We start from the raw sequence: 72,089 nt of genomic DNA, 5'->3' as shown, positions 1-72,089 counted from the left end.
TGGACCACACTGAGATAGCCGTTTCAGGCGCAAATTGCCCTTCACCACAGATCTAGGATCAGCCTACCCAACCCTAATCCTAGGGTGGGAAACTCAAAACTGACCTTGGTGTCCTAGGGGTAATTTCATCATAGGGTGGCTGAGTAGGCCAGCCAGGCAGGAGAGATAAAGGGAGAGTATCAATCAAATCTAATTTTATAAAGCCCTTTTTATATCAGCAGTTGTCACACAGATACCCAGCCTGGAGAGGAACCAGACTCGAAGGGGTGGTCAGTGCTCTTCTGGCTGTGCCGGGTGGAGATTGTAAGAGTACCTGGCCATTAAGGCCAGACCAGTCTTCAAGATGATCAAATGATGTTCATAGATGACCAGCAGGGTCAAATAATAATCACTGTGTTTAAAGAGGGTGCAACCAGTCAGCACCTGAGGTGTAAATGTCCGTTGTTTTTTCTTAACTGAGCGTTCAGAGGCTGAGACAACAGGTGCGAGAGAGAAAGAGAGATAACATCTAGTAGAGGCGCGTAAAGGAGAGCAGGGGAGAGTGGAGGGCATGGTGGTATTGGGTGCGTTGGTAACCTGGCCCCTGAGTCTCTCCGAGTGAGGCTGAGGACGGTTGGTTCCTTAATAAATGTCCATGAGTTAGCAGAAAATGGGACAAAGGTTGTAACATGCTGGAAGGGAGGGGCAGGAGGGAAAGAGAGAAATAAGGCAAAAGAAAGATTGTGAGTGTGTCAATAAGAGAGAGAAATAGACTGCACGAGAGAGGGAGAGATTAATATAGATGGATCCATTAAAAATCTATTACAACTCTCCGCTGGTCCATTCTAGTGTTTTATAGTGTTGAAACTCAGCCAGAGAGAAGACTACAGGGAGATATCTCTACTCACCTCACTGCCCTCACACTCACAGCAAATCACCGTTACAAACACTAGCCAGGATACCATTCAAATATACTTAAAGACTGTCATGAACAGATATATAACTCATACACATAATAAGATAGGACAATAGGTAGAGTGCTTTATTATCCATGTTTGTTTGAGAGATGGACCTGTACATTTCACAGTGCAATGGCTATGTGCAATGTACTGTATGTAGCCTACCATGTGAATGAGATGCTCCAGTTATTCTCTACAGCAGCAGTATGAGTAGCTACAGTCAGCAGTAGCCTGTACTAACTGGCCTTGACATGCACCCTGTGAACCTACAGTAGCATGACAATGCCCCATGCAGCTTCAGCCCTTCCATGGTCCACTTCCTAAGTGGGGCACAAAAGGCTGGTTTATTGTGCCTCTGTTCTGTGGCGTGTCAGTACTGCCTGAGTAAACACATTAGCACGCCTCTTAACACTGCAGATATAGGCTGGACATGGACACACACACACACACACACACACACACACACACACACACACACACACACACACACACACACACACACACACACACACACACACACACACACACACACACACACACACACACACACACACACACACACACACACACACACACACACACACACAAGGCCTAGACCTGTCTGAAGAAAATCAACTTGGCTCCTAAGACCGTCACAAACTTCCACATATGCACCATCGAGGGCATTCTGTCAAGCTGTATCACCGCCTGGTACAGCAACTGCATCACCCGCAGCCACAGGTCTCCACAGAGGGTGGTGCGGTCAGTCCAACGCATTATCGGAGGCACACTGCCTGCCCTCCAGGACATCTACAGCACCCGGTGTCACAGGAAGGCCAAGAAGATCATCAAAGACCTTAGCCAGCTGACCAACGGCCTGTTCACCTTGCTACAATCTAGAAGGCCGAGACAGTAAAGGTGCATCAAAGCTGGGACCGAGAGACTGAGAAACAGCTTCTATCTCCTGACATGGCTCATTCTGATATTGCTAGTTCTGACATCTAATTTATTGATATCTCTGTCTCTGTGTGTGTGTGTGTGTGTGTGTGTGGTGCAATGAACTAGACCAGCACCAAGTATGTTCTACTGTGATGATGTGTCGTAGGGGAGACAGCTGCTCTTCTGTGTCCTGAATATGCTGCAGCAGGAGAGAGGTGGAGGGAGGAGAAAAGGAAGAGGAGACAGGGGGAGGAAGAGATTGAGAAAGAAAGAAAGAAAGCAGAATAGTGACTAGTGGCTGTGAGTCTCTTATGTTATGCGTCAGTTCTTTCATTCTCATGGCATTACTCACCTCGAGGCCAGCTGCTTAGTGCTACATGGGAAGTAACCTTAATGTTTTAATTCAGACAAATATTGAGCACACACACACACACACACACACACACACACACACACACACACACACACACACACACACACACACACACACACACACACACACACACACACACACACACACACACACACACACGAGTACAGAGGAGTTTATTGATGAGAACTCAGAGGCTGAATAGGAACAGAATTCTGTGGTGTAATCCGTCCATGATGCAATCTTCCAGATCAGTGGTTCCCAAACTTTTTATAGTCCCGTATCCCTTCAAACATTCAACCTCCAGCTGCATACAGGGTCAGCGCACTCTCAAATGTTGTTTTTTGCCATCAATGTAAGCCTGCCACACACACACACACACACACACACACACACACACACTATACGATACATTTATTAAACATAAGAATGAGTGTGAGTTTTTGTCACAACCCGGCTCGTGGGAAGTGACAAAGATTATAGGACCAGGGCACAAATAATTATATAATAATAATCAATACTTTTGTTCTTTCTTTAGCCATCTTACATATAAAACCTTATTCACAATTTTTGATGAACAAATAACTCACCACAGATTAATGAGAAGGGTGTGCTTGAAAGGATGCACATAACTCTGCAGTGTTGGGTTGTATTGGAGAGAGTCTCTGTCTTAAATCATTTTCCACATACAGTCTGTGCCTGTATTTAGTTGTCATGCTAGTGAGGGCCGAGAATCTACTCTCACATAGGTACATGGTTGCAAAGGGCATCAGTGTCTTAACAGCGCGATTTGCCAAGGCAGGATACTCTGAGCGCAGCCCTATCCAGAAATCTGGCAGTGGCTTCTGATTTAAAATACATTTTCACAGAACCGCTGGTTGCAATTTCGATGAGGCTCTCTTGTTCAGAAATCGGTAAGTGGACTGGAGGCTGGGCATGAAAGGGATAACGAATCCAGTTGTTTGTGTCATCCGTTTCGTCAAAGTACCTGCATAATTGCGCACCCAGCTCACTAAGGTGCTTCGCTACATCACATTTGACATAGTCCGTAAGCTTGAGTTCATTTGCACACAAAAAAATCATAGAATGTTGGAAATACCTGTGTGTTGTCCTTGTTAATGCAGACAGAGAAGAGCTCCAACTTCTTAATCATGGCCTCAATTTTGTTCCGCACATTTAATATAGTTGCGGAGAGTCCCTGTAATCCTAGATTCAGATCATTCAGGAGAGAAAAAATATCACCCAGATAGGACAGTCGTGTGAGAAACTCATCACGCAAGCGGTCAGACAAGTGAAAATGATGGTCAGTAAAGAAAACTTTAAGCTCGTCTCTCTATTTAAAAAAACGTGTCAATATTTGCCCCTTGAAAACCAGAGCACTGCTGTATGTTGTAAAAGCGTTACATGGTCGCTGAATTGGTCGCAGAATTGTTTTGGTCGCAGAATCGTTTTTTACCTTTATTTAACTGTAATTTACAATGACAGCCTAGGAACAGTGGGTTAACTGCCTTGTTCAGGGACAGAAAGACAGATGTTTACCTTGTCAGCTCAAGGATTCCATCTAGCAACCTTTCGGTTACTGGCCCAACGCCAGCTACCTGCCACCCCACAATAAGGCTGTCACATAACATAATGTGGAAAATATCAAGGGGTCTGAATACTTTCCGAATGCACTGTATATATTCTTAGTTTACTACACTGAAAACAGACTTAAAAGACACCAAAAACAATTTAGTCTAATCAGTGTTGCTAAATATCATGTGGCTGTCCATGGAACTGATTTCCGTCTGTGTGTACGTGGAAGTAAAAATAATTTTGGGGACTCACCCTACTTGTAGACTTGTTGAACGCCAATGCCGTCCTCCTCTCTTCCATGTTGGCAAAATGGTCTATGTCTCTGTACGCTTTTAATTTTGGTTTTATTTGGCTACCTAGCTAAAATGCTTGCTAGCCTAAATTCCTTTTCAAATCCACATCTCCATCCATGGGTTAGTAAAAGGCCGATATAGCAAGGTAGCTACCACAAATGTGATTTGATTGGTGTGAAGTCAAATCCAAACTGGCCACCCTTAGGGGGTGTTTCGCCGCGCCAGGACAACCCACAGTTCAGCTCAGTCTGATGCGGATTGGCTAATTATTTTATTGAAAAAAATGATCACGGGAGTCCAAATACTTTCTGGCATCAATCAAATGATACAGCAGCAACATGTCATACTCTTTTTGTTCCAGACAGCATCAGATATATGGGCTACACATACTGAGACAGAGGGGCACTGTTTCCTTCGCTCAGATGATTTCTCCAGATTCAGACACTTGTGAATTGAAGGAAAATGATAAAAACAGAGACAAAAGACTTAATTATGTTCAAATTGTATTTTTTTTATTGGTAAAATATTTGGGAAACCTGGCTTCCTTTGACATCCATGAATATACGCCACTGTCCATGGGAGGTAACACAAACAGCTGGCATCACTGACATGGATGCTCTTTTCCTGTCACTCGATCTGTGCCACATCTCACAGGAGGGTATAGGGAGCAGCAGGACAGATCACCCATGAAGAGATGTTTTGTGTGTGTCTGTGCGCGTGTGTGTGTGTGTGTAATTGTTGCTAATGAATGGCGATTAGTAGACACCCTGTGGGAGGATACCTGAACTAGGATCCCTCATGTCACCTGGGAGAGAGAAAGAGAATGGAGAGAGAGAATCAAGGAAGAGTTGGAATGAGAGGGAGAGTGAGGAGAGAGGGAGGAGGATTGGTAGAGAGTGGGTCTGTAGGAGGAGTGGAAAGGAGGAAGCAGAGAAAAGGGGGCAGACTTCTTTGTCTGGTAGTTAATATTCCATCTCTGTATGATGCAGCAAGGCAGAGGGAGGGAGGCATGTAACACAGATAGCTGTTCTACTGAAGACATACCAGAGAACTCTTCAATATGACATGCTGCAGGCTGCATTGGCATCTATGAGAGGCTGCCCTCTAGTGGTGATAAAAACCACAATATATATTGTATCATAAGGTACCCACTCTATACCACTATTTAAGAGGCTTCAATATAAATAAATAAGGCCAACACGATAAGGCTACAGCAACTGCTATTCTTATCTGCATAAACTGACTACAGCTACAATGATTTATGATTAAAGCAGCTGGTGATTGTGTTGCAATATGAATGGGAAGTTGTGTACAGTAGTTATTATTGTGAATATAGGTCAAGATGGAATTAGCTCACTTCCTGTTATATTCTGATGAAGTGGCTGCATGTTTTATTGACTTGATTATGATTATGGTGGCTGGCTGGGGTCAAACAGAGCCAGTCTCACTGGGTACAGTATGATGTTTATTGTTTACTCTATATTAGGGGTATTTGAGACCTAGGTTCAAATACATATGCTTGTATTTGAATATTTATATTTGTTATTTAAAATAATTTCTGTGTATTTGAGTATTTTCAAATACACAGCCCAAAACAAGTACTTTAATTGTAGTATTTTAATGTCTATTTGTAAAAACCAAATAGTATTTGAAATTCTTTTCAAACAGTTTAAAATGCAATTTTCAAATACCTCGGTTAAAAAAGGTATGGGAGTCCACACGGAGTGTACAAAACATTAGGAACACCTGCACCCTTCATGACAGACTGGCCAGGTGAATCCAGTTGAATGCTACGATCCCTTGATGTCACCTGTTAAATCCACTTAAATCAGTGTAGATGAAGGGGAGGTAAAAAAACAAACCGTTAAGCTTTGAGACAAAACATTTAAGTGCCTTTGACCGGGGTAGTAGGAGCCAGGCGCACCGGTTTGAGTGTGTCAAGAACTGCAACGCTGCTGGATTTTTCCACACTCAACAGTTTCCCATGTGTATCAACAATGGTCCACCAGCTAAAGGACATCCAACCAACTTCACAACTGCGAGACGCATTGGAGTCAACATGGGCACCCATGTGAAATGCTTCCGACACCACGGCCTGACAAATTGAGGCTGTTCCGAAGGCAAAGGGGGGTGCAACTCAATATTAGGAAGGTGTTCCTGAAGTTTTATGCACTCAGTGTATAACAAATTTTATAGAGCTTAGAAACACACACACATATATACAGTTGAAGTCGGAAGTTTACATACACCTTAGACAAATACATTTAAACTCAGTTTTTCACAATTCCTGACATTTAATCCTAGTAAAAAATTCCCTGTCTTAGGTCAGTTAGGATCACTTTATTTTAAGAATGTGAAATGTCAGAATAATTGTAGAGAGAATTATTTATTTCAGCTTTTATTTCTTTCATCACATTCCCAGTGGGTCAGAAGTTTACATACACTCAATTAGTATTTGGTAGCATTGCCTGTAAATTGTTTAACCTGGGTCAAACGTTTTGGGTAGCCTTCCACAATAAATTGGGTGAATTTTGGCCCATTCCTCCTGACAGAGCTGGTGTAATTGAGTGAGGTTTGTAGGCCTCTTGCTCACACTCGCTTTTTCAGGTCTGCCCACAAATGTTCTATAGGATTGAGGTCAGGGCTTTGTGATGGCCACTCCAATACCTTGACTTTGTTGTCCTTAAGCCATTTTGCCACAACTTTGGAAGTATGCTTGGGGTCATTGTCCATTTGGAAGACCCACTTGCAACCAAGCTTTAACTTCCTGACTAATGTCTTGAGATGTTGCTTCAATATATCCACGTCATTTTCCTCCCTCATGATGCCATCTATTTTGTGAAGTGCCCCAGTCCCTCCTGCAGCAAAGCACCCCCACAACATGATGCTGCCACCCCCGTGCTTCACTGTTGGGATGGTATTCTTCGGCTTGAAAGCCTCCCCCTTCTTCCTCCAAACATAACGGATGGTCATTATGGCCAAATCAAATGTATTTATATAGCCCTTGGTACATCAGCTGATATCTCAAAGTGCTGTACAGAACCCCAACCTAAAACAGCAAGAAATGCAGGTGTAGAAGCACGGTGGCTAGGAAAAACTCCCTGAAAGGCCAAGACCTAGGAAGAAACCTAGAGAGGAACCAGGCTATGTGGGGTGGCCAGTCCTCTTCTGGCTGTGCCGGCTGGAGATTATAACAGAACATGGCCAAGATGTTCAAATGTTCATAAATGACAAGCATGGTCAAATAATAATAATCACAGGCAGAACAGTTCTATTTGTATCATCAGACCAGAGGACATTTCTCCAAAAAGTACAATCTTTGACCCTACATGCAGTTGCAAACCATAGTCTGGCTTTTTTATGACGGTTTCAGAACAGTGGCTTCTTCCTTGCTGAGTGGCCTTTCAGGTTATGTCGATATAGGACGTTTTACTGTGGATATAGATACTTTTGTACCTGTTTCCTCCTGCATCTTCACAAGGTCCTTTGCTGTTGTCCTGGGATTGAGTTGCACTTTTCGCACAAAAGTAGATTCATCTCTAGGAGACAGAACGCGTCTCCTAGACGCGTCTCCTAGGTGTTTATACTTGCATACTATTGTTTGTACAGATGAACGTGGTACCTTCAGGCGTTTGGAAATTGCTCCCAAGGATGAACCAGACTTGTGGAGGTCTACAATTTTTTTCTGAGGTCTTGGCTGATTTCTTTTGATTTTCTCATGATGTCAAGCAGAGGCACTGAGTTTGAAGGTAGGCCTTGAAATACATCCACAGATACACCTCCAATTGACTCAGATGATGTCAATTAGCCTATCAGAAGCTTCTAAACCCATTACATAATTTTCTGGAATTTTCAAGCTATTTAAAGGCACAGTCAACTTAGTGTTTGTAAACTTCTGACTCACTGGAATTGTGATACAGTGAATCATAAGTGAAATAATCTGTAAACAATTGTTGGAAAAATGACTTGTCATGCAAAGTAGATGTCCTACCTGACTTGCCAAAACTATAGTTTGTTAACAATAAATTTGTGGAGTGGTTGAAAAACGTGTTTTAATGACTCCAACCTAAGCGTATGTAAACTTCCGACTTCAACTGTACATACATATATTCACACACACAAATGTATGTGGACACTCCAAATTAATGGATTCGGCTTTTTCAGCCATACCGGTTGTTGAGAGGTGTATAAAATCGAGCACACAACCATGCAATCTCCGTAGACAAACATTGTCAGTGACTTTCAATGTGGCACCGTCATAGGATGTCACCTTTTCAACAAGTCAGTTCGTCAAATTTCCGCCCAACTCAGTTGGAGTGACTTAAAAAATGTAAATGAAATTGTAAGTTCAGCAAGATTAACGTCACCCCAAAAATGTGGTGACATAAAGTGGTTTCTGTGCCAACGCTAGTCTCATTTGGTTGTGTGCATGCGGCTATTCAAAACAGGTGCCCATTCACCATCTTCACTGGAATGGTTTGTGCCATCATGAGTAATAAAACATGCAAATGCATGAAAGCCTATGTTTTGCCCTTCATAAGCTGATAGCTGGGTTTTTTTCTCCCACTGGTGGCATTGAATAGAGGTCAGTTCAACATGTTAGCTTGAAGAACCTTAGGTCTTTTTCCATCTTGGAGCTTCTAAGCTTTCTCTTCTTAATCAATGGAGCAACACTGAAACTAGAATGGAAATGGAGGAGAGTTTTTCTGCTCAGGACTCAGAGTTCCTTTCATCAGCTGGATCAGGGGTAGACCTGCAGCCTGACACAGAGCAGGTAGAGACAATCTCTGAAGACTCAGCGCAGCTCTCCATAGAGGCTGCGAGCGTCTCCTCCGAGCCCAACCAGGTCTCCGCCGATCTGGGTAGGGTGTACTCTCAGCTGGCCTTCATCACCTTCCGGAGGCAGCTGCTCCACAACCGGCGGATCATGCTGCTGAAGATGCAGCAGTTCAGAAATAAGAGAAAAGACAGGGAAGGTGAGTGGTATGGTCAAGACAATCATAAGAGTGGGGCTATGGGGGAATCAAACAGACAGATAGCACACACGTGTGCATACACAAACATAATAGCCATACCAGGAAACCAGGGTTGGTTGTCAGACTTTTTACTCATGTGTATTTCTCAGGACCAGTATATTTTAGACAAGACCATTTTCAATATTAGGAAAAAGATCAAGGTCTTGGGTTGAAATGCATAGTCACTTTAATAACTCTACCTACATGTACATACTACCTCAAATAATCGGTGACCCTGCACATTTACTCTGTATCAGTACCCCCCTGTATAAAGTCTCGCTATTGTTATTTCCCTGTTGCTCTTTAATTACTTGTTACTTTAATCTCTTAATCTTATCTGTATTTTTTTGAAACTGCATTGTTGGTTAGGGGCTCGTAAATAAGCATTTCACTGTAAGGTACCTGTTGTATTCGGTGAATGTGACTAATAAAATTGGATTGGATTTTGATTTGAGGGGACCTGTTTTATCCTCCCATCTTAATCCAACATGGACTGAGCTCAACTGTCCTTCTGCTCAGTTGTGCACTCCTATTTCTATTCTGGTTGGAGCCAGTTTGCGCTGTTCTGTGAAGGGAGTAGTACACAGCGTTGTACGAGATCTTCAGTTTCTTGATTAGCATTAATTTCTCAGAACAGGAATAGACTGACAAGTTTCAGAAGAAAGTTCTTTGTTTCTGGACATTTTGAGCCTGTAATTGAACCCACAAATGCTGATGCTCCAGATACTCAACCAGTCCAAAAGAAGGCCAGTTGTATTGTTTCTTTAATCAGAACAACAGTTTCCAGCTGTGCTAACGTAATTGCAAAAGGTTTTTCTAATGATCAATTAGCCCTTTAAAATGATAAACTTAGATTAACTAACACAACGTGCCTTTGGAACACAGGAGTGATGCTTGTTGATGGGCCTCTGTATGCCTATGTAGATATTCAATTTTTTAAACTTTATTTTATTTTAAAATCAGCCATTTCCAGCTACAATAGTAATTTACAACATTAACAATGTCTACAGTGTATTTCTGATCAATTTGATGTTATTTTAAAATGGACAAAAAGTGTGCTTTTCTTTCAAAAACAAGGATGTTTCTAAGTGACCCCAAACTTTGGAACAGTTGTGTGTGTGTGTGTGTGTATATATATACATATACATACATACATACATACATACATACATACACACACACACACACACACACACACACACACACACACACACACACACACATCGGAAGTTTACATAAATTTAGGTTGGAGTCATTAAAACTCGTTTTTCAACCACTCCACAAATTTCTTGTTAACAACACTAAGTTGACTGTGCTTTTATATAGCTTGAAAATTCCAGAAAATTATGTCATGACTTTAGAAGCTTCTGATAGCAAAGCTTCTGGGGTGCTTTGCTGCAGGAGGGACTGGTGCACTTCACAACAGATGGCACCATCAGGAGGAAGGAAAATTATGTGGATATATTGAAGCAACATCTCAAGACATCAGACAGGAAGTTTAAGCTTAGTCACAAATGGGTCTTCCAAATAGACAATGACCCCACGCATACTTCCAAAGTTGTGGCAAAATGGCTTAAGGACAATAAAGTCAAGGTATTGGAGTGACCATCACAAAGCCAAGACCCCAATCTTATAGAACATTCAGAACTAAAAAAGCGTGTGCGAGCAAGGAGGCCTACAAACCTGACTCCGTTACACCAGCTCTGTCAGGAGGAATGGGCCAGAATTCCCCCAACTTATTTTGGGAAGCTTGTGGAAGGCTACCCAAAACATTTGACCCAAGTTAAAGAATTTAATTGAGTGTATGTAAACTTCTGACCCCCTGAGAATGTAATGAAAGAAATAAAAGCTGAAATAAATCACTCTTATTATTCTGACATTTCACATTCTTAAAATAAAGTGCTGAGCATAACTGACCTAAGACAGGGAATTTTTACTTGGATTACATGTCAGGAATTGTGAAAAACTGAGTTTAAATGCATTTGGCTAAGGTGTATGTAAACTTCTGACTTCAACTGTATATCACACACATATCTATATCACAGAGACACACTATATGTGTGATATATATTACATATACACTGCTCGAAAAAATAAAGGGAACACGAAAATAACATCCTAGATCTGAATGAATGAAATATTCTTATTAAATACTTTTTTCTTTACATAGTTGAATGTGCTGACAACAAAATCACCCCAAAATGATCAATGGAAATCAAATTTATCAACCTATGGAGGTCTGGATTTGGAGTCACACTCAAAATTAAAGTGGAAAACCACACTACAGGCTGATCCAACTTTGATGTAATGTCCTTAAAACAAGTCAAAATGAGGCTCAGTAGTGTGGGCATGCTCCTGGGCATGGGCATGCTCCTGGTGAGGTGGCGGATGGTCTCCTGAGGGATCTCCTCCCAGACCTGGACTAAAGCATCCTCCAACTCCTGGACAGTCTGTGGAGCGAGACATGAGACAAGATGTCCCAGATGATGTCCCAGATGTGCTCAATTGGATTCAGGTCTGGGGAACGGGCGGGCCAGTCCATAGCATCAATGACTTCCTCTTGCAGGAACTGCTGACACACTCCAGCCACATGAGGTCTAGCATTGTCTTGCATTAGGAGGAACCCAGGGCCAACCACACCAGCATATGGTCTCACAAGGGGTCTGAGGATCTCATCTCAGAACCTAATGGCAGTCAGGCTACCTCTGGTGAGCACATGGAGGGCTGTGCTGCCCCCCAAAGAAATGCCACCCCACACCATGATTGACTTCCGGCGCCGACAGAGATGGCCGCCTCGCTTCGCGTTCCTAGGAAACTATGCAGTTTTTTGTTTTTTTACGTGTTATTTCTTACATTAGTACCCCAGGTCATCTTAGGTTTCATTACATACAGTCGAGAAGAACTACTGAATATAAGATCAGCGTCAACTCACCATCAGTACGACCAAGAATATGTTTTTCGTGACGCGGATCCTGTGTTCTGCCTTTCAAACAGGACAACGGAGTGGATTCCATGCAGCGACCCAAAAAAATGACTCAGAAAAAGAGGGAAACGAGGTGGTCTTCTGGTCAGACTCCGGAGACGGGCACACCGTGCACCAGTCCCTAGCATTCTTCTTGCCAATGTCCAGTCTCTTGACAACAAGGTTGATGAAATCCGAGCAAGGGTAGCATTCCAGAGGGACATCAGAGACTGTAACGTTCTATGCTTCACGGAAACATGGCTCACTGGAACGACGCTATCCGAGGTGGTGCAGCCAACGAGTTTCTCCACGCATCGCGCCGACAGAGACAAACATCTTTCTGGTAAGAAGAGGGGCGGGGGCGTATGCCTTATGACTAACGTGACATGGTGTGATGAAAGAAACGTACAGGAACTCAAATCCTTCTGTTCACCTGATTTAGAATTCCTCACAATCAAATGTAGACCGCATTATCTACCAAGAGAATTCTCTTCGATTATAATCACAGCCGTATATATCCCCCAAGCAGACACATCGATGGCTCTGAACGAACTTTATTTAACTCTCTGCAAACTGGAAACGATTTATCCGGAGGCTGCATTCATTGTAGCTGGGGATTTTAACAAGCCTAATCTGAAAACAAGACTCCCTAAATTTTATCAGCATATCGATTGCGCAACCAGGGGTGGAAAGACCTTGGATCATTGTTACTCTAACTTCCGCGACGCATATAAGGCCCTGCCCCACCCCCCTTTCGGAAAAGCTGACCACGACTCCATTTTGTTGATCCCTGCCTACAGACAGAAACTAAAACAAGAGGCTCCCACGCTGAGGTCTGTCCAACGCTGGTCTGACCAAGCTGACTCCACACTCCAAGACTGCTTCCATCACGTGGACTGGGAGATGTTTCGTATTGCGTCAGACAACAACATTGACGAATACGCTGATTCGGTGTGCGGGTTCATTAGAACGTGCGTTGAAGATGTCGTTCCCATAGCAACGATTAAAACATTCCCTAACCAGAAACCGTGGATTGATGGCAGCATTCGTGTGAAACTGAAAGCGCGAACCACTGCTTTTAATCAGGGCAAGGTGTCTGGTGACATGACTGAATACAAACAGTGCAGCTATTCCCTCCGCAAGGCTATTAAACAAGCTAAGCGTCAGTACAGAGACAAAGTAGAATCTCAATTCAACGGCTCAGACACAAGAGGCATGTGGCAGGGTCTACAGTCAATCACGGACTACAGGAAGAAATCCAGCCCAGTCACGGACCAGGATGTCTTGCTCCCAGGCAGACTAAATAACTTTTTTGCCCGCTTTGAGGACAATACAGTGCCACTGACACGGCCTGCAATGAAAACATGCGGTCTCTCCTTCACTGCGGCCGAGGTGAGTAAGACATTTAAACGTGTTAACCCTCGCAAGGCTGCAGGCCCAGACGGCATCCCCAGCCGCGCCCTCAGAGCATGCGCAGACCAGCTGGCCGGTGTGTTTACGGACATATTCAATCAATCCCTATACCAGTCTGCTGTTCCCACATGCTTCAAGAGGGCCACCATTGTTCCTGTTCCCAAGAAAGCTAAGGTAACTGAGCTAAACGACTACCGCCCGTAGCACTCACATCCGTCATCATGAAGTGCTTTGAGAGACTAGTCAAGGACCATATCACCGCCACCCTACCTGACACCCTAGACCCACTCCAATTTGCTTACCGCCCAAATAGGTCCACAGACGATGCAATCTCAACCACACTGCACACTGCCCTAACCCATCTGGACAAGAGGAATACCTATGTAAGAATGCTGTTCATCGACTACAGCTCGGCATTCAACACCATAGTACCCTCCAAGCTCGTCATCAAGCTCGAGACCCTGGGTCTCGACCCCGCCCTGTGCAACTGGGTACTGGACTTCCTGACGGGCCGCCCCCAGGTGGTGAGGGTAGGCAACAACATCTCCTCCCCGCTGATCCTCAACACTGGGGCCCCACAAGGGTGCGTTCTGAGCCCTCTCCTGTACTCCCTGTTCACCCACGATTGCGTGGCCACGCACGCCTCCAACTCAATCATCAAGTTTGCGGACGACACAAAAGTGTTAGGCTTGATTACCAACAACGACGAGACGGCCTACAGGGAGGAGGTGAGGGCCCTCGGAGTGTGGTGTCAGGAAAATAACCTCACACTCAACGTCAACAAAACTAAGGAGATGATTGTGGACTTCAGGAAACAGCAGAGGGAACACCCCCCTATCCACATCGATGGAACAGTAGTGGAGAGGGTAGCAAGTTTTAAGTTCCTCGGCATACACATCACAGACAAACTGAATTGGTCCACTCACACAGACAGCATCGTGAAGAAGGCGCAGCAGCGCCTCTTCAACCTCAGGAGGCTGAAGAAATTCGGCTTGTCACCAAATGCACTCACAAACTTCTACAGATGCACAATCGAGAGCATCCTGGCGGGCTGTATCACCGCCTGGTACGGCAACTGCTCCGCCCTCAACCGTAAGGCTCTCCAGAGGGTAGTGAGGTCTGCACAACGCATCACCGGGGGCAAACTACCTGCCCTCCAGGAGGCCATAAAGATCATCAAGGACATCAACCACCCGAGCCACTGCCTGTTCACCCCGCTATCATCCAGAAGGCGAGGTCAGTACAGGTGCATCAAAGCTGGGACCGAGAGACTGAAAAACAGCTTCTATCTCAAGGCCATCAGACTGTTAAACAGCCACCACTAACATTGAGTGGCTGCTGCCAACACACTGACACTGACTCAACTCCAGCCACTTTAATAATGGGAATTGATGGGAAATGATGTAAATATATCACTAGCCACTTTAAACAATGCTACCCTATATAATGTTACTTACCCTACATTATTCATCTCATAGGCATACGTATATACTGTACTCTATATCATCGACTGCATCCTTATGTAATACATGTATCACTAGCCACTTTAACTATGCCACTTTGTTTACATACTCATCTCATATGTATATACTGTACTCGATACCATCTACTGTATCTTGCCTATGCTGCTCTGTACCATCACTCATTCATATATCCTTATGTACATATTCTTTATCCCCTTACACTGTGTATAAGACAGTAGTTTTGGAATTGTTAGTTAGATTACTTGTTGGTTATTCCTGCATTGTCGGAACTAGAAGCACAAGCATTTCGCTACACTCGCATTAACATCTGCTAACCATGTGTATGTGACAAATAAAATTTGATTTGATTTGATTTGACCCACCGCCAAACCGGTCATGCTGGAGAATGTTGCAGGCAGCAGAACATTCTCCACTGCGTCTCCAGACTGTCACATCTGTCACATGTGCTCAGTGTGAACCTGCTTTCATCTGTGAAGAGCACAGGGCGCCAGTGGCGAATTTGCCAATCTTGGTGTTCTCTGGCAAATGCTAAATGTCCTGCACGGTGTTTGGCTGTAAGCACAACCCCCACCTGTGGACGCCGGGCCCTCATACCACCCTCATGGAGTCTGTTTCTGACCGTTTGAACAGACACATGCACATTTGTGGCCTGCTCGAGGTCATTTTGCAGGGCTCTGGCAGTGCTCCTCCTTGCACAAAGGCGGAGGTAGCGATCCTGCTGCTGGGTTGTTGCCCTCCTACGGCCTCCTCCACGTCTCCTGATATACTGGCCTGTCTCCTGGTAGCGCCCCCATGCTCTGGACACTACGCTGACAGACACAGCAAACCTTCCTGCCACATCTCGCATTGATGTGCCATCCTGGATGAGCTGCACTACCTGAGCCACTTGTGTGGGTTGTAGACTCCGTCTCATGCTACCACTAGAGTGAAAGCACCGCCAGCATTCAAAAGTGACCAAAACATCAGCCAGGAAGGATAGGAACTGAGAAGTGGTCTGTGGTCCCCACCTGCAGAACCACTCCTTTATTGGGGGCGTCTTGCTAAATGCCTGTAAATTCCACCTGTTGTCTATTCCACTTGCACAACAGCATGTGAAATTTATTGTCAATCAGTGTTGCTTCCTAAGTGGACAGTTTGATTTCACAGAAGTGTGATTGACTTGGAGTTACATTATGTTGTTTAAGTGTTCCCTTTATTTTTTTGAGCAGTGTATACACACACACACAAAACCAAAAGCATGTGGGCACCTGCTTGTCGAACATCTCATTCCAAAATCATGGGCATTAATATAGAGTTGGTCCCCCTTTGGTGCTATAACAGCCTCCACTCTTCTGGGAAGGCTTTCCACTAGATGTCGGAACGTCGCTGCGGAGACTTGCTACCATTCAGCCACAAGAGCATTAATTAGGTCGGGCACTGATGTTGGGCGATTAGGCCTGGCTCACAGTCAGTGTTCCAATTCATCCCAAAGGTGTTCGATTGGTTTGAGGACAGGGCTCTGTGCAGGCTAGTCAAGTTCTTCCATACCGATCTCGACAAACCATTTCTGTATGGACCTCGCTTTGTGCACGGGGGCATTGTAATGCTGAAACAGGAAAGGGTTTTCCCCAAATTGTTGCCACAACGTTGGAAGCACAAAATTGCCTAGAATGTCATTGTATGTTGTAGCATTAAGATTTCCCTTCACTGGAACTAAGGAACCTAGACCAAACCATGAAAAACAGCCCCAGACCATTATTCCTCCTCCACCAAACTTTACAGTTGGCACTATGCATTGGGGCAGGTAGCGTTCTCTGCTATCTGCCAAACCCAGATTCATTTGTCAGATGGAGAAGCGTGATTCATCACCCCAGAGAATGTATTTCCACTGCTCCAGAGTCCAATGGCAGCGAGCTATACACCCCTCCAGCCAACGCTTGGCATTGCGCATGGTGATCTTACCTTTGTGTGCAGCTGCTTGGCCATGGAAACCCATTTCATGAAGCTCCCAATGAACAGTTCTTGCACCGATACTGCTTCCAGAGGCAGTTTCGAACTCGGTAGTGATTGTTGCATCCGAGGACAGGCGATTGTTATGCGCTAAGCGCTTCATCACACGGCGGTCCTGTTCTGTGAGCTTGTGTGGCCTACCACTTCGCGGCTGAGCTGTTGTTGCTCCTAGACGTTTCCATGTTTTCACACTAACAGCACTTACAGTTGACCGGGGCAGCTCTAGCAGGGCAGAAATTTGACAAACTGACTTGGAAAGGTGGCATCCTATGAGGGTGCCACGTTGAAAGTCACGGAGCTCTTCAGTAAGACCATTATACCGCCAATGTTTGTCTATGAAGATTGCATGGCTGTGTGCTCGATTTTATACACCTGTCAGCAACGGGTGTGGCTTATCCACTCATTTGAAGGGGTGTATACATACTTTGTATATATAGTGTACTGTGTGTAGGTGGCACACACGCACACATTACTTTAACCTATGAGAAACACATACATTCTCCTCACTTCATGCTGACATGAATTGACCAAGTGGATTAGTTCTTTCAAAGAAATTCACACATTAAATTTCAAAATAGCCGGCCTGGTCTCAGACTAGACGTAACATAGTAAACATCAATCCGGGGCAATCAAATTAGTATGATATGTTATATTTGGTTTGGTTACATAAAGACACAAGCTACTTTAGGCAAATATTAAAGTAGGGTGGTTGGTTGGAACATCTAGCAACCCAAAGGTTGCGTGTTTGAATCTCATCACAGACAGCTTTAGCTAATTTGCAACTTCGCATATAAGCTAACCCTTCCCCTAACCTTAACCCCTAGCCTAACTAACGTTAGCCACCTCGCTAACATTAGCAACAACATATTGGAATTCATAGCATAGGTTTAGCAAATGTGTAACATATTGTAGGAATTGCAATTCTTAACATGTTGCACGAATTAATTGATTCGTAACATATACAAAATGGATGGACATTCATGTAATTAATAAGAAACATAAAATAGTAAATGTCTGGGACAATCCAATTAGTCTATGTTGTGTACCCAAGTCCAGGTTGAAATATAAATTAATGCCATTTAGATTGTGAGTAACTAGCACTGTGAACACCAACCCAGGGAGACAACCAACCCCGGTCTCCCCTACTTATTGAGGAACTGAAAAGCAGTGTTGGTTTCTTGTGTTCTGAAGCTATCCCAAAGCTTTTCAACCACATCTTCCTCTGTTGCCCAGCTCTGTCCCCTACAGTCTCTTTCCCAGAGGAGTCCGAGCCTACAGAGCTGGAGGCCATAGAACAGGAGCTACATGATCTGGTGGAAAGAGAACAGGAGCTACTACAGATACAGACAGACAACAACATTGGACCGGATCACAAACCACTGTCAGGTAGACACCTGCTCACTATACCAGTCCTGTACACAGCAAATACAAGCTGCCTTCTTAGATATTTTAAGCTTGATTGTTTGCTTGAGCCTAAAGTGCAGCAGAGATCTTTGTCCTGTCTGTAAAAACTAAACTATTGATTTATGCTTTCCATTCATGTTTGAATAGATGTCAATAGGATGTTTCATAACTTTATTTCCTCATCACTGAGCACACTTTTTTGTTGTTGTTCTAGACTATACAGAGGAACTCATTGCCCCCTATCAAGGAGTGTATGTCCTACCGAGTAACACACCAGAGAACATGAAACAATATACACAGACTACACCTCCAGCTGCGTCAGGTATGTGTGTGTGAGCATTGGTAGGATGAACAATTAGGTAGAGTAGATACATGAGACAAGCTCTGACATAAGCTCTACAGTACTTATAATTTCTCCATCTACAGTATGTCCAGGTGAGCATAGATGGCAACGACAATGCCTGTTTTCTCCTCTCCTCCAGAGGCCCCAGAGGACATAGTGGAGGTGGAGAAGCTCAATAGTGACCCAGCGATCGTCCAATGCCCTATCTGCGAGCAGGTCATCACCACGGAAACGTATCGCAAAATAGGAGGGGCAGCCTGGATGCTATGCCTTGTGTCCAGCATGTTAGGGTAAGTCCTGTCAGACAAGTTCTAGTATCAAACGTCACAGAGGAGTGATGATTTAGGAGCTGCTCCCCCTTGTTCATGTGGTCTTATTCATTGTTGTATAAAAAGCAAAACTGACCATAGGTCAGCACTCCTCTAAAACATCCGACCTTAGATCAAAGTCTAGGGGCAACTTTATCCTACAACCAGAAACCAGATGTGCTCTTACTTTAGTCTGTCTTAATTAAGCAATAAGGCCTGGGGGTGTGGTATATGGCCAACATACCAGGGCTAAGGGCTGTTCTTATGCACAAAGATGCAGAGTAAATGGACACAGCCCTTAGCCCTGGTATATTGCACCACCCCGAGATGCCTTATTGCTATTATAAACTGTTTACCAACATAATTAGAACAGTAAAAAGACATGTTTTGTCATACATGTGGTATAAGGTCTGATATGCCATGGCTTTCAGCCAATCAGCATTCAGACCTTAAACCACTCAGTTCATAATACTGTATAAACCCCCTCTGCCAGGTGTGTGGCTGGGTGCTGTCTCATCCCCTTCTGCTTGGACAACCTAAAGGACGTCAGACATCGATGCCCTGAGTGTCACAGCAACATCTACACCGCAGAACGGATGTGAAGACAGAATGGTACTTCTACAGATACCATATCACTGGCTACTGTTTATTTGGTGTTGGATGGAGAGGGACAATGAATGGAGTGGTTGGATGGGCGTTATGCCCTCTGAACTGTGGGACATTAGAAGGCGAGAGACTGGACAGCTCTAATGACACCTGGTGGCAGATGCCGTACAGTACTGTGTTATGATCACAGTTTGAGGGGATGGAGATTGACTGTTGTTGGGGTGATAGTTTCTTTCTTGAAAAAGTTGGATGATCCTAAAAAGCACTATGAATCTTGAGCAGTGTCCAGCTGTGACAGCATTTGGTTCAATCAACGGTGCAGAATCCAACAGAACCTGAGAAGACTGACAAATTATGGACTGGAATAACACATACTGAAAGAATATAGCGTTCCTTGCTTCATTATCTGTAGAACATATGTTTGTATATTCTAAGAGAAAATGTTTCTACTCACCAGAGACCGTATGAGAACATGATCATTGAAGCCTAATCAACGCATTGGTCATGCAAATGTCAAAGGGAAAGCAGGTGATGCATTGACAGTAAGCCATTTACCACACAACCACCTAGGATTTATGAAAATGAAGACAAACATTTACCAGCAAGCAACAATAGCCTGTATATTCTACTTCCCTCTTTCTTTACAGTGACAAAGGTCAACATAAGTTAATTAACCTGGCAAATGTTGTGAACTGTAATTTTCTATTTTCCTTTCAAGTGTTTTGTTTGATCTTGTGGAACTACAGAACATCAAATCTAATCTAATAATGCCTCAAATGCTTACTACTTTTATATAGTACAATTATACAACGGAGTATGATGCTGTGTTTGTTTTTGACAGCTTAACATAATTTCAAAAGATATTCACAGTAGAACTTTACTTGAACAATAATCTCAGCAGCCCAGGACCAAACCTCACGTGAGCGCAGATGTTAGGAGAGACTTTCACAATGCACCACATTTTATTGACACAAAAGGCATTCAGTACATATATGTTTTCAGATTATTTACAAAATAGATAATGGATGTGCTACACATGTATAAAAATATGCATGACAAGTGTGTACACAATGTGCAAAATGTATGTATGGTGTACAGATGACAGACTTGACAGTGCACGCGTCTGTGTGTGTGTGTGTGGGGGGGGGGGCAGATGTCTTAGTACACTGAACAAAAATATAAAAACACAACATATAAAATGTTGGTCCCATGTTTCATGAGCTGAAATAAAATATCCCAGAAATGTTCCATACCCACAAAAAGCTTCCCTCTCTCAAATGTTGTGTTAGTGAGCATTTCTCCTTTGCCAAAATAATCCAGCCACCTGACAGGTGTGGCATATCAAGAAGCTGATTAAACAGCATGATCATTACTAAGGTGCATCTTGTGCTGGGGACAATAAAAGTCCACTGAAATTTGCAGTCAAGTTGAGGGAGCGTGCAATTGGCATGCTGACTGCTGGAATGTCCACCAGGGCGGTTGTCAGAGAATGGAACGTTCATTTCTCTACCATAAGCAGCCTAAACGTCGTTTTAGAGAATTTGGCAACCAGCCTCACAAGCACAGACCAGGCGTAACCACGCCAGCCCAGGACCTCCACATCCGGTTAGACCAGGCGTAACCACGCCAGCCCAGGACCTCCACATCCGGTTAGACCAGGCGTAACCACGCCAGCCCAGGACCTCCACATCCGGTTAGACCAGGCGTAACCACGCCAGCCCAGGACCTCCACATCCGGTTAGACCAGGCGTAACCACGCCAGCCCAGGACCTCCACATCCGGTTAGACCAGGCGTAACCACGCCAGCCCAGGACCTCCACATCCGGTTAGACCAGGCGTAACCACGCCAGCCCAGGACCTCCACATCCGGTTAGACCAGGCGTAACCACGCCAGCCCAGGACCTCCACATCCGGCGTAACCATCTGAGACCAGCCAACCGGACAGCTGAAGAAATTGCGGGTCTGAACAACCGAATAATTTCTGAACAAATGGTCATAAATGGTCTCAGGAAATCTCATCAGCGTGCTCGTGGCCCTCAGAGTCTTGACCTGACTGCAGTTTGGGCGTCGTAAAAGACTGCAGTGGGCAAAGGCACACCCTCGATTCCCACTGGTGCTAATCATGGTTGAATCACGGTTTCAACTGTACCGGGTAGATGGCCGATGTGTGGGTGAGAGGTTTTCTGATGTCAACGTTGTGAACAGAGTGCCCCATGGTGGCGGTGGGTTATGGTATGGGCAGGCATAAGCTATGGACAACGAACACAATTGCATTTTATTGATTGCAATTTGAATGCACAGAGATCCTGCGGCTCATTGTCGTGCCATTCATCCGCCACCATCACCTCATGTTTCAGCATGATAATACACAGCCCCTGTCAGAAGGATCTGTACACAATTTCTGGAAACTGAAAATGTCCCAGTTTCTCCATGACCTGCATACTCAGACAGGTCACCCATTGAGCATTTTTGGGATGCTATGGATCGATGTGTATGACAGCATGTTCCAGTTCCCACCAATATCCAGAGGAGTGGGACAACATGCCACAATCAACAGCCTGATCAACTCTATGTGAAGGAGATGTCACACTGCCTGAGGCAAATGGTGGTCACACCAGATACTGACTGGTTTTCTGATCCACACCCCTACCTTTTTTTTAAGGTATCTGTGACCAGACAGACACACATCTGTACATCTGTACTCCATAGAGTAGGGCCTAATGAATGTATTTCAATTGACTGATTTCCTTACATGAACTAAAATCTTTGAAAATGTTGCGTTTACACTTTTGTTCAGTGTAGTTACAGTTCAGACAAAGAACCAGGGTTGAACGGGAGACAGTACCACACAGAAGACACAGAATTAGGTAAGGCCGAAATCAATATCCGCTTGCAATGATCAACACGATGACATCTTGTTATAAGATAGCGACAACACAAATGAACCAGTGCTGTAAGTGTAAGGCTATAGCCTTATTGCTTCACTAACATCCTATTAACAGTAGTAGTACACAGGTTTGACACGATTCAGAATCTAAATGTTTTAGAATCCAACTGTCATATTTTACAGCATACCCATGTATATAGATGCATTTGGCCATATATTTCTGGTATGGGTGGTAAAAAAAACCATTTACAGTAATCTTCCTCTTGCATATATACAGAAAAAACTATTGATTTTAGAACACAAAAATGATAAATACAATTTTTAAAAAGTGGCAACAATAGATTTTCACCAATGTTTCACTGCCTTATTAGGCAACAATTAATTCCTTGATAGCCCTAAACCACAGTTACAAGCATCTGGTTCCTAATGTTAACAGACAGTGTGTACAGTATTTGGCATTATTACCTGCCTATATGTTATCCTTAGTGTTTGACTTGTTGGATAAGAATGATTGTTCAAACATCAAAATAAAGCCATGATATTCCAAAGTGCTATACAGTACAACCGTATTAGTTCTATACAATATTGATCAGAATAATATTTGGATTGAGATGCTGAATACTACTAAAGTCGTTTGACATGATATGCCAGGTAGAACTACACAACGCACATTTTAAAAAGTATTATACGCATAAACATCATCAAATTCAGCCACAAAATGGTAGCTAATACCAGAAGCTTAATGTCATCCCTTTTAGTTTAACTCTGTTGGTCACACCACTGTGGGTGTTTACTGTGCGTTTTACCACATAACACAAACCAAACAGGACAGAGGGAACAGTCATACAAAGCTGTTCTGTGAGACAAACCTTTTTAAAACTCAGCCTATAAAAAAGTTGTTCATTTGTCTTATGAACGTCCAACTTCATAAAAATAAAGACGACTCAAGTGAGTTGCAGCCAACTCCGTGACAGAGACAAATATAGCCCGATATCAGACATTGTTTAAAACGTTCAACAACACAGAGACACACAGAAAGGGCACACACAGACACACATGCAGACAGAGACATCATGCATCATTTCTCAGACAGAACCACAGACACACAGTGAGAGACTGAGACAAATGCAGAGATTTGACAGACAGATTTCAGGACAGACAGAGAAGATTACAGTATAGCACCTCTTTCTGCCAGAGGTCATGCAGCCACATTGAAACAGGTCACAAACACTTGTAGCATACAAAACAACTGGCACTCAGACTATCATGCCAACTTCTTGTCACTCATTGTCATGTCAAACATGCTTGGCAATAAGCAATGGAGCTGGCAAGAGCACAAACAGCCTTGGGACCAGGCTTGCATACAGTAAGTATATACACATTAACCTCTATGTAGTGTACCTGTGTGATAGCATAATTGTTCCCTTGCCACTGATATGTCAGTTGTCTTTCAGAAGATAAAGCTGCCAACAATGTAGTCTCCACTTTCTTTCAGACGGATCAACTTGGAATCCTTGAATTGAAAGTACACAAAGATAACCAACACGTGGATCGACATCTTTTCCAATAAACGGTTCATTAAAATCTTTCTGTGATTCAGATTTCCTTGTGTGAGGTGCAGGTGTAAGGCCCGCCTCCTTAGTGCATAGCTCAGAGTGGGAGGAGTCCACTCCTCCTCATCCAATAGGAGTGAGTCTTTGTTCTCAGTGTCAGTTCAGTTGCTTAAACAGTCCAACTGACCATAGCGTCTGTTTTGTTCAGGAAAAAAACAGTCTCATCCAAAACAATATGTAGCTATGTCGCAATACCAAATATAGGTATGTTGCAATACCAAATATAGGTATGTCGCAAAAAAAAAAAAAGTTTTACTTGGGTCAGTTATGCTGTTTGTCGTGGCTTGTGCACAGCAGATCTGTAATAAACTAACCACATTCTCAGACTGACTGTATGGCACAGCAGCATGCTTCCACAGAGCAATGGCTGTAGATCCAGACCCTGTAGCATGACCAATGTGAAACGCATGCTAAGTTAGCACATCCACGTGTTCACCACAAGGAAAACTGAACAGCGTAAGGCTGACTGCCAGGTGTCGTATAGTGAAAGCTTTGCCCAACTCAATAAAAACTCCAGCAGGGCTGAGGGAACAGCTAACATTTACAGGATATTTACATACCGTCTGCCTCCTTGTTCATTTGGCTCTGGTCCCAGTACTCCTATTAAATATCCACTGCCCCGATCACCAGCTGGCTAATCTTATATGGCATAACATTTTTTTATATTTTAAATACACAAGAAGGACTAACCTCACTTACCAAGTCTGCATTTGTTACATTGAGTCCCTCTATCCCTACACCACTCCTCCTCTTCCTTCCTCACTCCATCCATCCCCTTCTCCCTCAGTCCCAGTGCAGCTGCAGGTCGTGTGTATCCAGGAAGTCTGAAGGAATCCCCAGGGGTGTGAGCCCCCCCGCGGGGTCGGACGGCATGGTTAGATCCAGCCACTCCATGTTGTCCAGGACTGTGTCGGACAAGCCCATGTTGAGGGAGGAAGGGGGAGACGTGGAGTCGCAGAAGGACAGCTCCGAGGTGTCCATTGGGGAGTAGGGTTGATCCAGGAGCTGGGACTGCAACTCCTCGATCAGACCCAGGGTGCGGGGATCCGTGGTTGGGGACGGGTTGTTCAGAGTCCCCTCCAGGAAGGCCTCCAGCTGGTTGTCGGAGGCCAGGCTGGGGAGGGGCAGGGGGTTGAAGGGAGGGGTGGGAGGGGGAGCAACCTGGATCTGTGGAGGGGTTCTGAACAGGGCGGTGTTGACAGGGAGGGTAGTGATGTTGGCTGTGACAGGGACAGTCTTAGTGCTTAGAGAAGGCAGGTCCTGCTGGATGAATGGAGTGATCTCTGGAGGAGAAAAGATACAGGAATAGGATAGCAAAGATTATTTACCTGTATTGTAACACAGGCTGAAGTCTAAAAAGAAACGCCAACCGTATCACTGTTTGAAAAGACCAGATGGCTGTAACTTAGTCGGGGTTAGGACAAGGAGTTAAAGGTGTAAATGTTTCTTCATGCTGTAAGTTCTCACCTCCACTCTGAATCAGGATGTCAAACAGGTCGTCCATCTGCTGGCTGGTTGCCGTGGAAACCTGAGAGAGCCAATAAGGTAAGGGGGTGGAGATGCACGACCACCAATATGACTCTTGGGTGACCAATTGCATTACAGAGCGCACATCATACATTTGTGAATGTGTTTGTGTGTCTGTCTTACTGTACAAGCGTGTGTGTTCAACTGGGGTTGAATATTTTCCCAGTATTTCACAAAATGTTTCATCCAGAGAATAAATCACTTTTCTCCCATGTAACCCGATATTTTCCGCCAAAACCAGAAGTGTCATTCAAAAGCGTTATAAAACATAAATAGGCCTGCCTGGATTTGATTAGAGCTTTGATTGAAAATTCAAACCTGATGCAACCTGAGCCTGATTAAATACATTTTATGAGCCCTACATTAAAAAAGACATTTAATGAGCCCAAGCCCCAAAAACTCAAATGATTGTGCCGTTATTCAATACATAGCCTTTATGATATAGGCTACTCCATATTACGCATGACAGAAAAACATAAAAGCACATAGATGTTGCTAGCTATATGCTCTCTTGGGTAAATAAATTAAACTAGCTCCGGTAGGCAAATCTTTTTGAGTGTAGACAATTACTGTATTGTATTATATGGACTGAAATTACACACCTCGTTCAAAACGTGATAAAGCAGAGCCAGAACATTGAATTCTGGTGCAGCACAAGAGGCCTATAAAGTTACAAGTACAGGCTAGCGAGTTGGATTTACACTTCTCATAATATTTCCACGAAAGTTATTAGCCTACCTCCCCTCTCTTTAGTGTCATTTCATTCCTTCCTCACTTTCAACAGTTAAGGACAACAAAATGTATTTAATTTATCTTCATCATTCTGACATGCTTGAATAATGTATGACTAGAATTAGATGCAGACGGCTTTCACTTCTCTTCACGAGCATTGAATTGTTATGGGTCTGAATAAATAACTGCTTTTGCCTACCGCCATCGAGAGTTCGCTCTTCTTTCGATCTACCTGGGAGTTCTATTGGGCTGCTGTATTTAACATTCAGGGGAAAAAAAGAGCTTCCGTCCCTCTTCGAATAGACTATACGTATAAGAAATTCTAAAAGCATAACGTCCAGCAAGCTATTCTAGTCTAACTTTATTTGCATGAGACTCCAAGAGCTAAGGAGCCTTTTTAACAGAGAGGCCAACGGAGCATAGATGCTTACGTATTGCGCAAGAGACAGAGGCTATAAGTTAAAAGCTTTTTGTGAATAAGCCGTCATTAATTACCTAAATATAAGGCATTGAATGCATTACCTGGCCTCTGTAAATTGGTAAAAGAATCAGCTTGATCCCCTCTGTCTAAGACGCTTGGACCTTATTTTTCAATATTGTAAGTGATTTTGTTAACAAAACACCCCCATAAAGAAAATAAGATTTAAAAACAGGTTCAGCCCCTGGTTCGACCGTGATCTTGCAGAGTTACTCCACCACGAGAATTGCATTTGGCGAAAGGCTCAGCACATGCATACTCAGGCATACTCCCGTTCAGGCAAATGAGAAATAAGTGCACTCAGGCTATCCAGAAGGCCAAAGTTAGTCATTTTAAGAAGCAGTTCTCCCTTTGTGGGTCTAACCCCAAGCAGTTCTGGAAAATGGTTAAAAGACCTCCTCACAGCTGCCCATGTCCCTTAACCGGCGAAGGGGGCAGTATTTTCACCTCCTGATGAAAAGCATGCTCAAATTAATCTGCCTGCTACTCAGGCCCATAAGCTAGGATATGCATATTAGTAGATTTGGATAGAAAACTCTCAAGTTTCCAAAACTGTTAAAATAATGTCTGAGTATAACAGAACTGATATGACAGGCAAAAACCTGAGGAAAATCCAACCAGGAAGTGCTATTATTTTGAAAGGCTGTTTTTCCATTGAAAGCCTATCCACCATATAAAGACCCAGTTCACAAGCTCTAAGGCTTCCTCTACATGTGGAAAGTCTTTAGGCATCGTTTCAGGCTTTTACTCTGAAAAATGATTGAGATACACCACTTTCAATCAGTGGACAGCGGAAATTTCCAGACATCAGCCAAGCGCCTGATCGGGAAATCCGCCTTTCTTGTTTCTCCTTTTCTATTGACTAAGCTTTTGTCCGGTTGAAATATTATTTATGACAAAAACAACCAGAGGATTGATTTTAAACATCGTTTGGCATGTTTCTACGAACTTTCGTGTACTTAAAAAAAAAAAAGTTTTCATCTGGACTTAGTGCCCATGCCTTGTGCATTCGGATTACTGGACAAAACGTGCGAACAAAATGGAGGTTTTTGGTCATAAAGAGGGACATTATCGAACAAAAATAACATTTATTGTCTAACATGGAGACCTGGGAGTGCCACCAGATGAAGATCAAAGGTAAGTGATTCATTTTAATGCTATTTCTGACTTTTGTGACACCTCTCCTTGTTTGGAAAATGGCTGTATGGGTTTCTGTGGCTAGGCGCTGACCTAACATAATCGCAAAGTGTGCTTTCGCCGTAAAGCCTTTTTGAAATCTGACAGTGGTTGCATTAAGGAGAAGTTTCTTTTTTCGTATGTTTAACACTTGTATCTTTTATCAATGTTTATGATGAGTATTTCTGTTATTTGATGTGGCTCTCCGCACTGTCACCAGATGTTTGTTTGACACAATGCATTTCTGAACATAACACCAATTTCAAATGAGGTTTTTGGTCATAAATAGGGACATTATCGAACAAAACAAACATCTATTGTGTAACATGAAGTCCTGTGAGTGTCATCTGATGATCAAAGGTTAGTAATTCATTTAATAGCCATTTCTGACTTCTGTGAGCCCTCTCCTTGGCTGGAAAATGGCTGTATGGTTTTCTGTGACTAGGCGCTGACCTAATATAATCATTTGGTGTGCTTTCGACGTAAAGCCTATTTGAAATCGGACACTGTGGTTGGATTTACAAGAAGTTTATCTTTAAAATGGTGTATAATACTTGTATGTTTGAGTAGTTTTAATTATGGGATTTCTTTTGGTTTTTAATTTGGCGCCCTGCAATTTCACTGGCTGTAGTCGAGGTGGGACGCTAGCGCCTTATAATGCTACTATCCCCGATGCTCCTCTCTCTTTTCCCCCTGCCCCACTACAAAATTTCTCCCTGCGAGCAGTCACTGAGTCCGAGGTGCTAGAGAAACTCCTTAAACTTGACGGCAAAAAAAACATCTGGGTCAGATGCTTAAGACCCATTCTTCTTTAAGGTTGCTGCCCCTATAATCGCCAAGCCTGTCTATCCTCTCTGGTGAGGTTCCCATTGCTTGGAAGGCAGCCACGGTTCATCCTTTATTTAAAGGGGAGATCAAACTGTTATAGGCCTATTTCAATTTTGCCTTGTTTATCAAAAGTGTTGGAAGAACTTGTCAATAATCAACTGACTGGCTTTCTTGATGTCTATAGTATTCTCTCGGGTATGCAATCTGGTTTCCGCTCAGGTTATGGATGTGTCACTGCAACCTTAAAAAGGTCCTCAATGATGTCACTCTAAGCAATGTTGTGCTGCTATTTTTATTGACTTGGCCAAAGTATTTTGATACGGTAGACCATTCCATTATTGTGGGCCGGCTAAGTAGTATTGGTGTCCAAGGGGTCTTTGGCCTGGTTTGCTAATTACCTCTCTCAAAGAGTGCAGTGTATAAAGTCAGAACATCTGCTGTCTCAGCGACTGCCTATCACCAAGGGTGTACCCCAAGGCTTGATCCTAGGCCCCACGCTCTTCTCCATTTACATCAACATAGCTCAGGAAGTAGGAAGCTCTCTCATCCATTTATGTGCAGATGACAGTCATACTCACCTGGCCCCTCCCCAGATTTTGTGTTAAATGCTCTACAATAAAGCTTTCTTGGTGTCCAACAAGCTTTCTCTACCCATAACTCTGTTCTGAACTCCTCCAAAACAAAGGTCATGTGGTTTCATAAGAAGACTGCCCCTCTTCCCACAGGTGTGATTAAACCCTCAGAGGTAGTAGAGCTTGAGGTAGTCACCTCATACAAGTACTTGGGAGTAGTGAGTTTTTGTCTCAGGCGCCGACAGAGATGACTGCCTCGCTTCGCGTTCCTAGGAAACTATGCAGTTTTTTGTTTTTTACGTGTTATTTCTTACATTGGTACCCCAGGTCATGTTAGGTTTCATTACATACAGTCGAGAAGAACTACTGAACATAAGAGCAGCGTCAACTCACCATCAGTACGACCAAGAATATGACTTTCGCGAAGCAGATCCTGTGTTCTGCCTTTCACCCAGGACAACGGAATGGATCCCAGCCGGCGACCCCAAAAAAACGACTTCGAAAAAGGGGAAAACGAAGCGGTCTTCTGGTCAGACTCCGGAGACGGGCACATCGTGCACCACTCTCTAGCATTCTCCTCGCCAATGTCCAGTCTCTTGACAACAAGGTTGATGAAATCCGAGCAAGGGTAGCATTCCAGAGGGACATCAGAGACTGTAACGTTCTTTGCTTCACGGAAACATGGCTCACTGGAGAGACGCTATCGGAGACGGTGCAGCCAGCTGGTTTCTCCACGCATCGCGCCGACAGAAACAAACATCTTTCTGGTAAGAAGAGGGGAGGGGGCGTATGCTTTATGGTTAACGTGACGTGGTGTGGCCACAAAAACATACAGGAACTCAAGTCCTTCTGTTCACCTGATTTAGAATTCCTCACAATCAAATGTAGACCGCATTATCTACCAAGGGAATTCTCTTTGATTATAATCACAGCTGTATATATTCCCCCCCAAGCAGACACATTGATGGCTCTGAACGAACTTTATTTGACTCTTTGCAAACTGGAATCCATTTATCCGGAGGCTGCATTCATTGTAGCTGGGGATTTTAACATTTTTTTTCCACACTCCAAGACTGCTTCCATCACATGGACTGGGATATGTTCCGTATTGCATCAAACAACAACATTGACGAATATGCTGATTCGGTGAGCGAGTTCATTAGAACGTGCGTTGAAGATGTCGTTCCCATAGCAACAATTAAAACATTCCCAAACCAGAAACCGTGGATTGATGGCAGCATTCGCGTGAAACTGAAAGCGCGAACCACTGCTTTTAATCAGGGCAAGGTGACTGGAAACATGACCGAATACAAACAGTGTAACTATTCCCTCCGCAAGGCAATCAAACAAGCTAAGCGTCAGTATAGAGACAAAGTAGAATCTCAATTCAACGGCTCAGACACAAGAGGTATGTGGCAGGGTCTACAGTCAATCACGGATTACAAAAAGAAACCCAGCACAGTCACGGACCAGGATGTCTTGCTCCCAGGCAGACTAAATAACTTTTTTGCCCGCTTTGAGGACAATACAGTGCCACTGACCGCAACTAAAACATGCAGACTTTCCTTCACTGCAGCCGACGTGAGGAAAACATTTAAACCGGTCAACCCTCGCAAGGCTGCAGGCCCAGAAGGCATCCACAGCCGCGCCCTCAGAGCATGCGCAGACCAGCTGGCTGGTGTGTTTACGGACATATTCAATCAATCCCTATCCCAGTCTGTTGTTCCCACATGCATTCCAGCAGCATCTAGTCTCCCATCTAGGGACCGACCAGGACCAAACCTGCTTAGCTTCAGAAGCAAGCCAGCAGTGGAATGCAGGGTGGTATGCTGCTGGCATGAATCAAAACAGGGTCTGTACTGAAATGCAGTGCCTTAGACCTGTTTTAAAACTATGCAGCTGCAATAAAATAAAAAATAATAATATTATAAATAAAATAATAAGTTGACCCCCGAAAGACAGATGGAGATGTGTAAATTAGATGCTCATTCGGTGATGAGATGATAGGACTATAATTAGATGGGCTGTCTGTCCCCAACCTAAGCGTTGATGATTCATCATGCATTGACCAGAGAGAAGGCCATAGAGAACTCAGATGTAGACATTGCATATAATTCAACGTCATGCTGTTGATACAAATTTGCTTATAATTTACCGGTTTCTCGCAGTTATTTATGCCGGGAAAAGGTAGTGGTTTTGGCAGTAAATCTTGGTAAATGCCATTCAACCCTAGTGTTCACCTGTGTGAGGTTGTTGGCCTGCTGCAGGTTGCGGGTCTGTTTAACTGCATCCTCGTAGCGAGGGGGCTCCCTGGTCTTGGGGGGCTGGGTAACGAGGGAGGAGGGGTGGAGGATGAAGGTGGGCTGGGATGGAGAAGGGGACTGGAGGAATTGAGAGAAGAGGAAAACATTTAACACAACCTACCTGGTCTGTAATAAGAACTCATATACCGAATGTAAGATTTGAAAGGATTTGAGAGAGAAAGGTAGGTTTGCAATATGTATTTTGCATCACATTTAGGATAGAGTATGATGTTTTCTAAATAATAAATAGAGAAAGCGTACCTTGTTAACAGGCCCATTGGAAAGGTTGTGGCTGGGTGAAGCCCCACGGGGAGAGAGCCTGTTATCTGGGGAGCTGCTCAGGAAACACTGGGGAGGCATGTCGGGCATAGTCTGGTTCTCCACCATCCCAGAGCCGTTACAAACTGTAACAGTCTGTAGAAAAGACACAGAAGGGGGTAAAAATACAGGATCGTAGAGTGAAGAAACCAATTAACTAGCCTGCTAATATCACTGCACTCGCTAAGTCTAGGGGTCTTACGCCTAGTTAACTGGTCTGTAACCTGATTTAAGATGTGCATCTATGTAACTTGAAATCACCTGCAAAATGTGGTTGTGATTAGTTATCTGCTGAGTGGAGGCTGTCTCCATCTTGGTGGTATGCAGCTGGGAGATGGAGGCTTGCATCAGACCTGGGGCCTGATTTGACAACGTAGCCTGGAGGACAGGAAGGAGGATCTGAGCAGAGCCATCCTGGGCTGTGAGTAGGGTCTGGGAAACAGGCTGGCCTAGAACCTGGGACACTCTCCCCTGGTGGCTGATGAAAAACTGGGGCAGACTGGGGGCTGGATTGGGCTGGGAATGGGGTCTGGAGTTACAAATGACATCCTCTACCTTCACCACAGTGGGGAGAGTCTGGGGGGCCAGGGTTGAGTTAATCATGGCTGAGCAGTTAGGAAGGACCCTGCCTTCCATTTTGACTGCGTTGAAGGTCTGGATCATAGGGACGGGGTCTGAGGGTCCCTGGAGGGGCTGGGTCTTCTCCACCCCCAGCTGCATCTTGAGCTCCTCCACCAGCATCTGCTCCTGCTCCAGCTTCCTCATCAGCTCCTCGATCTGACGTTCCTTCTCATGGAGCCGCCGGTCCTTCTCCTCCGGGACAACACCCAGGCCAAGGTGGGACATCCCCATGCCTGTCCGACAGAGGCTCACCCTCTGGGGGTCGCAAAGGAGCTTGGATACCCTGGGCATCCCTCCGTCGTCTCTGAAGGTGGCGAGGTCTGTGGGGATTGGGGACACTGGGGCTGTGGCGCTCATGCTCTCTGGTGCCACCTGGTGGGCAGGTAGAAGTGCAGGGGATGAGCCAACCTCTATGGGAACTGAGGGGAGGGTTTTAGGGCTGGGGTTTGGGACTGTGGTAGGGGCCGGGGTGCTGGGACTCTCCTGGTAGGGCTTCAGCCTCTCGATGAGATCAGTCTTGGTCCCCGAGACAGGGAGGCTTCGCAATTTCAGCTCCAGTTTCAACTCGGCCACCTTCATGTCCTCCAGGTTAGGAGGCAGGTGGCCAGGCTTGCGGTTGGATAGGCTGTTGTTGGGACGGACAGGGGTGGGAGGAGGGACAGTGACATGGGGGGCAGGAGGCAGGGACAGCACTATAGAGGTTGGCAGGCCGCTCACACTGCTGTTCTGACCCTCAGCTACAGGTCTGGAGGAGGAGAGGGAGGTGAATGGAGAGAGAAACAAGAGGAAAAGGGAGTGTAGAGGGTGGAGTGAGATATGGCGAAGGAGGGAGAGGGGAAATGTGGGGGAAAGAGGGGTGGAGAGAGAGGGAGAAGGGAAATGTGTTAGCAATATATATTAGGAGCCTCCTCTGCCCTGCATCTTAGTACACAATCAGTCAATAGAACAATGCAGAGTTCCAACAATAACTGACCTTGGATCAACTCCCACTAACAGGGAAATGATAGAAAAGGCCAAAACAACATCCTGCAGGTTATTAATATCATTATAGAGGATTTGCTATTGGAATCTAGCCAATTGTCAGTTTGTCATTCAGGTCATTGGAAACAGTTGGTTTGCTTTTTAGGTGCTTTCCAGCTAACATAATATTCTCTTGTAAACCTTTGTTTGAACAACAGGTAGACAGATTGACGTAATGACAGAGGTTATTAACCTAGTGAGGGGAAATTAGAGGTCTTCACGGGTCCAAATAGTTGGACTCGTTCTGAAATGGATCCATGGCTTTCCCACCAGACATGCTTAAATGTATTTTTTTAAATAACGAAGTACAGTCAGAAGCGTTCCGAAAAGGCCCGTGGAAAAACAGACCCGTGCTGGGTTGGATCCGAGAGATCCGTTCAGATCCGAGAGTAGAAAGAGAGGGAGGAAGAAACCTCCGACTGGGTGCTGCCAGCGCAATCAATAAACAAGTGATATTGGGCAAATAATCCACAGTTAAGTGTCCTTAACTGCCTATAACATTTTTTTTAACTATTCGGTGCATTTTTATGTGTAGCATATTCAAAACTTTATAGCCATAAATGTCCACCTCACATTGGCTATGCGTGGCCTGTCTGCAATGAACTTGAAACATTGTATCAACTGACACAGCTGTAAGCTATTTGTGCAAGGGATAAGAAGTAAATCAGGTATTTTATGTTTCCATTATTTTAAGTGAACTGGTGTAAATAATTTTTAAAACAGCTGGTTTAGATTCTTAAATAGGCCGATAATAATAACAATAATGACCAAACAAATGAAAAATACAGAAATTAAAAGTTAGAAAATTACATGAAACCTGAATAGCGAGTTGCACACAGTCCACCTGGCCGTGCCAACGTTCTTCTCATCTTTGTTCACTATAATATTAGAACTTGTCACTGAGGACATTCCCCCTTGGCCTCTTTTCACCGTACTCCTTCTCCTAACTTTAGTTTTACTTCAAAGAAAAAGGCCTCCATCTTCGCAATCAACAGTAGCCTAGGCCAGTGGTTCCCAACCAGGACTCATGAGACCATAGGCTTACTGGTAAAATGCACATGAGGGGGGTTACTTTAGGGGTACTCTGGGCAGAGCAAAATACAGTTGGTGGTACAGTAAGTGAAAAGGGAAGGGAACCACTGGCCTAAACCAAGGCTCCCATCACTCGCATTCTCTCTCTCCCCTCAGCAGCAGGGGCAGCCAGAAACAGTTTCAAATGGACATGATCTATACATTTTATTGAGTTGCAATTGGCTGACACAAATAACAAGCTTACACAGTTCTAATCACTTCCCACACAATTATATCAGACCCGACCCGAGACAAAAGTCTGAATTTAGGACCCGGACCTAGTGTTGGGCGGCATCCAGAATTTCATACTGTCATACCGTTTTTGTACCCTACTGGGGTATAAGGTATTACCGAATATGCACACAAGGGACGCTATTTCAAAAAAATGTATGCCCAAAACAATTTAGGCAACCAGGATCTTGATCCAAGAGAGGAATGAATGTCTCTGCTGTAACCAAGGTTCATCTTGAAATCTAGAAAACTTTGCTAGCAATTTAGAAAACCAAATACATAGCTGGAGCCCTGAGCTGGATATAATTTGACACAGATTTCGTATAGTTATACTTCACTTAAAGGAGAATTCCACCCAAAAACTCTTAGTATTTGTTTCATTCATCCATTGTAGACATACACACAAAATGTTCTGCTGGTCAGCAATCAAGTTTAAGATATTGTATGTAACTTTCAAAATACAGAAATCATCACCATATGATGTAAAACACAGCATCATATGATGCTAAATGCCTCATACAGGGATGATTTCTGTATTTTGAAAGTTACATACAGTATCTTGAAAACTTGATTGCTGACAAGCAAAACTTTGTGACTATGTCAACAATGGACTAAAGAAAAATACCAAAATATAGTTTTTAGGTGGAATTTTCCTTTAAGTTACAAGCAGTGGCGTAGCACGCACACCAGCGAGGCGGGGGTGCCGCTAACTCCCCGGTATTGAAAATCATACCATCTGTATTTTTAAAAATATACTGTTTATACCGTAAACCAGGGTATCGCCCAAGCCTACCCGGACCCGCTCGGGTCGGATCTCGGAATTTCAGGTCTGTTGAGCCTCTGGGGCAAATGCTAAATTATATCACATTTTCACTTAGTCCCTCACTGACAAAGTGGAGATTGGACTTAGGTGGAAGTTTCGATTTGACCCCAGGAGTATTATTTGTTTTGCCCTGATATGACAGTAATATCCTACTTTAAGGGTGCTGGGAGGATGGTGTGGTAGTTGTAGTGCTGCTGCTGCTGTTGGTTGAGGATCTGCAGCTGGAGGAAGAGTTGCTGCTGGTGGAGGATCTTGGCGTAGGATGAGTCCATGGGGGCATCGCTGGCCTCCTGTTTCTGGTCTGGGGGGACATACTGGTGGTACTTTAACTTCTTGACCCGGGGCTTTGGGTCCTTGCCCTTCTTACTGCGATTCCTCTCTCCCGGCTGTTTGGGCTGGCTCTGCTGTGGGATGAGAGAAGAGAAACATCAAGATAAAGAAGATGCACATGATTGAAAACTAGTCAGTCTGCCTTAGACTTGTTTTAATGAACAGGGACAAGGGCTGACAATCTGTGTTTAGAAGTGACTCAAGTACTGTTTTTTTTCTATGACTGAAAGATGACAATCCAGATTTTAGTACAGAGAGATAGATTTACATTTATTTATTCAGTGATTTGGTTTCAATGCTAGTTCAAAGACTGAGCTTTTGTTTCAATGTGAAGTTTGATGTTTAGAAAGTATACTTTCCTAAACAGTAGACAGAACAATGTGTCTGCTTACTTTCACTAGGGTGGGCCCTGGCTTTGAAGGAACGACAGTGATGATAGGCTGAGACGCGGGTGCTGGGCGACTGACTGGCAGCTCTTGGGTGGAGAGAGCTTTGAGGAAGTCTGCCGTTGCCTGGGTGACAACAGGAAAGGGCTGGGATAGAAGAACAGATTTCAGTCATAACTAAGCATACAACTTACATAACTAAGTTTCTTGTTAATAATTTGCATTTCTCTGAACATTTACTTAAATTATTACAATCATTCAGGGGTAGATAAAGAATGTGAGGTATGATTAGGGTTGCAAAGCTACTGGTAATTTACCAAAGTTAATTTGATCATTTATACTTGGATAACTTTAAAAAAATAAATGTATTCATATACATATTCATTTTTTATAAATTTGTGTCCATATTTTCCATGAGTTTCTAGTCCAGGTTTCCCTACTCCAGTCCTCAAGTTCCACCATCAGCACACATTTTTGTTGTAGCCCGAGACAAACTCACCTGATTCAACTCATTGTGAGCTTGATGATTCATTGACAAGTTGAATCAGGTGTGCTTGTCCACGGCTACAACAAATGTGTACTTGGAGGGTAGCCGAGGACTGGAGTTGGGAAACACTGCTCTAGTGGATAGACCATGTTGTTCAAGAGAAAATAGCCTAAGTAATGAAAAAAAGCATCTAAAATCAACATCATTTTCAATTAACTGAAAGTCTTTCAACTATTAACTTTTTTCACAGCTGCCACCAGTTTGGTGGCAAAACATTGATAAAAGACAGACATTGTAAAATAAATAACTGTAAAGAAATATACAATATATTGGTATAAATACCAATGGTATTAATCTTATAAAATTCCCCCCCAAAACTCGATAGCTACCAAAATTCAAGTATTTTACTGGTAAACTCTGAAAGTTTCAAGTAATATACCTTCTCTTTGCAACTCTAGGTTTGATGAAGCATATGTATTATCCTTCATAAGGAAATTCAAGTGGATAAAGAACCTCCCATGTCCTACCTGTAGGATTGTGTGGTTGTTGGTGATTGTGGGCAGCGGTGGTGGGCAGGGGGCCTCTAGGGCCCGAGGTTCCCCAGGGGAGGGTGTGGAGGCCTTGGACTCATGGCTGGCCGGCTGCTCTGGAGACAGGGCGTCCCCGCTGTCCTCATCAAACCCGTACGTGTCCAGCGCTTTGGGGTAGTTTACTGAGGGACCAACACATTCAACATTAACACAGCACATTAACCAAAAGGTCCATATCAAGTTTATAAAGGGGTAAAGGTGAACAGGCCTCAGAATTCTGTGATTTAGGCAGGTTCAGGCTGCCCATCTAATCGCATTTATTATGATCTAAAAAACAAACCTGATCCTAATTCAGCACTCCTACACTCAGACTCCTGATACGGCTCCATATCACTTTCTCTACCAGGCCTTACCAATGATGGCCTCCTTGACGCTGGGTTCTACAGGCAGAATGTTCTTTTCTACCAGTTCCATGGGGCCGGGGCGCTGGGCCAGCTTCTCATTCAGGTCGTCAGCCAGCCTGGCCCTCTTCAGCTTCATCTGGGTGGCCTGCAGGGAGGGCTCTGCCCCAGTCTCCTTAAGGATGTGCATTCTGACCAGTTCAGATCTCTCTGGTCGGCTGCGGATCTTGTGTTTCAGGAAGTTTTCAGTCTGGGAAAGGGAAAACGGGGACAGGGCATTTTCAAGAAATGTCCATACAAGAACACGGAATATATTGGGGAATGTATTTGCAAGGCTGAGCTCTTACCCTGGCTCTCTCCAGGCTGCGTATCTGCTCATGAAATGCCGCTGGGCTCTTTAGAGCTGCATGGGGAGAAACACATTGTCAGCTTCTCAACAGACACCTCTAACGCGAACACATAACTCAATTATGACTACATAAAGTGGCAGTGCCCATACTCACGAGGCATGATGCCCTGGTCTACCAGCTGCTCACGGGTGCGTCTCTGCTGTAGCCTCAGCTGAAGGACTGTTGGGGGAGGGGGGCGAGAGAGAAATGTAGACACAACCAGAAACTGCCTGCATCTGCGGGTCTGAAGTCATCATGAGTAACTGAGGCTTTCACAAGAGGATGTGGTTCTGTTAGAACGCTAGACACACAGACCAGCAGAGTTTGGACTCCCACGGCCACAACAACTGACTTCCTTTACCACCAGCAGTGGTTAACAAGCCTGGTTGGTTTCACTTGAATCCCTTTTCTGAACAATAAATTCATAACTTAATACCGTTTCATTCTTTGTTCTTTTTAGCTGCAGCCAAGGCTAATCAAATCCGGCACAAACTCATTTCAATAATCAAAAGCATTTGAAAATTGTACAGGAACAAATATCAGGGGGAATTGTGATTTCTCTCAAATAGCTAAACATGTAAAACATGATTTCAAACAGCTAAATCAGCTAGCCTAAATGTACTTGATTACTAGGCTTGGGCGGTATCTAGATTTTCATACCGTCATTCTCTCATCCCGGGATTTATGGTATTACCGGCATAGCACACAAGAAAAGCCCATTGGGCCTCTAGTACCAGAAAGCTAACAAAATTAGCATACTAATAGCGAGATCACATAGACGCTGTCAGCTAAATGCTAACGAGTGAAAACGAACATAAACTAAATAGCAAACACAGCAAAATACAGATCATAAAGTTATACAAGCATAGCCAATAGCTACCAAATGTCATTTTCGGTGAATGTGAACATTTACATGCGAAAGGGAATGAGAGAAATTGTGCAAATGAACAAAGTTATGATGTGCTGCTCTTCAGAAAAGCATGGGAGGAAAAACACTAGTAGGAAGCACAGGGAAGAAATAACTCATCCAGAGCTTTATAGACATAGGCTAACTGATGGCAAACATTTAGTAGTGAATTGCATACAAGTGTAACATCACCTCATGTGCACCGCACAACAGAGATTCGCCGATAGAACGCTACGGACTCACCAGGTCGCTTTCTCCCGTTATGCTATTTACAAAAAACATGTGACTGGCTCATCTGAGATAAGCTTCTTACTGTAAAGTAATGTGACAGGTGGAATGAAGAATACAGTCTGCTCAATCTCCTAACATATGCACACGTTGATTGCAGGTATTAACTTAAAAAGTAGCTATGAATATTTATTGAAAAACTTCAAAGAAATCATTGAAAGTATTTTAATATTTAGCCTATTTTGACAGGGTAGACAAAGATACCTATGTCTCTTTTCTAAATGTGCCCTCTAGAATACAATATAAAAATACAGAAAATATATACAGTGCATTCGGAAAGTATTCAGACCCCTTAACATAACATTTTGTTACATTACAGCCTTATTCTAAAAATGATTAAATTGTTAGTTTTTCTCATCAACCTACACACAACACCCCATAATGAAAAACAGAATTGACTATTTTACATGTACTCAGACCCTTTGCTATGACTCCACATTGAGCTCAGGTGCATCCTGTTTCCATTGATCATGCTTGAGATGTTTCTACAACTTCATTGGGGCGGCAGGGTAGCCTAGTGGTTAGAGCGTTGGACTAGTAACCGGAAGGTTGCAAGTTCAAATCCCAGAGCTGACAAAGTACAAATCTGTCGTTCTGCCCCTGAACAGGCAGTTAACCCACTGTTCCTAGGCCGTCATTGAAAATAAGAATTTGTTCTTAACTGACTTGCCTAGTTAAAATAAAAAATTGGAGTCCACCTGTGGTAAATTCAATAGATTGGACTAAAGGTCGACCGATTAAATCGGAATGGCCGAATATTTAGGGCCGATTTCAAGTTCATATACAAATCGGTAATCAGCATTTTCGTACACGATCATGGCCGATTACATTGCACTCCACGAGGAGACTGCGTGGCAGGTTGACTACCTGTTATGCGATTGCAGCAAGGAGCCAAGGTGCTAGCTAGCATTAAACGTATCTTGTAAAACACAAATCACATTTAACATAATCACTAGTTATTAAACTAGTAATATCGTTGACCATGTGTAGTTACCTAGCTTGTCCTGCGTTGCATATAATCGATGCGGCGCCTGTTAATTTATCATTGAATCATAGCCTTCTTCGCCAAACGGGTGATTGCACCGAACCCGTTAGCGGGATTCAATTCGACAACATACGGTGATCGCTACATAGTCATATTAAACATTCATGAAAACACAAGTGTCTCACATGTTTCGAAAGCCTAGAATCTTGCTAATCCAACTGCGTTGTCAGATTTTAAAAAGGATTTACTGCGAAAGAATACAATGCGATTATCTGAGGACAGAGCCCCATAAAAAAAACTATTTCAACCAGCACAGGCGTAACAAAATCCCAAATTGCAATAAAATAAATCTTTTACCTTTGACGATCTTCCTGTTTGCAATCTCAATGCTCATTGTTACACAATGAAAGGTCTTTTGTTTGATAATCAATTTTTGTAGCCTAACAAAACATTGTGAACCGCTTGTCGTGAATTCCGTCTCATTCAATTTTCGACGACACATTCGATGTAAATACACACACTAAACGTGACTTCTCACTGATGACGTTGAGACTGGTGTTTTGCGGGTACTATTTAATGAAGCTGCCAGTTGAGGACTTGTGAGGAGTCTGTTTCTCAAACTAGACACTAATGTACTTGTCCTCTTGCTCAGTTGTGCACCGGGGCCTCCCACTCCTCTTTCTATTCTGGTTAGAGCCAGTTTGCGCTGTTCTGTGAAGGGAGTAGTACACATCGTTGTGCCAGATCTTCAATAGTCTTCATTTCTCAGAACAAGAATAGACTGACGAGTTTCAGTAGAAAGCTTTGTTTCTAGCCATGTTGAGCCTGTAATCGAACTCACAAATGCTGATGCTCCAGATACTCAACTAGTCTAAAGGCCAGTTTTATTGCTTCTTTAAATCAGAACAGCAGTTTTGAGCAGTGCTATCATATTGCAAAAGGGTTTTTAAAATGATAAACTTAGATTAGCTTACACAACGTGCCATTGGAACACAGGAGTGATAGTTGCTGATAATGGGCCTCTGTAGATATTCCATTTAAAAAATATATTTTTAAAATCAGCAGTTTACAGCTACAAGTCATTTACAACATTAACAATGTCTACACTATTTATGATCATTTTGATGTTATTTTTAAAAAATGGACAAACATTTTTTTTGCTTTTCTTTCAAAACAAGGAAATCTCTAAGTGACCCCAAACTTTTGAACAGTAGTGTAACTATCGTGATAATATCGTATTCCTGCAGTTCCTGGCAATTCCCAGCCCTAACACACACACACCGAATCAGAGAGCGAGAGCGAGAGCGAGCCACACACACTAAGCTGTGGGTCAGCTCAGTGACCACAGTCCAGGTCAGCTCAGAGGGTGAGAGATTCTGACTAGGATTCCAAGGAGTCTGACATGCTTGACACTTTCACCACTCCCCTGTGACTCAACTTCCAACAGTACAACGTCTGAAGTGCATGGGATGTGTTAATGATGAATCAGAATCTGGGTTTACATGAAACGTTGAATATGGAGATTCTCCTTTAAGCCTAGGAAGCAGCCATTCAATTTACCATTCACCAGCATTTCAAGCTTAATGTCAAAATACATTTGGTACTTACCAAGGAATGGGGTTTTGCTGAGCAACTATAGTCATTACTTAGACTAAATTCACATGAGCCAAATCCACCTCTTCTGCATCTCAAATAACACCTGATTTTTTCCAGCAAAGGCATTTTTTTCTCTCTCAGTTGCATGCAACTTATTTAGACATTTTATGGAAGTACCTACCGGTCGTAAGGGCAGTAATGACGATAGTTGCTCAGCGAAACTCCATTCTTTGGTAAATATTATAATCCTCGCCGTCTCATCTTTTAAAATACATAAAGTCCTCCATTTACCTCACTCCGACTACCAAAAAAATAGCAAAGTTACCCAATTGGGGGAGGGAGGGGGTCAACCTCGTCGCGTGCAGTGCTCAAGTTCAGGACGGCTGGCAGTCAAAACCCATAAAACGCTGTGAAGTGCAGAGCCTGAGCTATGATGTAATATATAGCATGTTACTGAGCTGGAGGGTTCCAATTTATACACTTATCAGTACCTACATCTGCTATTTTTAACCCATATACAAGTGTTAAAAGACCAATCACAGTTGTAAAGACACTATAAACATGATTATGGCAGGTTCACTGGAGTTCCATCTTCCAGGCTTTGAGTAAGAAGGTCTTTTCAAGCATAGCACTGCTCAAGTGAGCAACCAATCAACCACATCTATCACAGTGGAGCAAAACAAAATGATCATTATGTATGAGAAACAGACTGCCTGTGTAGGGTGACCAATATAAAATCAGTCTGACTGATATCCTAAAGCCATCTAAGCTGTCATTAGGAACTGGCAAACAGAATGGCGTTTCTAAAGCCCCATTCAAACCAGTAATCATGTGCTCATTCATCAGTGCCATAGCCATACGCATAGAGCTGCCAGAACAACAACTGTGCAATGTGAGTAGATCGCCTGCATGCTACAAAGCTGATTAGTCTTTTTCACTGTGAGAGTCAGCTGAGAACATCCAGTGAGTACAGATGGTCACAACTCAAAACCAAAAAGGACAATCAATTTGACGATCACCATAGTGTGTGCTTGTTTCTCCTCCCCACTCACCGTTCTTGCGTTCGTTGAGGGGGGGCAGGTTGTTGCTGGGCTGTAGGGTCAGCTCCTCCAGCTCATGGGTGACCGCCTCACTCTGGGGACTGGGCACCAGCAGACCCAACATCTCATAATCCCCCTCTGCTCTGGGCAGCCCCTGGGGCTCCATCTCCACAGGGGGAAATCAGGGGCTTCCTAGTAACCAGCAGGGGCAGTTACCGTCCCGGTGTGATGTCACGATCTCTGCATGGGAAGAGAGAATAGGATCTTTTTTCCCCATCTGTTTTTTTACAAGACAAAGAACAGAACAGGGACATGTTCAAAGGCTAAATCAACTTTTACACTTGTAAATTAGTAAAGAATGTTCCAACATGCCCTGGGATAAGAGTGTTCTTCTAAACTCCCTACTGGGAGTGGTGGTGTGGAATACAGAACCTGGAAGACTTCTAACCATATTATTCATTTAGGAGGTATTGGTGTGTGTGTGTGTGTGTGTGTGTGTGTGTGTGTGTGTGTGTGTGTAAAATACCCATTTTAACCAACAGTTATAAGAAAGAAGCTCAGTCAATAAGATGAATCGTGTCCAGAGTTGCCTAACTGATGGTGGTTTGAAACCGTGGGAATGGAAAGACAACACTAGAACCGCCATAGGCCACTGAAAAAAAAACATCTGCCAAAAAAAATAAGCTATCCTGCTCCTTCCATGACTTTTCCTAAATGTTTGTATTTTACACTGCTCATGTGTCTGAATTTTGAAATCACAAACAGAAAAGTATTGAGCCTTTTTACCAGTTCACACCTATTCCCAACGTAACCCCCCATGACAATGTGCTATAGGATGTTGGTACCCAGCCAGGCGCTAATGAGTCTCTCTCCTCACTGAATGACAAACGGATGAATGGATGATAATTGTGCACCTTAATTCACAATTAAATTTAAAATTTGGCCTAACTGAATGATGAGGGTAAAGAGGTTGATTTCATTTAGAAAGACAATAGTGTAATGAGGAGTTTGTGTATGCCTATTCCTCAGCAAATAATTTGTCCACGCACCTTGCGGGTTGATACTAGAGGTCGACCGATTATGATTTTTCAACGCCAATACCGATTATTGGAGGACCAAAAAAGCAAATAACGATGACGCACAACGAAGAGCTGCTGGCAAAACACACGAAAGTGCTGTTTGAATGAATGTTTACGCGCCTGCTTCTGCCTACCCCCGCTCAGTCAGATACTTGTATGCTCAGTCAGATTATATGCAATGCAGGACACGCTAGATAATATCTAGTAACGCACAAACTACTGAATATAAGATCAGCGTCAACTCACCATCAGTACGACCAAGAATATGTTTTTCGCGACGCGGATCCTGTGTTCTGCCTTTCAACCAGGACAACGGAATGGATCCTATGCGGCGACCCAAAAAAACGACTCCGAAAAAGAGGGAAACGAGGCGGTCTTCTGGTCAGACTCCGGAGACGGGCACATCGTGCACCACTCCCTAGCATTCTTCTCGCCAATGTCCAGTCTCTTGACAACAAGGTTGATGAAATCCGAGCAAGGGTAGCATTCCAGAGGGACATCAGAGACTGTAACGTTCTTTGCTTCACGGAAACATGGCTCACTGGAGAGACGCTATCGGAGTCGGTGCAGCCAGCTGGTTTCTCCACGCATCGCGCCGACAGAAACAAACATCTTCCTGGTAAGAAGAGGGACGGGGGCGTATGCCTTATGGCTAACGAGACGTGGTGTGGTCACAAAAGCATACAGGAACTCAAGTCCTTCTGTTCACCGGATTTAGAATTCCTCACAATCAAATGTGGACCGTATCTACCAAGGGAATTCTCTTCGATTATAATCACAGCTGTATATATTCCCCCCCAAGCAGACACATCGATGGCTCTGAACGAACTTTATTTGACTCTTTGCAAACTGGAATCCATACATCCTGAGGCTGCATTCATTGTAGCTGGGGATTTTAACAAGGCTAATCTGAAAACAAGACTCCCTAAATTGTATCAGCATATCGATTGCGCAACCAGGGCTGGCAAAACCTTGGATCACTGCTATTCTAACTTCCGCGACGCATATAAGGCCCTGCCCCGCCCTCCTTTTGGAAAAGCTGACCACGACTCCATTTTGTTGATCCCTGCCTACAGACAGAAACTAAAACAAGAAGCTCCCACGCTGAGGTCTGTTCAACGCTGGTCCGACCAATCTGATTCCACACTCCAAGACTGCTTCCATCACGTGGACTGGGATATGTTTCGTATTGCGTCAGACAACAACATTGACGAATACGCTGATTCGGTGTGCGAGTTCATTAGAACGTGCATTGAAGATGTCGTTCCCATAGCAACGATTAAAACATTCCCAAACCAGAAACCGTGGATTGATGGCAGCATTCGCGTGAAACTGAAAGCGTGAACCACTGCTTTTAATCAGGGCAAGGCGACCGGAACTATGACCGAATACAAACAGTGTAGCTATTCCCTCCGCAAGGCAATCAAACAAGCTAAGCGTCAGTACAGATACAAAGTAGAATCTCAATTCAACGGCTCAGACACAAGAGGCACGTGGCAGGGTCTACAGTCAATCACGGACTACAAGAAGAAATCCAGCCCAGTCACGGACCAGGATGTCTTGCTCCCAGGCAGACTAAATAACTTTTTTGCCCGCTTTGAGGACAATACAGTGCCACTGACACGGCCTGCAAGGAAAACATGCGGACTCTCCTTCACTGCAGCCGAGGTGAGTAAGACATTTAAACGTGTTAACCCTCGCAAGGCTGCAGGCCCAGACGGCATCCCCAGCCGCGCCCTCAGAGCATGCGCAGACCAGCTGGCCGGTGTGTTTACGGACATATTCAATCAATCCCTATACCAGTCTGCTGTTCCCACATGCTTCAAGAGGGCCACCATTGTTCCTGTTCCCAAGAAAGCTAAGGTAACTGAGCTAAACGACTACCGCCCGTAGCACTCACTTCCGTCATCATGAAGTGCTTTGAGAGACTAGTCAAGGACCATATCACCTCCACCCTACCTGACACCCTAGACCCACTCCAACTTGCTTACCGCCCAAATAGGTCCACAGACGATGCAATCTCAACCACACTGCACACTGCCCTAACCCATCTGGACAAGAGGAATACCTATGTGAGAATGCTGTTCATCGACTACAGCTCGGCATTCAACACCATAGTACCCTCCAAGCTCGTCATCAAGCTCGAGACCCTGGGTCTCGACCCCGCCCTGTGCAACTGGGTACTGGACTTCCTGACAGGCCGCCCCCAGGTGGTGAGGGTAGGCAACAACATCTCCTCCCCGCTGATCCTCAACACTGGGGCCCCACAAGGGTGCATTCTGAACCCTCTCCTGTACTCCCTGTTCACCCACGCCTCCAACTCAATCATCAAGTTTGCGGACGACACAGTGGTAGGCTTGATTACCAACAACGACGAGACGGCCTACAGGGAGGAGGTGAGGGCCCTCGGAGTGTGGTGTCAGGAAAATGACCTCACACTCAACGTCAACAAAACTAAGGAGATGATTGTGGACTTCAGGAAACAGCAGAGGGAACACCCCCCCCTATCCACATCGATGGAACAGTAGTGGAGAGGGTAGTAAGTTTTAAGTTCCTCGGCGTACACATCACAGACAAACTGAATTGGTCCACTCACACAGACAGCATCATGAAGAAGGCGCAGTAGCGCCTCTTCAACCTCAGGAGGCTGAAGAAATTCGGCTTGTCACCAAAAGCACTCAAACTTCTACAGATGCACAATCGAGAGCATCCTGGCGGGCTGTATCACCGCCTGGTACGGCAACTGCTCCGCCCACAACCGTAAGGCTCTCCAGAGGGTAGTGACATCTGCACAACGCATCACCGAGGGCAAACTACCTGCCTTCCAGGACACCTACACCACCCAATGTTACAGGAAGGCCATAAAGATCATCAAGGACAACAACCACCCGAGCCACTGCCTGTTCACCCCGCTATCATCCAGAAGGCGAGGTCAGTACAGGTGCATCAAAGCTGGGACCGAGAGACTGAAAAACAGCTTCTATCTCAAGGCCATCAGACTGTTAAACAGCCACCACTAACATTGAGTGGCTGCTGCCAACACACTGACTCAACTCCAGCCACTTTAATAAATGGGAATTGATGGGAAATGTAAATATATCACTAGCCACTTTAAACAATGCTACCTTATATGTTTACATACCCTACATTATTCATCTCATATGCATACGTATATACTGTACTCTATATCATCGACTGCATCCTTATGTAATACATGTATCACTAGCCACTTTAACTATGCCACTTTGTTTACATACTCATCTCATATGTATATACTGTACTCGATACCATCTACTGTATCTTGCCTATGCTGCTCTGTACCATCACTCATTCATATATCCTTATGTACATATTCTTTATCCCCTTACACTGTGTATAAGACAGTAGTTTTGGAATTGTTAGATTACTTGTTAGATATTACTGCATTGTCGGAACTAGAAGCACAAGCATTTCGCTACGCTCGCATTAACATCTGCTAACCATGTGTATGTGACAAATAAAATTTGATTTGATTTGATTTGAGTAATATCAACCATGTGTAGTTAACTGGTGATGATTGATTGTTTTTTATAAGATAAGTTTAATGCTAGCTAGCAACTTACCGTGGCTTACTGCATTCGCGTAACAGGCAGTCTCCTTGTGGAGTGCAACGAGAGAGAGGCAGGTTGTTATTGCGTTGGACTAGTTAACTGTAAGGTTGCAAGATTGGATCCCCCGAGCTGACAAGGTGAAAATCTGTCGTTCTGCCCCTGAACAAGGCAGTTAACCCACCGTTCCTAGGCTGTCATTTTAAATAAGAATGTGTTCTTAACTGACTTGCCTAGTTAAATAAAAAGGTATAATGTTTATTTATTTATAAACATTTTTTTTTAAATTGTATTTATTTAAATCGGCACCCAAAAATACCGATTTCCGATTGGTATGAAAACTTGAAAATCGGCCATTCCGATTAATTGGTCGACCTCTAGTTGATACCATTTTCTTATGTTTTACTTTGTAAAAAGAAGCGGTTATGGAACAGTTATATTTACTATAACTATTACTAATCAAATGTATTGTAAGGGAAAGTAAAACATGCTGTGTTGCAGTAGGCAGAAAACGATGCCAGTCATCCTGCACAGCCGGCTCATCATAAGTACACATTTTCACACACAAGAGTTAGCCCATAGACAATATTAAATTGACAATCTGATGAGTGACTATATTAGGCCTATCAGTTAACAAATTGTACATGAATAGATGGGTGCATCATCTGTAATAGAGAGATGCAGGGAAAGGAGCATAACTTTATAAAATCCTCCTTCCGAGTCACATGCAGGTAAAACATTTTAATTCCTATATAGTATTAGAAAGAGCTCAAAATTAAGAGGTGCAGCTTGATTTCCAAATTTCACTTTTCCCAAGAATATCCATGCATTCAGCACATGACCACTCGCGCAGCAGCATTGATCTGGCTACTACGCAAACACTAGTAACAAACTTAAAATGTAAATATGCTATTCTGTCGTCAATGTCTGAACAGGCGATAGAAACGCAATGGTGCATGTTACTTCAATGAACTGGAGGGTGATTGATTGATCTGAATGATGAGTGTGAATAGGATGATTGAATTTATAACAGTGTAATGAAGAATTGTGGGTGGTCTAATTATTTTATTATGAAAAGACTGGAAATGGTATATAATTTCCCCTTGCAGAGGCAAATCAGACACTTAGTACAACATACAGTGTGTAGTTCACAATGGCAAGCCGAACCAAAACAAATGGACGCACTGACAGCATTGTAAATGCTGCAGAAAATAGCAAGAGTTGGATTGGCGATTGAGCTCGAAATAGACTTTGCTGATGAAGAGTCTTCATCGTACTCTGATGTTGACTTCGAGCCTCGCCGCAGAGAAACCAGAACAGAGCCAACGGAGACGGTGATCCCAACTGCCAAGAGACAGGAGTCTGGGAGGGACTTGCCACAAATTCTTATTTACAATGATGGCCTACCTGGCCTCCCCTAACTCGGACGACGCTGGGCCAAATTGTCCGCCGCCCTATGGGACTCTCCATCACAGCCGGTTGTGGTACAGCCTGGGATAGAACCAGGGTCTGCAGTGCCACCTCTAGCACTGAGATGCAGTTCCTTAGACTGCAGCGCTACTCGGGAGCCGTTTGTAGAATTATACAAAACATATCCTTGACTATCTAAACACTATTGTTATTTAATTATACATTTGCACAAATATTTCTTCATGCAATTAATTCTTTCTAATAGTTTATGCACTATTTATCAAGCGTTGGTGCATATGTTTGCACACCTTGCGGGTTGATATGCATCTGATGCAGTGGTGGAAAAAGTACCCAATTGTTATACTTGAGTAATGACAAGTAAAAGTCACCCAGTGAAATACTACTTGAGTGAAAGTCTAAAAGTATTTGGTTGTAAATATACTTAAGAATCAAAATTAAATGTAACCGCTCAAATATACAGGATCAGTGTCTCTATACCGTGACAGTTGCGCTAATGTGATTAGCATGACAGTTGTAACAGCAAACTTTCCAGGACATAGACATGTATTATACGGGCAGAAAGCTGACCTTCTTGCTAATTTAACTACACTCTCCAATTTACAGCAGGTATTACAGTGAAAGAATGCCATGCTATCGTTTGAGGAGAGTGCACAGTTATGTACTTTAAAATGTATAAATAAACCAAATTAGGCACATTTGGGCAGACTTGATACAACATTTTGAACAGTAATGCAATGAATGGTTCATTGGCTCAGTCTAAAATGTTGCACACACACACACACACACACACACACACACACACAGCTGCCATCTATTGGCCAAAATATTGTGGCTTAGGAGTCATATAATGGCCCTTCTTTTGCATTTCAAAGGAACAAAAAATAAATAGAAAAGTTTTTCTTTGTATTATCTTTTACCAGATTTAATGTGTTATATTCTCCTACATGAATTTCACATTTCCACAAACTTCAAAGTGTTTCCTTTCAAATGGTATCAACAATATGCATGTCCTGAGTTACAGGCAGTTAGAGTTGGGCGTGTCATTTTAGGTGAAATTATAAAAGGGGGGTACGATCCTTAAGAGGTTTTAAAGTAAAAGTATAAACCATTTCACATTCCTTATATTAAGCAAACTTGAGGGCATAATTTTCTTTTTTTATTTAGGATAGCCAGGGGCACACTCCAACACTAATTTACAAACAAAACATGTGTTTAGCGAGTCCGCCAGATCAGAGGCAGTAGGGATAACCAGGGATGTTCTCTTGATATGTGTATTAATTGGACAATTTTCCTGTCCTGCTAAGCATTCAAAATGTAACAAGTACTGTTGGGTGTCTGGGAAAATGTGGAGTAAAAAGTACTTTTTTTTGGAATGTAAATGAAGTAAAAGTTGTCAAAAATAGTAATGTACAGATACCCCAAAAAACTACTTAGGTAGTACTTCACACCACTGATCTGATGCATATGATAAATGGGATGCCCAGCAACGTTCTCTAGCGGGTACCTATAGGCTGAAAGGCCAGGCAGTTCTAGTTTTAAGGGAAAAAAGATCAAACAATTTGGCAACTATAGTTCCGAATAACCGGTTTATGATGATGGTTCCGGGTCTCACCATCAGCTCCGTTCAGCCATTCAAACCACATCCATCTAGGGCTAAGGGGCACATTCCTGACATGTTGGTATTGGCATTGCACCATGCAGCTCTGTTCTTACTTTGCTTCACCTATGGACTCAGAAACAGCACCAACATTCCAACCAATGTACCAACTTAAAGGACAAAGATTTTAAAAGCATCTAGGTACATGGCTGTACATGGACTCACACACTTCATAACTTTTGTTTACAACAACCACTTTTTTTTTAAATGTAAAAACCTGTAACCAACTTTAGAATACAATACTTGAGACCATATCAGGGATTTTCTGTGAATCCCTTGAGGATTGTTGATTCTCCACATAGAAACATCCCTCTCTTCGTTCATTACTGTTGCCATTCCATTGCTGTGGTCCAATCGTTTCAATAACTTAACTGTTACATCTGTGGGATAATAAACATCATCTTACATGGTCCAGAAGACAGTGATTTGAGAGCAGCCACTCCTTAAATAACCACTGTTGCTAAGAGACCCACCAGTCTCACCCAGACACACAAATACAGAAGACAACCACTGTTCTGCCATGTCTGACTTTAGCGTGCCTCAAGAGACAGATATCCATTATCAGTATCTACGGTTATGTTTTCTTATGTTTTCTTTTCCAAGAAAAACTGGTGACAGTGGGGACACTAGATACTACAGACGTCGATGATTAACCAAGCAGCTATCAACCCCTCTATGCATTGGTTTACATGACTGTCAATCTACAGCAGTCTTTATTTCAGATCACAGGTACTGACCAAAGTGTCAACAAAAGTACATCTAAACACACAAATATTCACATTAAGAGGCAAGCAATTTCTATAACCTGGTCAGTCAGCACTAGTCTTCCACCTCTCCTCAGCCAAACAGAGGTAGTCGAGCCCACCACATGAGCCAGTTAAAAAACTTTATCATGAGGCTCTGGGTATTCAACGTATTATGTCACTGGAGACTAGACCCAGGTTAGAACAATAACGTCAGTCTGTCTGGTAGAGGAAAGATGGGCTGGAGACTAGACCCAGGTTAGAACAATAACGTCAGTCTGTCTGGTAGAGGAAAGATGGGCTGGAGACTAGACCCAGGTTAGAACAATAACGTCAGTCTGTCTGGTAGAGGAAAGATGGGCTGGAGACTAGACCCAGGTTAGAACAATAACGTCAGTCTGTCTGGTAGAGGAAAGATGGGCTGGAGACTAGACCCAGGTTAGAACAATAACGTCAGTCTGTCTGGTAGAGGAAAGATGGGCTGGAGACCGACTGTGATATTAGGGTTGCGCTGAAGAGGGTGCAAGTTTCTGTACATAGCAGAAAACCCATTAGAGATTTAATGAATAGAGCTGAGATGATCCCCAACTCCACATGACATGATCCCTTACTAAGTTGTGTGTGTTCTAGGGATGTGGCGGTCATGACTTTCTGTCAGGCGGTCAGTCAAGAAAAAGACAGAATTGTTTAGATGGTCATACCATGGATAATTTAGCTATTGGATTTAGAATTTTAGAGCCCTTTCAGGTATCCGTTTCTAATTTGTAATAAATTTGCAAACATTTCTAAAAACCTTTTCTTGCTTTGTCATTATGAGGTTGTGTGTAGACTGATGAGGAAAAAACTTATTTAATCAAGTGTAGAATAAAGTTGTTACACAACAAAATTTGTAAAAGTCAAGGGGTCTGAATACTTTGAATGCAAATCCAAATGTATTAGTCACATGCGCCGAATACAACAGATGGAGTAGACCTTACAGTGAAATGCTTACTTACGAGCCCATAACCGATAGTGCAGTTTCAAAAAATATGGATAAGAATAAGAGATAAAGGTAGCAAGTAATTAAAGAGGAGCAGTAAAAAAATAACATACAGGGGGAGCCGGTACAGAGTCAATGTGCAGGGCCACCGGTTAGCGGAGATAGTATGTACATGTAGGTAGAGTTCATTAAAGTGACTATGCATAGATGACAACAGATGGTGGCAGTGGTGTGAAGGGGGGGGACAAGGGTGGCTGGAGTCTGCACTGTATAGGACTATGCGTATTAGAGCTTATGCGTCTGGGTGTTATGAATTAATCATCACCTCAGAAAGCAGGGTCCATTTCATTGTGTTAGGCTGTGAAAAAACATCTACAACAACCATGTTGCCTTACCTCCCTACATTTGCACACATTGTACATAGATTTTTCTATTGTGTTATTGACTGTATGTTTGTTTATGTGTAACTCTGTTGTTGTTTTGTCACACTGCTTTGCTATATCTTCGCCAGGTCGCAGTTGTAAATGAGAACTTGTTCTAAACTGGCCTACCTGGTTAAATAAAAATGTTGTTGAACTTCTTCAAATTGATCAATCACAGTGAGGTGAGTTAAAAGCCTGATACTGTTTCGCAGTTAAGTGTTTGACGTGATTTTTCATTGCATTTACACTAATGTCAGAGTGGTTAGAGGGACAATAGAGCACTGAGTACCAAGCCATTAGCGACCTGATGGTCGTTAGCAAGTTGGCTACTATCAATGCATGTCCAGAGTGTATAAGAGATTACCGTGACTCAATGGTCATGTGGAATTTTACTGTGGTCATGACTGCTGGTGTGGCGGTAATACGGTCAGTGCAACAGCCCTAGTCTGTTCTACACAACATGAGTCTGAAAGTTCCAGTGTTGTGCCCTAGTGAGGGGAGTGCAGCCCGCCACAGCTGGTTCAGAGTTTCTAAAAGAGGACATTTCAAAAGAGACTGTTGAGTCTCAGATTCAGCTCTTAAATTTCACCTGAACTCCTTTTTCCTTTAGTAAGACACCAGATTCCTATCTTCCAGATTTAAGTAGTTGGCCCTAAATATCAGACTTAGGCCTAATATAATTGGAACCAACTCACTGTTCCTAGGCAGTCATTGAAAATAAGAATTTGTTCTTAACTGACTTGCCTACCGTAATTGCTGAACTATAAGCCCCTACTTTATTCCCACGCTTTGAACCTTGCGGTTTATATAATGACGCGGCTAATTTATGGATTTTTCCCGTTTTCACAAGATTCATGCCGCCAAAAAACTGAGCACCGTCACATAATGTGACGTAAAATCGAGCGCGCTCAAACTTCCCATCATTCTGATTACGGTAGTAATTGTCACCCTCATCATGGCAAAGACACGGAGAAATGCATATGATGCAGCTTTCAAGTTGAAGGCGATCGATCTGGCTGTTGGAAAAGGAAATAGAGCTGCTGCATGGGAGCTTGGCCTTAATGAGTCGATGATAAGACGTTGGAAACAGCAGCGTGAGGAACTGACTCAGTGCAAAAAGACAAACCTTTCAGAGGGAAGAAAAGCAGATGGCCCAAAGTAGTTGCAGCCACTCGACATCAGTGTAAATCGTGCATTTAAGGTGGCGCTCCTTGTTCAGTGGGAGTCTTGGATGACAAGTGGGGAGAAATCCTTCACTAAAACGGGCCGCATGCGAAGAGCAACTTATGGTCAAGTCTGCCAGTGGGTTCTGACAGCGTGGAGCATTGTCAAAAAATCCACTATCATCAACAGATTTCGAAAGGCTGGACTGCTGCGTGTTGAAGGGGCAGCATGAGCTCAGCGGGGTATTTGCCTCCGGATGAAAGTGACGAGAGCGACAATGAAAACGATCCAACATCGGATGAAGCAATTGAGGCTATTCAACTCCGACACCAAAGGAGATGACTTCAGTGGTTTCAGTGCACAGGAGGAGGAAGATAGTGACCAAGTTCATTTGTTTCAATGTACCGGTAGGCACCTGCAGCTTATAGACATGTGGGGCGTATTTATGTACAAAATACATATTTTTTTATAATTCAGTGGGTGCGGTTTATATTCAGGTGCGCTTAATAGTCCAGCAATTACGGTAGTTAAATAAAAGGTCAAAAAAATAAAATGTTTTTAAAAATGTAGGTTGATGCAGCCTAATCTTTCTGTTTGAATGGTGAACCTTTTCTACCATGGATTGTTAATTTTTAGTAAAAAGCCTACCTGTTACTAGACAACTGAATGTTGGCCTAAATGTGTTTATATAGCCTAATAGGAGTCTTAATAAAAATGTAAAAAGTAGTGGATTTAGTACCATTTGGTATGGAAACGTTCTGTCATAATGCCATTCCTTACCACCGCTGGAAGAAGGGCTGAAGGAGAAGAGACTTCTGCCTGGGTCCAACTGCTACAGCACACTAAGCCATGGAGACAGACCTGGGAACAGAAGACAGACGATTTCAAATGACATTCTACTACAAACTAGAATTAATGCGCTAACTAAGAAAGCATTTTGTGCAAATTTGAATGACAAAGACCCTGACCACCAACCTTTGTAAGATTTGTATCAGATCAGAAAATCATTAACGCATATGAACACAGCAGTCCCTGCAGCGTAGACTCAAACCAGTGTGATTAGAACGTGTAGTTACAATTGACACAACAGTCAGCATTTGAGCTGGCCACACTTATTTCACAGAAACATTTTACACAAAAAGTCTTTACAATATTATGTCCTCAATGTGAGCAGTTTATTATCTGAACTCGTGTATTTTCTGCACTATGCAATGATATGGGCAGCGACCATGTAATGCTTTTACAACATACAGAAGTTCACTGGTTATCAAGGGGCAAAGTATTGACACGTTTTTTTTGTTTTTTTTTAACTTGAGAGACGAGCTTAAAGGTCTTTACTGACCATAAGTTTCACTTGTCATCATGCAAGCGGTCAGACAAGTTTCTCACACGACTGGCCTATCCGGGTGATGTTTTTTCTCACCTAAATGATCTGAAGCTAGGATTACAGGGACTCTCCACAACTATATTCAATGTGCGGGACAAAATTGATTAAGTTGGAGCTCTTCTCTTGTCTGCATTAACAAGGACAACACACAGGTACTCCAATCATTATGATTTTTTGGGTGCAAATGAACTCAAGTTCACGAACAATGTCAAATGTGAGAATGCGAAGCAACTGAGGGAGTTGGGTACACAATTACGCAGGTACTTTCCCGAGACGGATGACACAACTGGATTCGTTATCCCTTTCATGCCCTGCCTCCAGTCCACTTACCAATATCTGAACAAGCGGTTCTGTGAAAATTGAATTTAAAAATCAGAAGCCACTGCCAGATTTCTGTTTTGGCCTGAGCCGAGTTTGTCCTTCCTTGGCAAATCGCGCTAAGACACTGATGCCCTTTGCAACCATGATTCTCAACCCTCACTATCATGACAACAAAATACAGGCACAGACTGTGTGTGGACAATTATTTAAGACAGACTCTCCAATACAACCAAACTTTGCAGAGTTACGTGCATCCTTTCAAGCCCACCCTTCAAATTAACCTGTGGTGAGTTATTCACAACTTCGATGAACAAATAAGGTTTAATATGTAAGATGGTTAAATAAAGAGCCAGATTATTATTATATTATTATTTGTGCCCTGGTCCTATAAGAACTCTGTCACTTCCCACGAGCCGGGTTGTGACAAAAACTTAACTCATTCTTATGTTTAATAAATGTATCATATAGTGTGTGTGTGGCAGGCTTATAATTACGGGGAAAAAAACAACATTTGTGAGTGTGGTGACCCTGGTGCTAGAGGGGGTACGCAGCTGGAGGTTGAATGTTTGAAGGGGTACGGGATTATAACAAGTTTTGGAACCACTTCTGTGAATTAATGAGGGGGAACATACCTCATTTCAAACTGTTGTTAGAAAATCATTTAATATTGACAGGTTGAAACACACCCTATTGATAATTAGCAGGCAGCATGTCTTGGTTTGAGGGCAGTTGTCCTGTTGCGTAAAAATCACATTTAGGAACAGTGAGTAAATTCTGACATCACACGCATAGGAAAACTCATGCTTGGGGGACCTTTAAGAGATATTATAGTTCACTAGTAAAAAGGACAAAGGGATTGTCTGGTACAGCCATGTGCACCACATCATTGCGCTCTTGCTCTGCTGTATGTGATTCTTGCTAGCGGTCACTCAAATGGCGAGAGGCTGAATCTGATTGGCTGGAACTTGAATTGCTAGGGTGCTGGCCCATGTGGGGGGGAAATGTTATTTATTTATTTATTTTTTAAATGGCACAGCACAACTTCCTGAAGACACTTTCAAACTAGGGATTTTGTGACTAATTGAGGTAACAGTAATTCTGCATGTATAAACTAGACATTGACACACCCAGCCCAAAGCAGAGGATTTTAAAAAAAATACTTAATATAGTTGCCAAAGTATACAGGCTACCTGAGACAAAAAACAGGTATTGCAAAGAAACACTGGGACTGCAGCAGCAAGCGACGGTTGCTATAGCAACAGCATGCTGCGGTCTTTGTGGCGATGGGATGAAGGGTGTTCTGGAGGGGGGAGAAAGAGCTTTGAGAGCATAATGTTTACTGATCATTTTTATTGTTTTATCTCCTTCACTTGCTTTGGCAATAACAACATATGTTTCCCATGCCAATAAAGGACTTACATTGAAATTGAATTGAGAGTCAGAGAGCCAGAGTTTGAGTGTAATGTTTACTATTAATGTTTGTTGTTTATTATCCATTTCACTTGCTTTTGCAATGTAAGCATATGTTTCCCATGCCAACAAAGCCCCTTAAATTGAAAGACACAGAAAGGAGAAACACTAGCGGGACAAGCTCTCACTTACATGAGGGGCTTTTTACTGAAAGGCAGACTGTGACAGTAGCACCAACCAGTTCAAACAAGATACAAAACACCTCAGCTACAGAGGATCTAGTGCACTCTCCTCAGGTCCTGGGCTGCCAATGGCCACAATCAATGCACCCTGGATAGAGAGTGTGCGCGCTCGGGCGTCATGTTAAAACACCTGATTCAACTCATCAAGGTATTGATGATCATTGAATCAGGAGGAGTTTTTATTGTTGGGCTGGAACAAAACAGTGAGCATGCACAAAACTTGTTGCTCTCCAGGAACACAGTTGGTGACTGACCACTGAAGAGCAAGGTCAACAGGTTTGTTTACATTCAAACAGAGGGAAGTACCTGGTCCCCTCAGAGGGAAAGCAAACATCATGCATGACTAGACAATGTGTGGTAAATATCAACCGTGCTCCTACCCAACTGCTCTGTCCAGCTATAGGCATTAGCAACAAGTACCATGTGTTCATCAAAGGGAAACCCACAGAAGGGACAAGGTCGTGCCCAGCCAGGCCTAATGGTAGATGGCTTTGGAGATTATAGGTGTATGTAAATGTGCTGGTGTTTACAATTCAGCTTTAAAATAGTGGTTGTTTTGCGTTTTCATAAAACTGAAGGTTGTTGGGTGCAAAGTCTACAAGGGTCTAAGTGTGCTGTGCATGATAATGCACAAGGGTACGACAGATCGATTACCTTCTGCTCCTGCCTAATAGTATCCTACTGATTCAGTATGTATTGACCCAGCAATCTTAAAGGAACGATACAAAGTCCATAATCACCAACTATGGGCATACAGACACAGGATGGAGATGTACACCTAACAGTAAACATAACTTTGCGATTAATAGATTGTAATATTGCATAATAGCAGTCTACAGCCTGGGATAACATAGTTCCAGAATATCAAATAAACAATAAGACAGCTTGGCCTGTATATCAAGAGCACAGATGAACTAAACTCATTCTCCCACAGGGTCTGGGACTGCCCCTTCCTCATCATTACAAAGAAGAGGTCATAGGTGAGCTAAGTATCTATACACAACACAAGCCCCTCTCCAGTCTGTAAAGGGGTTATGCTACTGCAGTGGTAACATGCTTCTTCATATTCACTACAGGGAGGAACTCCTAACACAGTCTTTGGGAAAATACCCACCCAGTATTCTCCTCTCCATTCAGTCAGGGTGGTCTAGTCTCTCTCAGCAGACTTAACACACACTCTCCTGGTGTGTGTGTGTCAGATATAAAACCAGTCCCTTTGCAGCAAGTCACAGCCCAGTAACAGTATCTTGTGCTGTGGACATTATTGCCCCTCAAACGCAATCCTAGCGATTTGAAGTTGGTTTCTCAGAGACCGAAATAGCCCACAAGTCTAGCCCAACAAAAATGACTGCTTTTTCTTGAGACAAGGCCAATGCTGATGTTATTATGGTTCATGTCGGAGTCAGTGGTGTAAAGTACTTAAGTAAAAACAGTTTTCTGGGGCATCTTTACTGTGTCTTTTTGACAATTTTTACTTCGATACATTCCTAAAGGAAATAATGTACTTTTTAAACCATACATTTTCTCTGACACCCAAAAGTACTCATTACATTTTGAATGTTTGGCAGGCAAGGAAAATGATCCAATTCACACATTTATCAAGAGAACATCCCTGGTCATCCCTACTGCCTCTGATCTGGTGGACTCACTAAACACAAATGCTTTGTTTGTAAAATAATGTTGGAGTGTGCCCCTGGCTATCCATAACTCAAATAAATAAAAAGAATGGAGGCATCTGATTTGCTTAATATTTATACTTATATTTAAAGTATATTTAAATCCAAATACATTTAGACTTTTACTCAAGTAGTATTTTACTGCATAGAGTTCACTACAGTGGAAGTCTGCTATATCACCTCAGCCAGCTGGCCAGACAAACCATTTCCTGCTAGACAACTGCTTTCACCCACCCCCCCCACATTTGTTTTATTAATACAGACAAGATAAAAGGTCCTGTAGCTCAGTTGGTTGAGCATGGCACTTGCAACTCCAGGGTTGTGGGAACTAGACTCCCACAGGGGACTAGTACAACTCACTGCCGTAAGTCGCTCTGGATAAGATCTGCTAAATAAGTAGAATGTCGAATGTAAATACAAAACCAAAGCACACTCACATCCCACCTATTCCTTGAGGGAAATAAGTTATTGCGTGGAACGTGACAGTTGACTGTGACTCTTCTGACTTCTAGAGAAAGACAGGCACAACAAACCTAGCCTTATCTGTGACCCATGAGGCCATATCACAACAAACAGAGAAAATAGGCAGAAATCCAAGAGGAGAAGGCATCCATTAATATATAGACCAAAGATTAAAGTTCATCGAGACATCATAAGAGGTTTAAATTGGGTGGATGGTTCAGGTTACTCTGGTGTGAAGGTTAGAACCGGATAAGATTTTTTTTGGTGCAGGAAAAACAGAACCTAACTCTGGCAACCAATGAACCAACAATCAAGACATTGTTAGGATGAGGAGAGGAGCTTTAAAAACTTGGCAACATCAGTTAGAAGTAAAACGTTTGGCAAGACAGATTATAATCACAACACAGTATGCCTGAACAATTCACTATTATTTTCCTCACCATCTGTTAGCTTCATAAGGCAGCGCCATATGTGGCTCTGACAAAGTGCGATGCAAAATCTCAAATCTACCTTATTCCAGTTCAAGCAAGACTGTTGTCAGGTGAGGTGTTTGTGTTGTGTCATCATCCAGTGATGTGTTGCAGGCAGCAACCACTTCACTCTCAGCCTCACTTTCATCTTTAGCTTCTTTGATCTGCCAGTCTCTCTCTTTGGTGCTAGTTATCCCAAGGGGCTGGCTCATCCTCCCTTGCCCATTTATGACTGAGACCCACGTTGACCTCACCGAGTTACCTGTGTCTGTGTGTGCAGAGTCAAGCATTCACAGTGCTAACAGTTGACAAAATGTGGCTGCCCTTTAACAGATATCCTTGGTGATAATGAAGCAAATGGCGTAGGATATCAGAGTTGACTTGCTAGCTGCTAACGTTACATTGTAACAGGTGGCATTACTGGGAGGTCTAGAGATATCACCGCATACACAAAAAAAAACATTGCATTCAGTTCACTAGCGGTTACTGGTAGGCTGACTGATTAAAGAGAAGGCACTACAGTTAACTGCGAGACGTTGGTTTTAATTTGTGAGAAGTTAACGTTAGCTAGCTTCCAACATCAGAGACAGCGTGTCAGTGCGGTTATCTGACAGGCAAGATAGCATGTAAACCGAATAAAATAGGGGGGGTGAAAGAAAAGACACGGAACAATATTGTCATCTTGTAATTTAAATCAGTTTACACATTGTCTACTGTGGCTTTAACCACTCGCACTGATAGCTAACTAGCTCGCTGTATTCTACATGGCATGGCTGCATCAACAACCTCTGCACTCACTAACGCTACTCTGCAACTAGCCATGCTGCTAGTTCTGCTCGCACGTTAAAAACAAGACAGCCCTACCCAGTTCAAATATCTTACCAAATTCCTTCGCATTGCCGTATGAAAAGGTTTACCATTCGATTCAACGACACACTGCAATTGATGTCGAGGAGAATGTCTTGTGTTTTTTAGGAAATCGGAAGTTTCATTCGCGGAATAAAATGGCTCCTGCTGATATGTTCGGATAAATTTGGTGACGTAATCAGTAGTCAAACGGAAGCTTTGCGTTGCCTCGCCTGCATTCAAGACACAGGGGGCGCTCGTGTCTTCAACTTAGATGGCAAATCATTCTACACCCCATAAGTGTATAAATACATGTTTATCGCTGGCAGCAATATATCATATAACTTTGAGCAAACAAAGAATTACAAATCATGAAGCACTTTCTGGCAAGTTTATTTTGCAAGAGATAAGACCAAACGATGAGTCCGTATGTCGAGCCAATGTTCAATACCTGAATATTTTAATAGAGCCCTAGTCTAGTTCTGACAAACAGTATAAAAATGTTTCATTACCAACATTATCAGACAATTCATTCATCATAATAAAACCTAGTATTTAAACACTGCATTGTTGAGTAAGAGCTTGTAACTAAGCATTTCCCTGGGCAGTATTAATATATGTTGTATGCTGTAAATGCAACAAATAAACTTTTAATTTGTTTTAAAACAGGGGGGTGTCAAACAAATTTCGCCCGGGGGCCACATTTGATCATCAATTAGGTTTGGAGGGCCGCACTGAAAATGTGTTATATTTCCTTGCTGTCAAAACTGGAATTTTTGATGGTTTAGTTTCTAGTTGGTTTTAGTAATTTGAAAGTATATTGACTTTGTTCCTCCCACACATTTATTTGATTGTTTTTATGAAACCACCCACAGACCGGATGTTTCACACTCGATTTAAAACACTTTCTGCTTACTGACTCCTCTGTATCCTCAGTTTTCCACTACAGTACTGCAAGTATCAAATCCAACAGCAGATCCTAAATATAATTCAGCTCACGTAAGCAAAACATCCATTTACATATTCAAAGATTTACAAAGTCAAAGTTGGATAACAAAATTCACAAACACATACAATGACAACACACTTGAGTTCAGTCCATACACAAGGCACAGTTCCTTCCATAGTCTTTCTAAAAGTCAAACCTGAGCATAGCTGATATCACATATCAGCATCTGTTCCTTTAAAGTGTATGACTATTTACTTTTCTGTGCAGGGGCAGGGATGTCCACAGTATTATGCAGGAACTCATAGAGCGACTTCCCATTGCCAGCATGCCCCAGAATCTGTGCTAGCCTTTCCTGGCTTATTTTGGCTAGGTGTGCCAGGCTATCTGCGTGTTTAACCAGAGCCCTGTAGTTCTTCGCATTAACCCCTGGCATCCGAAGCAGGAAGTCGTATGGCCCAGGGTTGAAGAGGTCAGCTGACTCTGCCACCGTGTCCGACTCGGCAGTGATGGCCTGGGCCGCGGCGGCATCCGGCTCGGGTCGACCTTTCTTCAGCTCCTGGAAAAGTTCTGCGGTGGCGTGTGGGGAGGGGCACCAAAGGATCCTGAGGCGGGGGAAGTGCAGGGTGAGGAGGGTCAGCTTGGAGGTGACGTCGTTAGCTGAGATCTCCTGGCGGAAGTCGGTGCGGGCCACCAGGGAAAAGGGCTTGGCCGAGTCGAACTCGATCAGCAGGACGGGCTTCCGGTAGTACCGCGTCATGGACAGGCACTGGGTGTAGAGGCGTCCGCTCTGAAGCGAGCCAATCAGGTCACTGACGCTCTTGCGCTCCACGCAGGTGTCGGCAGTGAGGATGTAATCGCCCACCTCTAGGGTGACAGGCTCGATGTCCAGGCCGCGTCGGTGGAGGAGGGAAGGGAGCTCACTGCGGAACTCACGCATGTCCACAATCACACGGGACGGCTCCTTGGGCTGCTCCTGGCCCCCTGATTGGAGAGACATGACATGACATGAAATTACATCAACAAATCAGACTCAGATAGATGATGTGGATTGTAAGACATAAGCCGCCTACAGTGTAATAAATCAGATGCAATTTAATCACATCACTTACCCGCTTTGCGTGTGTTGGTAGTAGAGTAAGCAGGCTCCTGACTCCTGCTCAGATCCAGGTTGGTGTCTTCTCTTCCCTCTCTCTCCTCAGGAACTACCATAGTGGCCTTCTCCCTGCAATCACACACACACAGACACCCAGTCAGTCAGCACAGCTCACAAACTAACACATGGTATGGAAACTGAAGGATGATCATAATATAATGCAGCAGATGTCTGACCTGATGAGGTGTTCAAAGGCTTGTTTCTCTTTAGCCAGACCAGTCAAGTACCTCTGCTCCTCAGTGGAGCCACCATAGATCAGGAAGTACACCCTGAGAGGAGGAGGAAATGCTTCATGAGTGACTTCATCTGGGAAAAAAACAACATGTAATTCAGAAGATCTGTGTAAAATGAATAAGGGGATAAAGGTTTTGTTTGATTACCTCAGTGGTTTCCCCGGTCTGGAGGCTTTGTAAATCTCCAGCTGACGAACAAAGCTGAGCTCGGCGTCATAAAGCACCACAAAACTGGGCTCCACCTCATGCAGTACCCGCGTCAGACTGTAGGGGTCAGTGCAACCCCTCAGAGGGTGGATAACAGTCAATGGCTCTTTCAGAACACCGTAGTAGGCGTCAGACGACAAGTCTAACTTTAGCTCCTCCTCCTCCTCCTTTTCCAACAGGCCTCCCTCATCCCCACTGCTGCCCATCACTTCTCCCTCATCCCCCTCTCTGTTGCCAACCATTTGAGTCAGGGTCAGAGATGGCCTCTTTTTACTCTTTGAGTTTGGCTTGGTTGCTGCCTTCCCTTTGGCTTTTTTTCCTTTGGTCTCTTTCTCAGGCTGTTGTTTCTTGGCCCAACTCTGGCCCTGTTGTTTGTGTGCGTCTGGGTCGAACAGGGCATCTCTTTTGCCAATGGTGCGAGCGTAGAGTCTATTGAGTAGGAGTCTGAGCCACGACTGATGTACTCATGAAGTTGAGCACAGGTTCTGTCATCACTGGCACAGATCAAGATGTGGCCTGGGGAATCAGACAAAGAATAGTGAGACTCACCACCTAGGACTGAACAGTTTACCAACGCATGTCATAGCTTTGGTAGGAATATGTTACGCTTTCTGTGTCCATATACAATACTTTATCTATATTGTAATTTGCTAGGGGCTGACCTGGTTTGAGTTCAGAGCTCTTGTTCTCCTTCTCTATCTCCTGCAGCACCTCTGTCAGAGCCTCCCACTTTGGGTTCTGCTCCAGCACCAGCACCCTCTTCACCTCTGGGGCAGACACACAAAAATGATTTTCTTCAGCTCCAGAAAGCATAAAATAAAATTGTATTGTTCGCATATACATTTTTTGCAGATATTATCGTGGATGTAGCGAAATGTTCAAGCTCTTCCTCTGAAAGAAGTAGAATTACATATAATATAGCCATAGAGATTGTGCTTGAATGTATATTTTGAGAGCAGTTAGTTACCTGAAGTGCTTTGTTGTTTTTCTGTGTCAGCTCCCACCTTGAGTTTCTTCTTGGACTCAGGAATGCAGTACACCCGACTCCTGGCGTTAATAAACATGGAGGTGCTGGAGTCCAGGAATAACCACCCTGTTGAAATGAACCACAGTCAAGTGACATTTTTCCTTGAATCAGCATCTAGGGCTGCCGAACATAATGGAAGGGGAAACACAGAGACCTTCATATGATAGCTCTCCAATGAAACTAATGCAGTTAGCTATTCATATTCTCTTACTCTCCAAGGACAGTTCTTACAACTTCATACCAGAGTTGCTTCCAAAGTTTTTCTGGCTGGAGCGGAGTGACTCGAGGAGGTTGAGGAAGGTGACACAGTCGTACTGGGTGAGGTAGAGCAGCAGGGTACGTAAGATCTTCAGGTCCTGGACCAAAGACTTGGTCTTGGCTCCCAGCTGGTGCCACAGAGGGTCCAGGTAGTGACGGATGGTCTGGGGGGTCAAACAGGCACAACAAACAGGAATATGAGAGAAAATCTGTAAGTGGTCAACAGAGTACAGTGGATGCCTTGATTTAAGTAACGTCTGGCGTAGAGGTCGACCGATTAATCAGAATGGCCGATTAATTAGGGCCGATTTCAAGTTTTCATTATCGGTAAACGGCATTTTTGTACACCGATTATATTGCACTCCACGAGGGGACAGCGTGACAGGCTGACCACTTGTTATGCGAGTGGAGCAAGCAAGTCACCAGTCAGTTTCCAAGGTAAGTTGCTAGCTAGCATTAACTTATCATATAAAAAACAATCAATCAATCTTAACATTATCACTAGTTAACTACACATGGTTGATGATATTACTAGTTTATCTAGCTTGTCCTGCATTGCATATAATCGATGCGGTGCCTGTTAATTTATCATTGAATCACAGCCTACTTTGCCAAACGGGTGATGATTTAACAAGCGCATTCACGAAGAAAGCACTGTGTACCTAACCATAAACATCAATGCCTTTCTTAAAATCAATACACAATAATATATTTTTAAACCTGCAAATGTACTTAATATTGCCTGCTAACATGAATTTCTTTTAACTCGGGAAATTGTGTCACTTCTCTTGCGTTCTGTGCAGGAAGAGCCAGAATTGTACATAATTATGACATAACATTGAAGGTTGTGCAATGTAACAGAAATATTTAGACTTAGAGGTGCCACCCGTTAGATAAAATACGGAACGGTTCCGTATTTCACTGAAAGAATAAACGTTTTGTTTTTGAAATGATAGTTTCCGGATTTTACCTTATTAATGACCTAAGGCTCGTATTTCTGTGTGTTATTATATTAGAATTAAGTCTATGATTTGATATTTGATAGAGCAGTCTGACTGAGCGGTGGTAGGCAGCAGCAGGCTCGTAAACATTCATTCAAACAGCACTTTCCTGCATTTGCCAGCAGCTCTTCGCTGTGCTTCAAGCATTGAGCTGTTTATGACTTCAAGCCTATCAACTCCCGAGATTAGGCTGGCAATACTATAGTGCCTATAAGAGCATCCAATAGTCAAAGGTATATGAAATACAAATGAGAGAGAGAAATGGTCCTATAATTCCTATAATAACTACAACTTAAAACTTCTTAACTGGGAATATTGAAGACTCATGCTAAAAAGAACCACCAGCTTTCATATGTTCTCATGTTCTGAGCAAGGAACTTAAGCGTTAGCTTTTTTACATGGCAAATATTGCACTTTTACTTTCTTCTCCAACACTGTTTTTGCATTATTTAAACCAAATTGAACATGTTTCATTATTTATTTGAGACTAAATTGATTTTATTGATGTATTATATTAAGTTAAAATAAAAGTGTTCATTCAGTATTGTTGTAATTGTCATTATTACAAATATATATATATAAAATCGTCTGATTAATCGGTATCGGCTTTTTTTGGTCCTCCAATAATCAGTATCGGCGTTGAAAAATCATATTCGGTCGACCTCTAGTCTGGAGACGAGCAGTGTGCAGTCATATTTTTATATCACTAACGCTAATATGAAGAACAATAAATGTACATTCACATTGAGTTGTGTTATGCATACAATGGTTATTGCTGAACTGCAAGCAGTTGTAGTTTGTTTACTCCAGTGGGTATTGATGCTTAATTCCTATGTAACAAACAAGTCTGACCTTTTCGAAGGCATTCCCAAGGGTATTCTCCAGGGAGAGGTCCTCTGCCTCCAGCGTGGGGTTGTAGCGCTTCAGCTCCTTCAGACAGGCGTTCATGATGTCCAGGACAGAGCTCTGGATGGCCCTCATGGCCGGGGTCAGAGACACATGCAGCTCCACCACCTCTGGCTTGTGCCTGTCCAAAACCGAGTTCACTGACGCCTGGAACCTGAGGCGGGGAGACAGAGAGAGAGAACTATCCATCATCATCAATAATCCAAGAAGGTACCACACAAAGGAGTAAAAAAGTCAATAAAAAGGTCTCCCCCACCCACCTGGGCCAGAGGAAAAGTTTCTTGACAAAGAGGTTCCTCATGACTCTCTCCACCTGACAGAAGCCTGAGGAGAAGGATGTGGCCTTGTCTGTGAAGGCCTTGACGAAGCCTGTCTTATTCTTCTGTCTGAAAAGTCTCAAGATGAAGGCTTCCTGGCAAGACTCAATTATCTTATGAGCCCGGTACACCAGTATACCTGGGGAAAACAGAGAAAGCTGTGGGTCGGTGTAAATAAATAAAGTGAAGCAGCACAAACAGAGAAAGGATAGTGCTTAGACAGAGAGAGCAATATGAGTGTCCTTTTGAGCAACTACATCTTAGGGCATTGTTTTCACACATCCCAGTCTGATTTGTATCCAGGACCATTTGGTACCATTATCCATACTAATATAACATAACTGGTAGGTAAAAACTCTAGTTTTGCCTACACTATATACTGACCCGAGATGAGGTGTGCAGGTATCCTGTCAGTGAGGAAGTCCACCACTAGGATACGGCTGGTGACAAACAGGACCCCTCCCTGTGTATAAACTTCGTAGCGCTCTGTACTCTGAACATCACTGGTCACTGTCCGGGGCAGGTGGCTCACTCCCTCAGCTCGCAGCTGCTCTGTGAAGAACTCCTAGCAGAGGAAATAGAAGCACAAATAGGAACATGGGTTATTGGTTACTGTTACAAACTTTCTACATAGAAAGACACGTAACGTTGTTCAAACTTCACCTAGAGTTCGATTCAAGCAAGATCTGCAACCAAGGGGGGTCCATCCTAGCTGAAGCCCTCCTGATGCAACCTTGAAAGTCAAGCAGGTGATGTCAAGTAGCCACCTATAATCGTTGTGTAACGTTGCCCCCTCCTGAACTGGGCCCCTGACCATTCGTTCCCCTAGCACCGCTATTATTCACCCACCTGCTCGGGCGTGGTAGTGTTCAGCAGCAGCACCAGACTCCCCTCCTCGGAGTACACCCGCATGAACTGCAGCAGGATGCGGTCTATCCCCATGCCCTCCGCAGTCACCAGCAGCCCGTCCGAGCCAAACAAACTCAGGAACATCTCCGTCTCAAATTCAAGTAGTTGACCAGCCATCTCCCTTTGTGTACCGTGAGTTGTTGTTAGTAATAATGTTGGTCAGTCAGTCAGACAATATAGCTTGAATGCTATCTAGCTTGCTAGCTATTCAACATGGTTGTACTCTGCAAGAACGAGTCGGTAAAGAAAATACATTTAACTTGTTTGCTAACTAAAACTGCTTTCGGTATACCTGCATATCATCAGTTGTAAGAAAATAACCACAAGTGCATACATTAGGAGTTATTCGGAGCTTCATTGTATTAGCCTGCACATCCCACCAATGTTTTGGAAATCGCATATCCGGTCACGTAACGGTGAAGCGGGAAGAAGCGACAGGATTTTTAGCGCCATCTGCTGTAGTGGAATAGTAACTGTATACAGTAGGAATATGTACAATATGTACATCATACATACTGGACATGTACTGCACAGGAGGCTAGTGAGAGGAGGACGGCTCATAAATGTCTTGGATGGAGTAAATGGATTGGTATTAAACTCATGGAAACCATGTGTTTGATACCATCCCATTCATTTCGTTCAAGCAATTGCGATGAGCCTGTCCTCCATAATTAAGGTACCACCAGCCACCTGTGATGTACTGTATAACCCAACTTATTATCATGCATAGTGTCCACCTTCAGGGGATTTTGAGAGCCAGCAGGGAAATGCAATCAGGTGACAAAATCTACAATATTTACCAATAACAAAACACTAATGATTTCTCTGGGGAGGCATAGGGGAACACAGTAGTGAAAAGACCATGACAAGGTAGAGTGGTTGCATAAGTGTGTGTATGTTGTGCTGCTAAATTGTACCCAGCTGGGCTATGTTCTATGTCCTACCAACCCACGTTTCTCCATAATCAGTGAAGAGGCAGTGTGTAATCGTAGCTCAGAATAGGACAGGCTTGTAAATGACACTGGAGGAGGAGGAGAAGGAGTGAGGGAGGGTTCTGTCTGCTTCAGACAGCACACGCACGCACACACACACGCACGCACGCACGCACGCACACACACACACACACACACACACACACACACACACACACACACACAGCTCCCGCTCCTCCAACCCTGGCTCTCCTAGTCAGATGGAGATGTTGTTGACATGACTCACCTAAGAACTGTAGCTATAACACTGTGACCTGCATTTACATGCTTTAATATTTACATTCGTACTGGTATTCACATTTTGGTGCATTTCCGATCTAGAGCCATGCATACTGTGAGACCTACAGAGAAGGATATTCTCAGAACAGTCAGTTTGTTTCACCTTCCCCATAAAATATGGGTAAGTAGCTGTGAGGCACTTCCACTTACCAACACAGAAAGAGATAGTTCCTTTCTCTTGTTGTTCTTAAAGTGAAGTGGCCACAGAGAAGAAACCTAGGCCGGTGGTGAGGCTTAAACCATGCTTGTGGAATGCCTCACTGGAACACAGGCATCAATGTTTCAATAGGTTCATCTCCATGGTGCAGTCAAACATATGATCCTGCAGGGTAAACAAACTATCTGCTGCCTGGCTGTGCCCTAAAAGTCTGTTACATCACTGTCATTGTGGCTCCCTTCTAGCAGGAGATCCTTCTCTAGCACGACATCACTGTCATTGTGAGTCCCTTCTAGCAGGAGATCCTCCTCTAGCACGACATCACTGAACTTCAGTCAACTTCAGTCAGCAGTTAACCTGGAAACTAAACGGAATATCACTCCATTTCATCACTGTTCAGTGTTGATTCCAGGTCATACAGCAGCAGGCAATGTAAGCAATGTGTACAGAAAGCATACAGTATGTAAAGTAAGAGAAGTCATGCCCTGTTCCAGAATGGCCTTTAGAGAGCACTAGAGCACTGTTTTACTGTTGCTCAATCTCCATAGTTCTCTATTCTACTGCTTTGTTCCACGATGTACTGTAGAACTCATCTAATGTTTACAGTCTGAACTTCTCTAAAAACCCTTTTCCTGTTCTGAGGATGTATTCAAGTGTGTAATGTCAAACATGACGAGACTTGATGAGGGTTTGATGAGAGCAAAAAGTGATTAGGATTAAAGAGACAGAAAGACTAGGGAAAACTAGGCAGCTGCTCACATGTTGATTATGTTTCCCTTCCTGTTTCATGAAGTGGGATCAAATGATCCATAAACATGCTACTTATGACTGCATAGGTCCCCAGGTCCCAGAGGATGTGATAGATGCAAATGGATGTCATAGATGCATCTATCACATCCATTTTCCACTCATATTTATCTCCCTATAGGATGAGTAAAAAAAATACTATTTGTCAGCTCGTACCTTGCAGTTTCCGGACATCATTACTGGTTTGTGTGGCAGTGTAAATGACACGGGAACAGCTTAAAATGTAAGGCACGCAGGCTGGAGGGGGAAGTAAGATGATATTTAATGATGACTAGAGAGAGGGGGAAAGAGAGAGACAGAGAGATGGAGTAAACAGCAGCAGCTCTCCCCTCCAACCCTTATTAGGAAGGTCGCAGCTGTGGGAGGCGGCTAAAACGAGTGTCTACTGCTCTACAAGTCTGATAACGGTATGGCCTTCAGAACTGGCTAGTTTTTATAGGGCATTTTACATTATTCCTTCCACATATGACTGGAAGACATCTAAAACCCTATCCCCTATATAGTGCACTACTTTTGACCGGGATTGATAGGTCTCTGGTCAAACAGTGCCCTATATAGGGAATAGCGTACCATTTTGAGGACTGTTACAACTGTATTGCCTCTAGATCTGTCTAGTTATTATAAGGATATTTAGGTTTCTTCATGTATAGTACCTGTGAAGAAATTGAGTCATTTCTATGAGAGCAACAGAGAAGGAGAGATGTGTATGTCTTGAATAGCAGAGCATTGTTATATAAAGGAACCAAAATATACTGGGCTACTTACAGTAGATGTTTCATGTAGAGAGACAGAGAGAGAGAGAGAGTGAGAGCTAAAAAAGAAAAATAGGACAGAAGATTTAGACTTTTCAAGCAGCCCACTTTTTCAGGGCACAGTGACATACAGTATCAAGCACATTGACTCTCCCTCTCTGATTCAACAATGGTAGCCTACAAACCAAAAACAAGTCCCTATAATTCATTCATTGAGCTTATTGCTTTCTCTGTACACTAAAATATAGATGAGGAGAAAGCATATTGGCAGAGTTAGGCTGCTCAAACAAGTCAGGCAGCCTGAGAGTAGCTGCTGGGAAACAATGATACAATCCAAGTTAATTTCTTTGTTTATGTAAACAGGAGCTGATTACCAAAAAATATATATACTTACTTTTCAAGGGCTACCATTTGCACATATACAGTACCAGTCAAAAGTTTGGACACACCTACTCATTCAAGGGTTTTTCTTTATTCTTACCATTTTCTACATTGTAGAATAATAGTGAAGAAATCAAAACTATGAAATAACATATATGGCATCATATAGTAAGCAAAAAACGTGTTAAACTAAACAAAATATATTTTATATTTGAGATTCTTCAATGTAGCCACCCTTTGCCTTTGCCTTGATGACAGCTTTGCACACTCTTGGCATTCTCTCAACCAGCTTCATGAGATCACCTGGAATGGATTTCAATTAACAGGTGTGCCTTGTTAAAAGTTAATCAGTTGTGTTGTGACATGGTCAGGGTGGTATACAGAAGATAGCCCTATTTGGTAAAAGACCAAGTCCATATTGTAATGAAACAGCAGGTAGCAGGTCTCGAACCCTCAACCTTCTAGCCCGAGGTCCGGCGCGCTATCGACTGTGCCGCAAAAGCATGCTCGCTCCACGCTTATAAACCCAGGGTTGTAACACTACTCCCTCCTTTCAAAGAGCGCGTCCTCGCGCTAGCTTGCGGCTCTACGTCTTACAGGAACACGCTCACCGGCCAAGCACACGCACTGTCGTGGATGCAAGGTCCGATCCCACTTCTGACACCATGAAATAATGAAATAATGAAATAATGAAACAGCAGGGAGCAGGTCTCGAACCCTCGACCTTC

The 72,089-nt window shown here is 43.4% G+C and overlaps 3 protein-coding genes across 5 annotated transcripts; 1 reads left to right on the top strand and 2 right to left on the bottom strand.

Moving 5' to 3' along the window:
- Window positions 1-8,598: 8,598 nt before the first annotated feature.
- LOC112224422 lies at window positions 8,599-20,812 on the top strand. Its single transcript, XM_024387961.2, has 5 exons — window positions 8,599-9,070; window positions 18,191-18,343; window positions 18,576-18,683; window positions 18,844-18,994; window positions 19,506-20,812. Exons 1-5 carry the CDS (start codon window positions 8,779-8,781, stop codon window positions 19,612-19,614), a joined length of 813 nt encoding a protein of 270 aa, XP_024243729.1. The 5' UTR covers window positions 8,599-8,778; the 3' UTR covers window positions 19,615-20,812.
- Window positions 20,813-22,207: 1,395 nt separating this feature from the next.
- On the bottom strand, window positions 22,208-61,217 carry mrtfba (myocardin related transcription factor Ba). Of its 3 annotated transcripts, XM_024387958.2 has the most exons (15): window positions 61,070-61,217; window positions 60,228-60,455; window positions 55,000-55,080; window positions 43,170-43,397; window positions 38,456-38,521; window positions 38,300-38,355; window positions 37,965-38,202; window positions 37,549-37,733; window positions 36,541-36,681; window positions 35,972-36,222; window positions 32,314-33,418; window positions 31,996-32,148; window positions 31,672-31,812; window positions 25,586-25,646; window positions 22,208-25,401 (listed from the first exon to the last, which is right to left on the bottom strand). In XM_024387958.2, exons 4-15 carry the CDS (start codon window positions 43,321-43,323, stop codon window positions 24,902-24,904), a joined length of 3,051 nt encoding a protein of 1,016 aa, XP_024243726.2. In that variant the 5' UTR covers window positions 43,324-43,397; window positions 55,000-55,080; window positions 60,228-60,455; window positions 61,070-61,217; the 3' UTR covers window positions 22,208-24,901. The 3 variants fall into 3 exon arrangements, with proteins under 3 accessions (XP_024243726.2, XP_024243727.2, XP_024243725.2); XM_024387959.2 differs by lacking the exon at window positions 60,228-60,455 and having other exon boundaries at window positions 43,170-43,434; XM_024387957.2 differs by lacking the exon at window positions 60,228-60,455.
- Window positions 61,218-61,410: 193 nt separating this feature from the next.
- ercc4 (excision repair cross-complementation group 4) lies at window positions 61,411-68,420 on the bottom strand. Its single transcript, XM_024387956.2, is given in 13 exon segments — window positions 61,411-62,963; window positions 63,092-63,204; window positions 63,312-63,404; window positions 63,516-64,014; window positions 64,017-64,091; window positions 64,238-64,342; window positions 64,543-64,668; window positions 64,844-65,024; window positions 66,714-66,921; window positions 67,028-67,223; window positions 67,469-67,649; window positions 67,934-68,114; window positions 68,286-68,420. Coding segments are annotated over 13 exon segments (2,736 nt in total). The 5' UTR covers window positions 68,330-68,420; the 3' UTR covers window positions 61,411-62,229.
- Window positions 68,421-72,089: the final 3,669 nt, after the last annotated feature.

This window comes from Oncorhynchus tshawytscha, linkage group LG25 (genome assembly GCF_018296145.1).
Source record: "Oncorhynchus tshawytscha isolate Ot180627B linkage group LG25, Otsh_v2.0, whole genome shotgun sequence".
Classification (NCBI taxonomy): Eukaryota; Metazoa; Chordata; class Actinopteri; order Salmoniformes; family Salmonidae; genus Oncorhynchus; species Oncorhynchus tshawytscha.
Note: the sequence above shows the minus strand (reverse complement) of the source record. Positions and strands in the feature narration are given on the sequence as shown.

Coding starts and splice junctions, on each gene's coding strand:
- LOC112224422 (XM_024387961.2), top strand. CDS start 8,779: ATGGAAATGGAGGAGAGTTTTTCTGCTCAGGACTCAGAGTTCCTTTCA. Junction 18,344..18,575: donor GGATCACAAACCACTGTCAG/GTAGACACCTGC, acceptor TTGTTGTTCTAG/ACTATACAGAGGAACTCATT. Junction 18,684..18,843: donor TACACCTCCAGCTGCGTCAG/GTATGTGTGTGT, acceptor CCTCTCCTCCAG/AGGCCCCAGAGGACATAGTG.
- mrtfba (XM_024387958.2), bottom strand. CDS start 43,323: ATGGAGCCCCAGGGGCTGCCCAGAGCAGAGGGGGATTATGAGATGTTG. Junction 38,356..38,455: donor AGACCAGGGCATCATGCCTC/GTGAGTATGGGC, acceptor CTCCCCATGCAG/CTCTAAAGAGCCCAGCGGCA. Junction 36,682..37,548: donor ACAACCACACAATCCTACAG/GTAGGACATGGG, acceptor CTTCTATCCCAG/CCCTTTCCTGTTGTCACCCA.